General features: G+C 39.8%; 3 protein-coding genes across 5 annotated transcripts; all 3 read left to right on the top strand.

The window, feature by feature from the left end:
- Positions 1 to 13,026: 13,026 nt before the first annotated feature.
- ppp1r37 (protein phosphatase 1, regulatory subunit 37) lies at positions 13,027 to 45,467 on the top strand. Its single transcript, XM_033993595.3, has 14 exons — positions 13,027 to 13,168; positions 13,273 to 14,959; positions 28,282 to 28,379; positions 33,669 to 33,714; positions 34,609 to 34,709; positions 36,041 to 36,160; positions 37,627 to 37,777; positions 37,890 to 38,045; positions 38,478 to 38,590; positions 39,541 to 39,682; positions 40,486 to 40,652; positions 41,519 to 42,455; positions 43,249 to 43,341; positions 44,047 to 45,467. The coding sequence occupies exons 2-13, from the start codon at positions 14,266 to 14,268 to the stop codon at positions 43,329 to 43,331; spliced, it is 2,808 nt and encodes a 935-aa protein (XP_033849486.3). The 5' UTR covers positions 13,027 to 13,168; positions 13,273 to 14,265; the 3' UTR covers positions 43,332 to 43,341; positions 44,047 to 45,467.
- Positions 45,468 to 53,983: 8,516 nt separating this feature from the next.
- LOC117395260 (proton-coupled zinc antiporter SLC30A1) lies at positions 53,984 to 59,136 on the top strand. Of its 2 annotated transcripts, none has more exons than XM_059005090.1 (4): positions 53,984 to 54,224; positions 55,640 to 56,038; positions 56,854 to 57,240; positions 58,104 to 59,136. In XM_059005090.1, exons 2-4 carry the CDS (start codon positions 55,810 to 55,812, stop codon positions 58,802 to 58,804), a joined length of 1,317 nt encoding a protein of 438 aa, XP_058861073.1. In that variant the 5' UTR covers positions 53,984 to 54,224; positions 55,640 to 55,809; the 3' UTR covers positions 58,805 to 59,136. The 2 variants fall into 2 exon arrangements, with proteins under 2 accessions (XP_058861073.1, XP_033850039.3); XM_033994148.3 differs by having other exon boundaries at positions 55,569 to 56,038.
- A 2,832-nt stretch (positions 59,137 to 61,968) lies between these two features.
- Positions 61,969 to 66,620, top strand: LOC117396006 (large ribosomal subunit protein bL28m-like). 2 transcript variants are annotated; one of them, XM_033994713.3, is made up of 6 exons: positions 61,969 to 62,094; positions 63,020 to 63,325; positions 63,526 to 63,678; positions 64,329 to 64,463; positions 64,733 to 64,819; positions 66,117 to 66,620. In XM_033994713.3, the coding sequence occupies exons 2-6, from the start codon at positions 63,038 to 63,040 to the stop codon at positions 66,213 to 66,215; spliced, it is 762 nt and encodes a 253-aa protein (XP_033850604.1). In that variant the 5' UTR covers positions 61,969 to 62,094; positions 63,020 to 63,037; the 3' UTR covers positions 66,216 to 66,620. The 2 variants fall into 2 exon arrangements, with proteins under 2 accessions (XP_033850604.1, XP_058861072.1); XM_059005089.1 differs by having other exon boundaries at positions 61,977 to 62,094; positions 63,007 to 63,325.
- Positions 66,621 to 72,089: the final 5,469 nt, after the last annotated feature.

The raw sequence follows: 72,089 nt of genomic DNA, 5'->3' as shown, positions 1-72,089 counted from the left end.
ATATATTTTTGCTGATTTTAATGGTCTATTTTTTATTAATATGTACAATATGGCAAGATGGCAGTACCAATCATTTATTTTAGCAGTTTTCTATGGCAGAGACTGTATTATATAATTACAGTATATTGGGCTGATTTAAATTTCTTCAAGTCCTGACATGAGCAGAAACCTGAACTCTCTTAGCTTAGGAATGACAGGGATGTGGAGTTTTTTTTGCCGTTATTTTCTTTTATGACACATTTCTGGCCGACTGATGCTCCTCCAGTTTGTAATAATAGCTCATTAATACCCCATTTTGCTCTTGAAGGATCCCAATGTATCAGCAACGACTTCCTAATGTTTTCTCTGGTCCTGCTCTCTGTGATAAGTACACCTTAACAATTCTGTACTTTAGGGTAAATCATTTCACCCTCAGCTACCCCCAGAACTCATTCCTTATAGCTATGGTTAGTCTATATTCTCTTCTCTGCACTCTTTCCAAAGCCTGTCCATTTTGTACTGTGAAAACCACAAAAATACAGTGAGGTGCCACCAGGTCTGGTTTTTCTAAACTTAGCTAAAACGTTTTTTTTTGTTTTTTTTCAAACGTTTGTGTGTGTGCTGTGTAGAAATAAAGATGTGACCACCCAGCAAGTCGATCCTGTTGTGGGACTGCTAACGGTGCATCATGGTGTCCTGTCTGAAGTTGGTAGTCACTGACGTGCAAAAGCAGGAGGAGAGTATGAGATGTGTCAAGGTCAAGGCGGTGTCCCAGGCTAAGCAGGGAGAATGGATGAGATGGGAAAATGTGGAACAGTGTAAGATTGGCTGGTGAGATCTGTGGACAAAGGTAGCAGAGGAGGACCAGCTTCCTGATCAGGTCCACGTATGATCTTCCTTCAAAGCAAAGCCTGAACGTGTAGGTAGAAGAGAACCCTGCATGTCCTTTGTGTTCATCACCGGCTACCCTGAAGCACATTCTTACAGGATGGAAGGAGGCTCTGAGCCAGGGTCACTTCACTTGGCATCATGATCGGGTGCTGCGATGCCTGGCATCATGAAGGGGTGCTGTGTTGCCTGGCATCATGATCGGGTGCTGCGTTGCCTGGCATCATGATCGGGTGCTGCGTTGCCTGGCATCATGAAGGGGTGCTGCGTTGCCTGGCATCATGATTGGGCGCTGCGATGCTTGGTATGAGCAGTGTAAGAATGGCATAATAAGATCAACAGCTCGCCGTCAATACCAGTGATAGCTGCACCCAGAGAACATTCCTCTGTCCAGGAAAGCAACCAACAGGAAAGGTTATTAGCACTAACATTCACCTGGGACAATTGGAGGTTGCTAGAGATTAGAGAATGCAGGCAAATGTTGGCCAGTGCCTTCTTTTCCCACCTGAGATTGAAACTACCCTTCGCCTTGACATTGTCCTGCGGTCAGTCTCAGCAGTGGGGTTTCTCTGTGACGTGTCGTGGAATACAGCAGGCTAAACATGCGCTCTGATTGGCTGAAAGATTTCCAGCAGTCTAATTAAAAACAGATATTTTAGAGATATTTCAGATACATCATATTTATTTTTCACATGGAAGCATTCAAATATGTTTGCAAGTACAAATGACAACTTGGGTCAAAAAACAATTGCGTGGTTGCCCTCTTATTAGACTAGAAATGTTTACAGGGGATTTTCAAACCAGATTGTAGAGGGAACATGCTTAAAAAAAACTTCATAAAGAAAAGAGTTCATTGAATTTGATGAATTGCAAACAAGAGGATCTTTCCTTGAGGACGAAATATTAAATTAGCACATGTTCCTGAACATGACTGATAACTGACATATGAAAAGCAATGCACATTTACTTTCTGAGGAACACTATGCTCTAGAGAAACATTAAAGCTGATTTATTTTTTTTTTTCATCACAGGCAGGGTGAATGTTTTCCGATTAGTAATTTAACATCTATGATTCACCACACTAGGACAAATGCATTAGGGAAGTTTGTGCTGTGTGTTTTCAAAGTCTACCTAATTAGACCTTTTATACAGCGCATTCTTCATAGCAGTTTGTGGTTTTTATTGTTTCTTGTCAACCAGAAGCCCTATAAATCATTTAGACAGTAATGTGTTTTGTTTTATTATTACATTGGTCTTTGGAAATCTAATATTGTTCTACAGTAATCTCATGAGGGCAACTTTGCCGCATGAAATATTGACCCTTATTTACTTTGTAAAAACTCTAGGGCTAACGTATTTAAAGTAAATTTTTTTTAAAAATCACAGCGTATCCACTTCAACCGCAAAGTCAATTCAAAAACCACAATCAGCTATGTATCACAAACACTTAACAGTATTCTCTTCATCAACCTTTTCCCTCTTTTCAATGAAAATGACAATGGCGTACCACCTCCTTTCTACTCGTGCCTATATAACACAGACTGCCTATAACCCTATATTATAGAGCTGTAAGCATCTGTGTATTGGTTATTTAAACACTTGTACTCTGTAGCCTGTAAGCATGTACTTCTACTAGATAGTCACTGCCCTAAAACCATATATATCCCAGCATCAGGGCTGTGCCATTGATAGTTAATGACTACACCCAATGAGTTTCTTTAGTGATAACTGTTAAGACTGGTAGCATTTGAATGTCATACTTCCTAATAAATGCTAATAGTATAGATGCATACCACCAGCTAACAATCCTTCTATTGAAGCTGAGGTTTCTTGTGCCCACTTACAGTAAGACTGCTTGTTGTTTCTGTTCTCACACCAGGGGGCTTTCCTTTAGAATTTGGAACCCAAATGGGAGCTCTCACAATACAGAATGAAAGGTCTGTAAAGTTGATTAGCAGATATAAAACAGTGCGCTTGCTTGTCATGTGTCAGTCATGAAGCCAGACGTAATGACCCATCAGCAGATCAACCCAGTGAGCAGCTACACCTCTATGGGTTTCATTGTTTGGGCCTGCCTTTACAAACCAGTGCTAATTGATTCCAGTCAAGAACGTTTCCCCCCTCGCATTGCTTTCATCTTTGTGTGTGTCAGTGGCTCAGTTGACAACAGGGAAAGGAGTTTTTCTAAGTATTTGTCATGCAACAAAATCTCTGCTCACCCTGCTATTTCTAGTGTGCACAACAAACTCGAATGCCTGCATATGTCTGTGTATGTCTGCGTAGTAACATCACTTCCGTTCAATCGGGAGAACAAGCACAGGACACGAAGAGATAACAAATCGAGGTTAAAGGAAGCTTTCACTTCTCATGTTTACTTTCAGGTGGTCTGTTAACATGTGTTAACCCTGAGTGGCTCTCCTGGTAAAGGCCACGTGGTGTGAAGGGTCAGTAATACACTCGGGGGAGCGCACATTCCTAGATTTGCCTTGTGCTTGCAGTTCTTTGTTGGGGATTCCACAGGGGCCCGGTGAGCTGAAGCAGACACATGCCAGGCTGGCCTTTGTCCTCTATGGCACGGTAGGTTGTCAATGGTCACTGTAGAGCTTCTGGATGGAAGAGACAATTGGCTTGGTTGTGGGGATCGCTGCTGTGAGGGAACATTCTTGGACATCCTGAATTAGGGAGGATAATGGAGGTAATAATATTGGGCACTCTAAATTAAAAAAAAATAAGAATAATAAATACCATGCCATTTAACCTCTCCCTGACACTTGCTTCAAAGCAATCAGTCAGCTAGATTATTAATAACAAGAAAGCAGGTATTGTAGAGAAAGTGTCACTCTCCTGTGAAATGAACAGCTTTCTTAACCTAGTATGGTATCATTTTTAAAAATGAAAATACATCTTTGCTATAACATGTGTTTCTATGAAATCTGCACATGTGAGAGCCACATAGCAAATGCAAGGAATTATTCTATTAGCTATCGCCATTTTAAAATGCTCCCAAGGGTATAATATACTTTAGCCGAGAATAGTACACATGTGATCATTAAATGACATAAAAAATGACATAAAAGTAGTTCTAATAGATACATTTCCATATTAATCCTTAACAGGTTTTACAACATCCCTCAATTTATCTCAATGGACTGTTTATATAGATAGATAGATAGATAGATAGATAGATAGATAGATAGATAGATAGATCAAAATCAGACAGCTATTCTGAGTGATCAGCAACAGACACTGTAGATGTGAAGGTTTTTAAAATACAATATGGTACACAATTTTATATTTGGGTTTAATATTTGGTGTAAATACAATTATTACATGTTATATTGGGCACATTATAATATTTTAAACCAACATCTGTATTTATTGATGGATTATATTTGTTAAAATGATCATTGGGAACTGTTTATCAATTACGATGTTCTCTGTATAGTTAAATGGAGGAAGATTAAAATATAGTCCATTGAAATGTATCAGTTAGAACTACCTTTATGTAACATAGCACTGACAAAATGCAATTGTTTTGTATTAAGGTGTTTAAATGAATAATTGTATTGTTTGTATATAAATATCACTCGGAATGTGCACTATGTTAAACGCTTGAGGTTTGGTTTTACTTCCTCCATAATCAATGAATAAAGAATAAAAATAAAGAGATGAAGACATTCTGACATCATTTCTGAGTTTTTGTTTGAGTGCGGACATCCGAAATGCTAACAGGATTACTGTGAGATCGATGCACCTGATTTGCAGAACTTGAAAAGAGGATTTAATTAGGGTGTGTGGAAATAATTATCAAATGTGAAGAAGCAAATCTTCCCTTGTACTTCAGTCCCACGAGGGGTTACTAGGGTTTGGATTTAGGAATCATTAATTCTGATATAATTGGCTAATGTCGCCTGAAATACTACAATCCCCACATGTGTGTCTGTGTAGACCTAGTCCTGAAGCTTTTGGAATCTCGTCCGCAGTGAAAAATGACCCCCCTGTCCTAAATGACTTCTCCATTCTCAGGGAGAGGCCTGGCGCCAGGACAGTAGCCCTGTTTAAACTATCACATCGGAGCAAAGTTCATGGAAAAACGTGTTCCGGATGGAAAATGATATCTCTCATAAGTGAAAAATGTTCAACTTTCTTGACAAAGATTAAAAAACAAAGCAGGAGAAGCTGAAGAGAGGGGGAAAAAAACACTTGTTGACATTGGTTAAAATGATTTGCACTTCATACAGGTTTTGCTTTGGTGTTGTTTCTTTCCTCTGCTTTTTTACTAAAAAAAACTATTTGATCTGAAAACCACCCAGACATCTGGAAGTGATTAAGAGACAGTAGTTTGGCAATATCTGTGTCATGTAACCTTTGGGTAGTTAACCTCCATGCTGGATGTTTTCCTTTGGTTCCCTAGAAACTGTATATTTCTGGTTAGATTATCTTGTTTGTCTCGTTCAGCTTTTTCTCTTTTAAACAGATATATCAATAAAAACAGTTTATGCAGAGGTTGAACAAGCAATAACCAGAGTTTTAAAAAACACTCCTTAAAGGGATACTTCATATCATTTTCATTAAATAACCTGTATTACATCATAATATGTAATATATAACTACAATGTTTGTCATTGAATTTGTAGTTGTTCATTCATTGCAGGTTCAAAAAAAGTTGAATGCTATTTGCATAGTTAGCTCTTCAAGTGAAGTAGACTGTTTATAAGTAGACCAGTTTCTCGGTGTAATTACTGGCCTCATGACAAGTGACTTCTGCGCTTTCTGTTTTACTACAAAAACGGAGATCCGTTATCTGACAGGCAAATAAATGACTGGAAATTTTTTAAAAAAGAGTGAAAGGAAAGAAATGACTTCATCATCTGTTCATACCAGGTGCCCTTCATCACAAGTCTCGGCTGAGTGTAAAATAGATTAGCTTGAAACTCTTGGATCTGGGTTATTTAAAAGATTGATTTGCTCCTTGGGAACACACTTCTGTGCGAACTCGCAACATTCTCAGCTTGACAACCCAATAAAGAAAAAAAAACAAAACATCCAGAAGTCAGATTCATAAATGATTTGTAGTCACACTCGCCACAAATGCTTTTGCATTGAACAACATAGATTTTTTGAAAAAAATAAAATCTAGGCCACTTGTCAAGTAGTGCAGGTGGTCCTCTTAAATCAGGAACAAAGGCTGCTTGTGTTGAGGATCTGCTTCGTGTGCTGCTGGCTGCCTCTATGGGCTGCAGGGTACAGGTGGACTTAAAGGAACAGCAGACTGTGTCTTCAAGTAGCTAACAAAACAATTTCACTAAATCTTATCTGATATGTATTACCATCACTTCTAGCTATCACACTTTCCTATATTAAAGATGCACACATTATGTTCAACATGTGTTTGATTTGTAATGGTATTTTTCATAGCACTAAACAAAACACTGGAGAACCATAAAGCAATTCAATTCAAACCATTAACCTGTATTACCATTAACCTGTGTTAAACATTAACCTGTATTAACCATTAACCATTAACCTGTATTACCATTAACCTGTATTAAACATTAACCTGTATTAACCATTAACCATTAACCTGTATTACCATTAACCTGTATTAAACATTAACCATTAACCTGTATTACCATTAACATGTATTACCATTAACCTGTATTAACCATTAACCATTAACCTGTATTACCATTAACATGTATTACCATTAACCTGTATTAACCATTAACCATTAACCTGTATTAACAATTAGCCTGTATTACCATTAACCTGCATGTATTTGTACCCCCATTCGAGGCAGAGATTCAATGGGACAGGCTAATCATAAGAACATAAGAAATGTTATCAAGAGGAGGCCCAACCATGCTCTTCTGGTTCCAAGTAGCTGACTGATCTCAGAACTTTGTCAAGTTGGTTCTTAAAGGATCCTATGGTTCTGTTGCAACAACATGACTAGGTAGCCCATTCCATCCCCTCACCACTCTCTGTGTGAAGAAGTGTCTCCTTCAGCAACATGACTAGGCAGCCCATTCCATCCCCTCACCACTCTCTGTGTGAAGAAGTATCTCCTTCAGCTGCTTGACTAGTGTCTCCCTATATCTGTTCAAAGTCTATCTCCAATTAATTTCTGTGTCCTCTGGTCCTGTTCTCTGTGCTGTGCTTAGAGTATTGGTTAGGGTTAACTATGTCAACTCGTTCCAGGGCCACAGTGTCCCTTTAGTGCGCAGAATTGGACACAGTACTCTAAGTGCAATCTCATCAGTGCATTAAGGCAACCTCATCATAACCTCCTTGGATTTGTACTCTACACTTTTTGGCTAGACACACAAGCAACTAATTGTTTCACACATGCTTCTGAGCTCTCTGGAGACCATAGGGGTGCTTTCACCAGGACCTGACATCTGAAACAGAAAATGATCCAAAGTGAATTAAGAAGCCAGAATGTGTAACAGCAGTGCCTCACACAACGCTGCCTGTTACAGACGCAACAATCCATTTCAAGGGACGCTCAACTAATTGTTGGCACCTGTTTATTAACCCTTGCAGGGTCATCAATTCCCAGCAATGAGGTTATAGTGGAAGTACAGTACATACGTTACACTTTCACCTTATATCGGGAAAACCGTGTGTTCAATTGTAATGAAACAAGGTATTACAGTATTAAACATTCTGCGGATGTGTGGGTCTGTAAACACTATTTAGCATAAGTTCCTGAGAGAAGCAATCTGCAGACCTATAAAGATGCATTTACATCCGTTCATGGAATTACCTTTCAGAAACGTTGCATTGCTATTCACATCATGGTCATCAATGTTTCCATCATTCTCACACTCTAGCTGTTTTTGAATTTACAGTCTGCTCAATGCCTTTTGTCTATTCTCTTACCCCTTGGACAGACTGTAACCCAACCCGCATGGGTCATCTAGCTCTTACACATTTCTCCAGTTCGTGTTGATCTCACAATGCTCTACTGTATTAGCAAATGTACCTTTAACAGGCATGTCAAAGCAAACAAAACGAAGGATACGTCTGTGCTTTCTCACTCCAGCCAACCAGAGAATTGTCTGTGGCACAAAAAGACCATTAATAATTAGAAAAAAAAGATGTGGATTGAATAAAAACCCAGGAATGTTCCAATGTATTGTTAAAATATTTAATTTGGATTGGGGATAGTTTCCTTTTTCTTTTTTTTGGCCCAAGGGTAAAACCGTATTTAAAAATAAAACTTGATTTCCGTAAAGGTCAATGAAAGACTAGAAAATGACAACTGGTTTCTGAAAGAAACCACAGTGCATCACAGTTTAATATTCTTTGACAGCTACTAGTAAAGGGGCAGTTTAAGTTATGATTCAGATGCATTCATTTTACCACTAGAGACGTGGAGTTGAAGGGAAATTAAATGAGTTTAGGGTTTAGTTTTGGCCCCCATCACAGAACTGTAGCAGCCGAAAGATTAGCAGTCTCTGCTTAAACAGCCACTGTCATCTCTATATAAGTTATAACAATACTAGTAATATGTATTGGACCTTGCTGTGCTGTTTCCTATCTTTCAAGATCACTTGAAATAACTTTCAGTACAGTTCAAGCTGTGTCCTTTGGTCCTGGTTTCTGTGCTGTGATAAGAATAGTACATGCCTGTTTCTTTATGCATAGTCGTTTCAGCGTTTTCTCAGACATATATCAAATAAAATGTTTAACAGTTTACAGGAAATATGTTCTTTACTGCTTTAAATAAAACGACAAACACATGACATACAACAAGCAGCATAGAAAAATGATGCTTGGAAGAGAGAGAGAGTGCTACCCCCTTGTGGCTCCTGTGATTACTTTTCGTATATTCAAATTGATCTGTTTCAGTTTTGCAGTGCAGCAACATTGAACTCCGACAAGAATACACCTGCGTGTTATAATGACATCACACTAATGGGATTATGACATCATCATGCTGAAAAGAACAGTTCAATGCGTTAGTGCTGTTTCATTTGCCACAAATGGCATTAAAGTGATCGATAACTTCAGATAAATATTACTAAAAATGTACTTCTATTCATTATCTTAAAATCAAAAGGTATAGTGCTATACTTGAAAAACGTTAATCTTAAATTAAAGTACTAAAAGATATTCAACACAAGAAAAGGGGGACCAGTGATAAGGTGCCAAAGCTAAAAAGAGGTAAGAAATGGATGTTAAAACTTCCTTTAAATGTAATGTAAAACATGCATACTTTAATGAAACAAATAATAATAATAATAATAATAATTATAATAATAATAATAATAATAATAATAATAATAATAATAATAATAATAATAATAATAATAATAATAATAATGTTGTTATTGCTGAATCATTGGGGTCCTTAAAGAACTTGACAGAGTCAGATTCTAGGAACCAGATGACCACTTGTGGTCTGAATGGCCTCTCGTTTGCTAACTTTCTCCTGTTCTTAATAATAAACACAGTCAAGGTAGCCTTCAACGACGCTACCCAATGCTAGTTAATGCAACCTCTACTAAATTAATTGCCATCTATTCTATCTCATAACCCTATCTTCTCCTATCTCACAGTAGCACACAGAAAACTAAAGAAGGAAAACTCAGAAAACTGAATCATTCATATTCCACTATCAGCCTCAGATTTCCGAGCTCAGTCTTCGACTAGCAGGACAGAACGGCAGCTCCCTCCATGCAGGGTCACTGGCCCGGATCTTCCCTCAGCAGGGCACAGGCAGGGACCAGAGGACCCAATCATAACAAACTCAAATACTCAGCTCATGCCCAGCTGACTGGGGTGGTCAGAGTGAGCAGAAAGCCCCTGGAGAAATGGCAAACAGGAGTGAGAAACCCTCCCAGGAGAAGGGGACCTGTTCAGCTGCCTCCCCTGGCTCAGAGAAGCAGAAAAGCAGAGCCCAGGGAGACCCTCAGAGGAGGAGGAGGAGGAGGAGGAGGAGGAGGAGAACAACAGGCCCAGGAAGGTGAGTGAGGGAGGATTCAGTACCCAGCTCCTGCTTTCTAGGTCTTATTAGCTAACTCTGATTGGTCACAGCACAGAGTTGTGTGCTTTTGTGATGCAGTTTGAAAGGACTGGTCTAGCTCCTTCTATTTAGGGGAATGTGGCAATATTATCTTACTGTGTAAGGTACCTTCTTCAGAGATGGGAGATAGACATGGTGGAGACATCCCACAAGATGTTACACCCAAAATGCAGAAGCTAGGTATCACTGTGTGGCTTATGGGTATGAGTTGTGAGTTGAATATTAAAGTTATATGTTATAAGCTTGCAGGCAGGTTCTCACTTTATTCAGTTGCAGGCTGCAACTCTCAAGGGATACAGCAATTCAGCTGCCCTAATTCCACCTGTAAAGACCTTTCAATGCTTTGATCTGGAGCTTGCAAACTTGCCATGGCTAGGTTAGGCACACATGCTGCCTACACTGTGCTGTACTAGTGGCTGATGAGTTAATAATACTGACCAGCATAAGACATGTACCTGCCTTGCGACTACAGAGCTGGTAAATAGTGATACAAGTAGCGAATGATGCCCTCCTCTGTGTTTGTGAATACACACTCTCCTGTGCTTTAATGAGCAAAACAAAATCTTCATCTATTTACCTTCCTTTAAAACGTGTGTTAACCATACTTATGGCGAACATGTGCAACAGTGTTTGCGAATGACTTTTTATTCCATTAACACCACAATGAATTTCCCATCAATTGTCGACAGAGAATTGTGGAAAATCTGTCTATCTCAAGTCAGCGCTCACTGGAAAGTCTGGAGGAGTCGGTGACTCAGTTCCGCCTATTTTCTCAAGGAATGAGTCACTGCACTGAGTCACCAGTAGAGTGCAGCACAAGACATGTGGTGGTGTTTAAAGCACTTTGAGAACTTTAATGCCATGATTTCCGTTCACAGTAAATACAGTGGTGCCCGTGTGCTGACACCATCAGTTCAATTCAGTATTAAATGTTTTAACACATCAATGTTCTCGCTCTAAAGCCCATTGATACAAGTAATGATGTCACGCCCCGCTTTGGAACACGTTAGCAGCAACTACACTAAGAGCATAGATCTCACACTCCCAATGTCACCGACCAAGCATTCCAAACGCCTGTTTTTATGTTTAGCTTTATTGACTGATAATATGTATGTAAGTGTTCGCCGGCTGCCTCTGATCATGTTGAGAGGGTATTTTCTCTTGCACTCTTTGTATGACAGACCGACACATTTTGCAGAGAAATGCGCTGTAAACGTGATTAGAGGTGCGGCCACCGAACATGTAAAAAACACACAGCATGGTAGCGCGAATTAAGGGCGATGAGAACTAGAGTTTGCAGCTATTGTGCTGTTGAAATAGGTCTGTGGAGAAGATGAGCAAAAGGATATGGACCAGCAAAAATCTTTCTGCTCTGCATGCAACATGTGAAATTGTCTAGACGCAGTGATGAACCAGTGCAAATACTTAGAGAGGCTCCTAACCACATAATTATCACACAGCACTTGAAAGCTTAACTATATGTGTATAAAATGGAAGTGCATTTGACGTATAGCTGGTCTCAATATAACATGGTCTCAATGTGAATATTTGGCCCATCTCTGTTGTCCAGGTTGTCCAGAGACTCAGAAAGCCCCAGTGTTCACTCCAGAGGAGAGCCTGTGTGGCTGGGAGATCTGCAGCTCTGAAAAGGGCATAGACTTAGAGGAACAGACCAGGTATTTAATATGGGGGTTACCTTATTAGCCTGTAATGATCTGACATCTCAGCCCATGCAATAGAATGTAAAGGCAAGGGCTGGACACACATCTATTCTGATCCATTACAAGCACATATTCCAAATATATACAGTACAACATAGTCTACAGGCAGCAGGGTTTCATCATTTAACAAACAGCAATTCAAAATGATTCAAAAAGGGACACGTTTCAATGCTTTAGGTCTCATTTCTACTGGCATAGTAAAGCTGGTCATGTTATTTCTTGTCGTCTTCTCCTGCCAGGACCCCCTTGTAAATGAGATGCATGTCTCAAGGTTTCTAACCTGGTTAAATAAACACATTTGAAATGTTGAAGTGTAAGGTACGTGTATGTAAGCACCTTATGCTTTTGACTGAGTTGTTTAAAAGTTGTGTGTGCGATATAAGTATTTGTTGTTTTTGAAAATCACATTAATTTAATTGGATTCATCTCCTACACCTATAGCAGATGGCTTTACCTTCTTCCAAGGTGAACTTTGGATTTTAGGAAGATCATAAGGAGACAGCAGGCGAGGCTCTGTATGTGTGGAAATGAAGGAACCATTTAGTGTATAGTGCTTGACATCCCCATGCAGGATCTCAAAGAGATGGTTTATTGAGATATTATTTACATTTACATAGGCTATACAAAGGGTCTGTCTGGCATTTTGGGAGTTGACTTATTTTCATGTCCACTTAACCAGCCCTAAAGTGATTGATTATATTTATGGATATACCGACATGGGATCCCTAGAAATAAGGGGAGCAGTCAGTTCCACCTACAGGAAGTGCTTGGAATTACTTGGCTTTCACAAACTGGATAAAAATTGCAGAACTGGATTTCTTGAATTATGAGTATAATTTTAGGTTTCAAATTACTTGGACATTTAAAAAAAAAAATAATCTAAAATCAATAGAATTGTATGGCAATAAATTAGACAACATCTGGACATCTTTAATTGCGTTTTACTGAGCTGTTTTATGAACGTTTTGTGTTTGTTTGTTTTTTCTAGGATACGATGTACTCGATGATGTTTGTGTTTTGCAACACCGAGTTCCAAAACATTGGCATTTACTTTTATAATACGTGCAAATGTTGAATTGAAATACGAAACATAGCATTACGTTGTTAGTATATTATCTAAATAAACAGGAGTATGTACTTTCTACGCAAAACCTCCCGAGAAAGCTTGTCTTAACGGCTGGTAGAAAGCCAGTGATTTGTTTATTGAACACATGGGTAGGGGGTAGCCACTGTGGAAACACTCCAGTCCAAGATTCAATAAAAAATAAAATTAATAAAAAAAAAAAAATTATTGCAAAAGTTATACGTAAGAAATTAATACAACGAGAATGCACACAATTTAAAAATACATCTGAACAGTTTTTATTTTTATTTTTGTATTTCTGTACTGTCTATTTTGAAGAACGTTCTGTGTTGAAAGTGCTGATCTGAAGACGTACTAGTTCTGGATATCAGCCGGATGATGACAATTATGGGCAACAAGCATTTGAGCGAAGAGAAATAGTCTGTAGATTCGCCGACACTGTGGGTTGGGTTACACGAATAGGTAAATGACTACCAAACTTATATGGCATTTAATATAAAAAGCAAGCACTCAAATGCATGCTATGATTGATTATTAAGCTTATAATGTGTTTTTTTTCTTCTCAGTCGGCCTCTGTGAAACTGCCGTGGCAGAGTGACGCCTCCTTCAGGACTGCGAGAGCTGTTGTGTTGATGATCGGGAGACGTTTTGCTTGTTTTGTGAGAGAGGAACGAGGAGTGAGTCGAGGATTTAAGGATACGTTTTATCAGCTGTCAATGTAAAAAGGGTGTTGGACGGGATGCGAGCTACCCCGCTTGGGAGCATATCCCCAGCCGATTACCCAAGGTGGGACTGACGAAGTTTTGACGGAGATTTAATATAACAAAGACCAAAGGAAGAAAACAAAAATGCGAAGCGATAGCCTAGTATGAAAACAACAGTGACATTTAAAGTAAATTGACGTCGTGGATTAGGTGGGGCAAAAGGGCAGGAACTCGGAAAAGCAAAATGAATTGCACAGAAGGAATAATTATATTATTAACTTGATGTCTGTGTAAGCACGAGCCTAGACTATCTGTCTATAGTGTTGTTATTATTATTGACATTAAAGACGAGGAAAGTGAAGTAAAAAAATAAATAAAATAAACACGTAAACATCTGAATGAACTAGACCCGGGATTATGTAGCATTGTTTTATTATTATTATAATTCTTTTTTAAATTTAAATACGACGCAGTTATGTTGCTCTGTAAATGTGATTATTAATAAAACAAACGACTTTATCAGATACACTTAGAGGATAAACACATAACATCAACAAGTTTGCACTACGAAAAATGTAATGGACTATTGAACCAGCTGTATCTGTACTCAGATAAGACACACTTAGTGAAAAACACACACACACAAAAAAAAAAAAAAAAAAACTCCAGCTACCTGTAAAGCCAAGAAAGGCAGGTAGACATTCCTGAAAGCCACACTATATCTGATTTAGTGCAAGGTCATACTTGAATATTTAGAGACTGTATAGTGTGTATATGTATATATATATATATATAGAAGTAATTTACATATACATAATTAAATTGAGCTCCTGATAGTTGGCTAGAAATGAGAAAATGAACACAGAAGAGCATCACACTGGCACAGAATTGAGCAATGCCAAAGAAAAGACACATGTTAAACTAGCTGACAGAGTTGGAATTTGCCCCCGGAATAGCCAGCAGGTGATGGCTGGCGAGATGGTGAAATTTCACATTGGAGCGGAGGATGAGTCAGTGGGAGAGATGGGAGTCTGTGAACTGGAAAGGGTTGCTGAATCCGTCCCCCTGCAGGACCAGGAGCTTGGAGAGAGTGGGGAGGTTAATGGGAGTACTAAAACAGAGGCACCCCACATAACTAATTCAAACGCTGATCACAAGCCACATGATCAGAGAAACTGCCTGGAGGATGCTGAGTGTGGTCAAAGAGTTGTGGACTCAGGTTTGGACCATGCTGGGAAGGATGCGCCGGCATGTGTGGATTTAACTTTGCAAACATCAGTCACTTCATTAGAGGTCAGTCCAGAGCAGGGTGACAGACTTCAGACTGTGCAGGAGTCTGTTCCAATACCAGCTTCAGATTGCTCGGCAGATTTGGGAGCCCCTGCACAGAACACCGATTTACAGGAAGTTGCCTCCAATCAAGGAGGGGGTCCAGTTTCACCTCCCTCTCCTCCTGAGCTTCTCAAACCTGGAGGGAAGAGGGTCACTTTTCCCTGTGATCAGGACATCATATCTGGGGCTGTGGAGCCCAAGGATCCCTGGAGGCATGGTAAATGTGCATCATATTACATTGCAGCATGCTCTGTGTTTGGGGGCCAGGGTTTTGATATTTCAGTTGGTACAGTATGTCTGGCACATTCTAAAGAACTGCTTTTCCAATTGTGATGTAACCCGGTGGACATTCTTTAGCCCAAGAGAGTCTGGGAACATGCAAAGAGCCTGCCTGTCTATATTTGTTTGCTTACCTTTCTACATGTGCATGGTAGGAATGTGGGTCAGAGTGATCTACTTTTATGTGATGCTTGCTCGGGGTGCAACAGATACGAGGTGCAGGTCACAATGCATGCAATGGTCCTGATGGCCTACTTGTGTGATACAGAATTAATATCAAATGATCGTTTGACCATTTTGTTAAAGACAAAAATATACATCAGGGAGCGTATGTATTCATACCCACTGCTGTACAAAACACACGTGTTCTTCATTTCAGAACCGTTAAGTGAACTACAATGAGCGATTTTGTTCTTGTATTGATACAAACAATACACACCTCTATGATTACAGCCCTGGCCAGGGATATATATGGCACTGACTTGTAAGTACAGCAGATGCTATTCAGCAGAGATTATTTTTTTTATCTTCTATTACTGTTGTACTTGTACTTGATTACATGTTTATGATCCCATTTCCCAACAGCACCCTACCCATTCCAACACCTGCTTATTTCTGTAGCTCCAGCCAATACAAAATGTGCCCTGTAGTAAAACAATACAGATAGTAGGTGAGGCTGAATGAAAAGCCTTCGACCTAGTAAACACAAAGCTGTCACTGCGACTGGAATGATGTCTTCCTTACAGTATCTGAATAAATGAACCACTTTAAACATGCAAGTGTACAGATCAGGATTCACTGCAGCAGCTCTGTTCTCTAGCATACTGATAAATGGATTTAACTGTGATGCGTTTAGTGTACTAGTGTTATATAAATATGGGCCATGGTGATTGGGAATTTTTCTTTTTTTTTTAAATCCAAACCAATCCAAAGAACAATACAGTAGAATAAAACCTACCTGTGTATTTGAGATATTTAAAATGACAGTTTTCCAGTTGCCCTTGTGTAATTCCTCTTAGCTTTCACAAGAATTGGAGAACAGAATGGAAGTAGGCTTCTATTAGAGGTCACTGGCCACACCAGATTTAAAGTGAGAATATAGTGTGCTAAAGCAGGTTGGTTTGATAATACAGGGATGGCAGTTTATATTGTGATTACTCACACACCTGAACTTGGCTGATTTTTACATTCATTTACAAAACCAGGAATGCCCCAAGTTCTACTCAGTCTCTGCAATGACTAACTCTGTGGGTTAGTGTTTGAACGGTGTGGTGCAGATTATTCCAATTGAAGCAGTCAATGATTGTTTCCCCAGTGTACAGTTGAAAATGTAATTATTTTTTTAACTTTGACTGATGAGGCACACATTGGGAGGTCAAGTGACCAGTGAGCCAGTCCTCTAGTTTACTGCTTCTCAGTCCCAGTACTGTCTTGATCACAGAACTGTAATGAAATAAACCTTGAAGCCAAGGAATCCGGTATTTAAAAGCATCATTGAATCTGTGGTGTTCTGTAACACTTAACTTGGGAAGTAGTTTATTTCCAATACCTCCTTAGCTCAGGAATCAAGTCCAAGCCTTCACTAAGCTACTCCTGTACAGAAAATGGTGACAATAAACTGAAATCACTAACAAGGAAGTCACAGTATCCTAGAAAATAAAATACCAGTAATAAAACTGATGAACCAGTCAACATGTACTGTATTATAATGGGTGTTTATATCCAGGTTCTCAATGTTCTCATCTTATGTAACATTTCTATCTGCAACATGAAACTGTAAAACTCAATCTCATTTCATTCCCAGTATCAAACTGGGGCTGCAGCCAGTTCCATCTGCAATCTACAATGTACAATCCAATCATAAATGCAAAAGTCAAACATCGCCTGGATGGATTACATTTTTTGCATCGCTTTTTATAAAAGATTTGACTGATGAACAGGATTTGAAAGCTCTTTCAAATCAATCCCACTGGGAGCATTAGCAGAGCTATCATGCAACCCAAAAATGAAGACGTCATTGTTTTGTCTCTGAATATTTCACAGCAATTTTAATGGCTAAATTAAGTATGTGCTTTTTATGTGAACTCCATTGTATGGCGAATAAATCCAATCAATGGCAATTAGCTGCCTGCCAGAGGATGTAAACACTAAGATGTCTAAATACTAAGCTTTAAAGAATGCAAGTACGGCTCTGAATGTGGTAATTGCATAAGCTTCTGAGTCTTAATTCAGTTACGAAGTACCTTTTGTAAGTGCAAAGAAGCAGTACAGACCAGTTCAACACAACCAGCACTGGATTTTATTTTTTAACAAAGTGAGACGTTGCTTTTCCGTACTCCTGTAATCCGAGCAGCCCCGTGTGAAACTGTCCTCTTTGTGTGTGGATAGTCTGCCTTGCTGTCACGTGCTACAGCCCTCCCGCTGGTATTTACAGCTCAGTGCTGTAGTAAATGGAGGATACTCAATGGTTGTTCGTGGTAGACGGTTTTTATTCGCAGCAGGAGGATGTCCCAGTAAATTACAAGCCCCAACAGTGTTCTCCCACTCACATTATCCAACAACAAACACGTATCCCACGCTTGTGGCATGTGATGCATCTAAAGGGTAAAGGGCTTATATAACATCTTTTAGGAGTTTCTTGATGTCAAAAGTAATGTAAATAATTCAGCAGATCGATCTGAATAATTTGATTATCCAAATAATGGGAGCAACAGAATGACTACAAGCAACATGAACTAGTACAGGGAATGTAGAAAGTAAATTTAAAATGACATTGGAGGCTCTTTAAATGGATACTTGCACAGTAAAGCAATCAATTTCCTTTAAGGAATGTATAGCTAGGAAAATAGCTTTGAGCTTGTTTCTTCATCGTCCAATAATATAATTTAATTAAGAAACAGTCACGGTTTAACATTTCAAATTCTAGCTTTATTAAACGCAGGTAGAGTGGAAAGAAATAAACTAAACAATAATTAAATACGCAATTAATTTAGCTTCCGTTCTACGTTGTCTAATTGTGTAATAGATTGGTAGGAGCGATGCACTAACACTGTATAGAGTTTATTTGTCACAGTTTAAACAACGGCGTGTGTAATAATGGTCTGTTCCGTTCTCTTGGCTGCACCAATGCAGTGTGTTTAAAACCGACTCGCTTGTACCCAACTTTCATCTCTAGTGTGTTGTGGGAGCAGTAAAGCAGTGTTGCTCAGGAGGGAGCATGATCTGGATGCGATCCTGTTTATTTTATTCAACCTGGTCAACGCTCCTGAGTAAACGTTGAGAAATGTATTGACCCGTTGATTTATGACCCATGGTGTGTGATTTGCATTTTCAGAAGAGTCTGCAATATGTTTAAAACTATAACGCTGCGATACAGACAACATGGGACACCGCAAAGGCAAACCAGTGAGTTTCCTGGAAACTTTGCAGGGTGTAACACTTGAAGTCCCTCTAAGGATGCACTGATCAGTGTTTCCTCCTGTGCTGTCGCTAGAAAGTTGTATTGTTTTGTTTATTATTTTTTTTTTAATGAAGCACAGTGCGTATACTACTGTAACATGCATGACTTGGCAGGCCTGATACAGCCCCTTATTCTTTTAATAAGCATCCAGTGCTGCAAGATTTGTATCTCCAGCATGCAATTGAGAGTGTGTCAGACTCTCTGTGCTTTTCATGTAAAGTGATATGTACAGTACTATACAAACATTGCTGTACACAGTACTATGTACACATTGTTGGAGGAAGTGTCTGAGTATTAGCTAGACTGGGTATATGACTGTAGGGTTTAACCAGTTTGAACAGCAGTCAAACACTCTCTGAAACAAAAGGAGTTCAACCACTGTGTTTATTAAAGGCAATAAACACACAAGGCGCTCCCGTGATTACATAGCTCTTTGTGTTTGCTGTTGAGAGCTTTAGATTCTGTTTCATTTTCCTCAGATTAAACACGTTTTAAAGGTTTAAACTTTAACTCACTGCAACATTAATGTATATGGAAGAAATATGAATAGGTGAATTCATTTATAAATAGCAACCTTACAAACGTGATAAATACAGATGTCATTCTCCGTCTTTTTGTGTGCTTTAACGTGTTGAATAAATATTGAATAAGTAATCTTCCACTAAACACATTCTACTGTAAACCCTAGAGCTGCCTTCTATAGCTGACTTGCACGCCTTCGACACTCGTTAGAGGGTGAGGAGGAATTCTAAACTGACTGAACGTTTAAACTCGAATCGCTACTGATTGTGTTTCCTGGCTGTGTTGTTGATGACTGTCATATTGGGGTCGTGACTTTTTGGTTTCTGTGTGATAAAGGCCTAATGCTTTGAGATATTGACTTCATGCTCTGCACAAAGCTGTATCCTATGATTCTCTCAGTTGGGTTCGATCGTGGGTATTGCACAATTTGTGGCAATAACTTTATAAAGCTCATATCTCAGAAACCATGACTTTTATATTTTGCAGAGTTAAATAAACCCTGCATGCTAAATGTGTTTCTCACTCTGACATAGACCTAATAGGACTGCCTGTGACTGGAGTTCATTTGACTGTTTTTTAAGTTGCTCACATAGAGACACTGAATTCTTTTCCACATATTGATGTCCTTCATGGTTACAAACCTTTCAATCAGATATAACATTCCTATTTAATTGTGCCCCCAGGGATTGCATTGTTTGATTTCACAACAGCTCCCATTTCTAGTTGGGTAGTTGCATTCCAAAAGGTCTGTAAGAGAGAGGAGTCTATGGTGAAAGTTTGTAGAAGATTCATGACCTTTCAAGGCAGTTATCTTACCATGTAAAACAAGAATCCCACATCCCAATTTAGTGACTCTAAATGTTCGAACGACTGCTTTGCAAGCTGCTTCCTCTTTCGAATAATCTCCCCACACATTGTGATGACTGCCCTAGCATGGCTAACTCCAGTGGAAACTGTTCCAATAAAGTCCAGTAAGCATTGCATATGAATTGCAGATCGGTTTGAACTCCGTCACACTGTGACAGTCTGCTACTGCACTGCACTGCAAGCACCCACTGGCTCCCATTTCAATGCATTGATTCCTCTGTGTTTAAATGATAAAGCCTTCCACCACCCACTCTCCTATTTCTAATTAATGAAGGGGACGTTAGAAATACAGTGCCGGGCTCTTCATTAGATTGTGGTTAGTGAACAGAAACTCCTAAACATCTTTTGTAATAATTGGCGGCTGTGTATTCCTATACAAATCTACACCAGTTACAGTAGTATTGTAGCTAATCAGCAGTGTAACTTAATATCGCAGAAAACCTAGAAGGCTGTATTGTCTAGCAGTCAGGGAGTTTACACAGACTGTACAGCAGGGGGGGGGGGGGGCGGGGAATGGTGCAGAGTAGGGAATTTTTAATTTAGATAAAATATTTTATACCCATCTTTTTTCATCCGAATTTCAAAGAAACAGTTTTGTTACCTCAACGCCAAGCCGTTTTGCTTCTTTATACCCAGGAACTCAACGAGCTACCGGCCCCTGGATGACTAAGACCAGCCTAGCAGGTGTTGGTTTGAGCTCTCTGGATTCCTGGACAGTAGGGGCACTGTAATATACCATGGTGAGGTGACTATCCCTGTCAATTCTGTGTCCTGGATGCACGGGAGCGCCAACGCAACACCCCCTGTGGAATCCCCAGCCAAGAACGGCAGCTTGGCACAACCAGTTTGCGAAACTTCGCTCCAGAAACAAACAAACAAACAAAAAAAATAGTAGAAAATGTACCCCACTTCTTTGAGTGGGCAGATGCAGTAATTGTCATGGCAGCAAACAGCGTGCTTTACTGACAGATTTGTTAATTTATGCTGAGAGATCTGGAAATCACAGCACAGTAGTAGTAGTGCTTGATTTTGAACAATAATGTGGTTTGGGATCTGGTGTAATTTCACAATAATTTGATATTGGCTGAATGGATAATAATGTACTTGACTGAACTCTTCATCTTTCAAAAAATATTCAATAATATTTTGTAGCTGCCTGGGTACTACATAGTATTAAACTGCAGTGGTGTGTGTAGTACATCAATAAATGACTGAGTTTTATTTGAAAAAGTGATAAAACACAGAATCTTTTTTTGTATAAACTAGGAATGCACCTAGTTCCCTCTCTCCAGGTAAGTTCCACTGTCAGCACATGTTGGAGAGATAGAGTTCCGCCAGAGTTCCAAATGAAATCTTGAGCTACTGCTGAACAAGCCTGATTTCAAACCACTTTCAAGTCAGTCCCATTGGCAGGTGGAAATATGGCTTTTAAGACCCGACTTGAACTTCTAAGATCAATGAGCCACTAGGAACTGGACGAGCTTTGATGAGCCAAATGGCCTCCTCTCATTCATAAACGTTCTTATGTTGTCATACCAAGAAATCAATTTTCTGGGTCTCAGGAATACTGCGCTGCCAAGATAGTTTTTTCAAGCACTTCTTAGCAACTAGTCTAACAGGAGATCACACTCCAAAGAAAATAGCCACTTTTATCCAACTTGCTGATCAGTAGGTTTCTTTCTAGGTCAGCAGTTGTACTGGAGCAAAAGGTTAATCAATCCTACATACAGTACAGTATGCTTGCTGTCCACATTTCAATACAACCTGCTGCAGTACATGTATACCGGTTCTTAAAACACGCTTCTGCGTGTTATGGGCATGTCATCCACGGAGAATCTCGAAATCTTTGGTCCAAAGCAATAGAAAGGTGTAGATCTGGTACATAAATGTTTAGCAGCACTAGGAATGATTTGATTCTGATTCAAGGTAATATGCCTCCTTTTGCAGCGCCCGGAACATTTATTTCTCCTGCCCCTTTGAGCTAATCTGCTTCATCTCACTGGTGTTTCAAGCAGTGCAGTGCAGCGCTGCACAGAAACTGAAGCAAACCTTTGCCCCCTGTTGAGCTTTTATTTGATTAATTGATTGAGCTAAAAATAAAGGAACGCCCTTTCAAAGGCCGTACCCTGCAGTTAAACGGACAAGCAGCACAGCCTTTAGTCCACAGCATTAGCTTCATTTGAATTCACAGGGCTATGTACAAGAAGGTAGGCGTGTAAGACACGTTTGCTATTTTTAACTGTGTAATTGCTGTAAAGCATAAAGTACCCCTAAGGCTCAGCAACATCACTGTGGCTTGCTAACCCATGCACTCTGTTAAAGTGTGTCTCAGTCCTAAGTCTGTCTCCACCTAATTTCCTGGTCCCATGGCTGAGCTTGAAATGATTACTTGGTTTGACCTGATTTTAAAAACCTTGATCAGGTATTTCCTAGCCCTTCTTTGTCCTAAGCTAAATAGATTCAGTTTCATCAATATGTAAATAATATTGATACCACCAGCAAATAAATAATCCTTGTAATTTAGCCCTTATGATTTGATTAACTTATTTCTGATGGTAAGGTTGATGGGTCGTTTTTGTAACCTCCCTGTTCCGTGATGATATTATTTGATATTATATGATCTTTTAATACAAAATAATCTCATCATTTCATAAGTGGTAAAGGTTCATTTGATTTTATAACAGTCATTTATTTGAATCTGTTATTAAATGCACCTTTCAGTTACTTCTGGTCACTGAAAACACATCGGGCTTAGTGCTGATTGGTTCTCAAATGCTAGCCATTATCTCTAGCTTCTGGGAGTTTGAGTTATTTTTAAGAAAAATAAATGGTGAATATTTTGGATGCTTCAGGTTGTTTTTAAAGTTTTTTTTTTCTGGCGAGAGAACTTTACTTGGGTCTTAAAAAAAAAATATATATATATATATATATATATACATTTTTAATTGTTTTTTCAACGAGGACTCAAAACTCACAGAAGCATCTCACGTACAAGAGGTGTTCTCCAGTTGTGTTGTTTTGCTATGAAAAAATACTATTAAAAAGAAGCATGTTTAACATAATGTAAAGTAAGCCTCTTTCCTAGGAAAATGTGAGCTCAACTAAGTGATGGTAAGATTTACTGGGGTTATTTTGTTAGCTGTCTAGTTTTAATTTCCTGTTTACTTCAATACTGACACCACTATACATCTTGACAGCAGATTCTGACCATTTGACTGTCAATTTGATTACACGTCATCCTGATTTTGTTTTTGTTTTGATAAATATCGACTTGGCTTGGTAGTCACGTCCCTGTTTTTGATTAAACTGTGCATGTGTATTTTGACTGATGTGCTTTTGGAGTGGAGCACAGAGACTGCTTTTTCTCGGTACTGTCGCCTATAATTATTTCTCTTTTCTGTATACAAGCCTTTGCCAGGGTATATTTCTGCCATTGCTTTTTCTCTGCTATGAATATTATTATTATTATTATTTATTTCTTAGCAGACGCCCTTATCCAGGGCGACTTACAATAATAGATGGGTACTTTCCTGTTGCTTTACATATGTGCTAGGCAGTGTGAGCTAAAAGCTCCCCAGCGACTGTAATAGGTGTAGTGCAAGTGCTGCAGTTCCCTGACTTTTTTTTATTGCTCTGCATGCTGTTTCCGAATCAAACCACGCTCTTCCCCAACCCCACAGGATGACCAGTAACAGCCAGCTGACCATGTTAGGCTTTGAATCACATTCATTTCATCAGCACCTGCTTCCTCTTCTCTCTTAAGTGCAGATCTCAGTGCATGTTGTCCTGAGAGCCGTTGACAGCAGCGTTAGTGAAGGTGTACACTCTTCAGTTAAGTTTATTAAGCATTTAGCTTCACTACCCCGAAACTACAACATATTGATCATAAGGTGATTTCATTAAACACCAGGTAAGGGAGTTTGTATAAGTTTTCAAACCTGCAGCAGCTCATAGTCCATTACTACTAATATGTCCTACAGAAACTCCTTAAGCAGGCAAGATGTTTCCAGCGCTGTGGGCAAATTCCATCTGCACCCTTCACTTTGACTTGTGATCTAAGGCCAACAAGTTGCAAGGTCATGTGACTTTTTTGATTTCTGAGCGATAAACAACGTCTGGCATCATATTCAGATACGGTATTAATAATGTAATAACCATGGTACACAGTATTTATTATTTTTAATTTTTTTTCAGTTTTCCCCTGCTTTTCGGATAGGTCAGCGCAGTTTCCATGTTTTAACAGATTATCTGTCCTGTATGTCACACTTCACAGATTTCTCTATATATCTGGGGAACCGCTCATCCAGTTGTCATGAAACTTGGTATTACCGTATTTAATATATGTTATTGAAAATATCAGATTGTGTTGATATGGGGGTGGTGGGGGGGGGGTGTCTGTCTGCACAGTACATCCGTCCCTCTATAGATCACACTTGCATTTTTGCATATACGTGGAAAACCACTAAAACCATCATGAAACCCGATATTAACATTATTTTTGCAGCTTGTATGTTTTTGATGATAATCTGTAAGTGAGCATTGATTTTTTTTTTTGTTTGTTTTTTTAAAGCTGCTATATGCATCATGTGTGCCTGGCAGTGCAGCCTGTAGTTAAACTGCGGCAGTGCCAGTGTAATCATTTATTTAACAGGCCTATTTAAAATGGCTTTGGTTTCTTGTCCTTTGCATGCAGAGCTGGGCACAGCTGGGATGCACAAGACCTGCCTGTATATTTGTACTGTGCTAATTAATCATGCAAAAATAAGTGAGATATGCCTTTTATTTCAAAAAGACTATCCTGCAAACCAGTTGGGCAGCATTGCATTTGTATTTGCTAATTGTAGAGTTAGCCACTTACAAACCATGATTGATTAATTCTGTAGTAGCATGATTTAGCCTGTGTTCGGAGGCACAGCTTGTTCTTTGGGGTGCTGTGTTCAGCTTTAATGACACTTTTATCACAGCATGAATAGGACTTGTTCATGCACAGGGAGGAACACTTTACTTATCATCAGACTTCTGGCTCCTCATCATTTAAATAATTCTTGAAAGTAGTTCTGAAACCCAAGCCTGAGTGCAGGGCTCGGGTGAGTTTCAAGTCATGGTCTCCTCTGGTTCGTACCATTTCTTAGAGATGGTCTAAGGTACTGAGGTGCATGACTTTGTGAGGAGGATAATTCAGTTAACTCTTGCACTTTCCTTAGTTCAGTGTGTAAGAGCTAAAAAAAAAAAAGACCGAACAGTAATCAGTGTGAGCTGGGGTGTGGAATGCAGCTGTGTGACAGACAGAAAGCAGTTCCAACAAGCAAGACCACTCTGCTGTGCGGTAGCCTGCGTTTCATCTGCAGGATCAGTTGTGAGGGTCAAGCTCCAGTTGATTAGGTTTACTGTGTGGTTAAGATGAAGGCTATACACCTGGCTGTCTGCTTTTAACCAGAAACCTGCAACTCAGAAAGTAACTATACTACTTTTAGAAAAGTGCAGGAAAAAAGCAACAGGTTTATTTTTATTGTTACATTTCTTTTGTTCTTGTTAATTTTAGTGACTGTGAAATGTGCTGAAATAATGGTACAGGTACTGGTGGTGTTGTGATGGCAGGATTAATTGGTGCAGATTCATATGAAATTCTGTGTATAAAAAATGTATTTATTCATTTTTTTAATTTAGTGTACCCAATTATTTTAACCCAGATTTTCTCCCCAAATATGAATGTCCATTGTTCTGTGACTGCAGCAATTCCCCGCACAGCTCAGGAAAACTGAAAGCATTTTAAATGTACAGCTGTGGTGAGGAATATATCTGGTTGTTGTTGTTACCGCTTCTAAAAGCATCATTAAGTATGCCTACTTGGTAAACAGTATTGTGGTACTGCATTTTGCATGCTTTTACATCCCAGAGAGTTATGCACAGAAAGAAATCAAAATTATGCAAAATGATGCGATATCTCTGTACTAGTATGTACAAAGTAAAGCGTAATTGCATAATTCCCTGGTGTGTTAAAAGGTCTTGTAAATACTATAGTTTTTTTTTTTTTTTTTTTTTTTTTTTTTTTTATGTAATGAACATGATCCATCTGAGCAGATTATGATGTTTCAAACTCTGTTGTTTTTGTATAGTCTAATAGTAATAGGGTCTGGGTGAGCCATCCTCGCGCCAGATACCTGTGAAACTATCACTAAATCCTGAATTGGGTGCCTTGCCTGGGCACTTCACAGTAAGTCCCTGCCCTCATGTGTTTCATGCCAAGGGTTCTCTGAGGCTGATTCGGTGGCGATTCCTCACAAAGAATCGTATCAGCATTTGTCGCGCTCTGGGCTCTAACTGAAGGAGCTTATTGTCAGCGATTCAACAGGTGAAACAGCACTGCAGGCACAATGGATACAGATCATAGGGACTGGAGGCTCGCACATTACTCTGCATGACAGCACAGAGCCAGACTTTGCATATCTTTTTTTAAAATCTTCATATTCTTCACAACAGAGCCTGTCTTTGTTCTGTAAGAATAACAGCCCTTTGCGACGTAGACATAAAAATAGAAATGGCTGTTTGCGAGCTTTATATCGACGGTGCTGGATATTTAGTAATTGCAACTGCTTTTTAAATATTCCCTCATACTTGTTTATTACAATCAAAGAAACATGTACTGCCAGTTTCATGATGTTCAGCCATATCAGTTCATGTTGCCACAATGTATTTCATTATTAACTGCAGTGAACTAAACTCCGGCAAGTCTATGTGCTGTTTAAGGCTTCAGGATATTTAACGCCTTTTAATAAATGTATTTTGTTTTGCTGCACCTTTTATTTCACCAATATCTTCAGTTTTAGGACTTCAGACAGGATTAGCACTCAGTGGTATTTTATTTCTAAATAAAAAGTGAGTAAAGGAAAAGAGGAATTGTAGCTTATAGTTGCTTCCAGCAAGTTACTGGAATGCATGCCTACCAAACACAGTTTGTTGGATGCAAAGTAGGCAGCTTAAGGAATGAGTCCAAAGTAAATCATACTGTATTTTCCAAGGGTGGCTTAACAATACCCCCCATTGAACAAGATGCAGAGACAGTGGAAGGACTCAAGGCTGAAACTGTGAAGTTTTCAAACCCCAGCATTAGATAAGTACACATTGTAGAACACTGTCAATAAGGGCCTTTCATGTCGTGATCCTGTCAACAATGGCCTTTTCACTGGCTAATAAAAATAGAGACTATTTCCCAACACTCGTGCAACCCTCATGCTCTCTGAGTTTATTTTTTATTTAGTGTGCCCAATTATTTTATTCCTGTTATGTTCTCTCACCGCAGCAATTCCCCATACAGCGCAGGAGCACTGAAGGTTCTGTGAGCGTCCTCCTATCCCACAACCAAGTCAGTTTCCTCTTTACACCCAGGAACTCGAGCGTGGATGTCAGCAAGCTGCCGGTCTCTAAAGGCCAAAGGCCAGGTCTGCAGGTGTCGCTCACCTGGCTGCTGGCCAGCAGAGACACAGTCACTGTCCCCTAACCTGCAGGAGTCCCCAACAATGATCGTCAACTTCACACAGCCAGGACACGAACCTGCGCTTCCCTGACTCTACCAAAGGTCCCTGAGTTCAGTTAGCAGGGGAGACACTCTGGGACCCCCATACTGCTTGATTCTTATACTCCTTATCAAGACCCTGGCCTGTTTTCACCCTAAGTAGTTTCAGGAATATTTATTATCCCTGGCAATAGGAATATAGTGGAGGCGCTTGTATGTCAGGCTGAAGTGTTTAACTGTATAGGTTTACTACAGAACTCCTCATCTCCATATGTAATTTGAAATGGACTTTAACAAACATTATTTGGAGTAGGAGAATATTTCAAGTTTTTGTTATTGAGGATTTCTTAGTTTTTCTTTGGATTTTCAGAATAATATAAATAGTAGCTTTTATATACAAATATATTTGTAAATGTTTGTGGACACTAGCTGCAGTCATTTGAACGGTATGGGTTACACTTGGGGGTTTGAGTGATCAACCTTTACTCTGCAGGTACTCTCTCTGCCATAACTGGATTATTATCCCCTGGCGGGGATTAAATCCCCTTCCAGGTGGACATACCCAAGTGACTTTTTTGCAAATATGTGGAGAACCACTTATCCAAATGTCATGAAAATTGGTATTAACATTATTTAGAATATGTTATTGAGAGTGTCAAATCCTGGGGATATGTGAGGGTGTTTGTCTGTCAATGCATCTGTCCATCTGTATGTCATACATTCCATATAACTAAATAACATCTAATTTTCATGAAACTTAGTATTATCTTATTTAGCATAAGTTAAGAGTATCAGATTCTGTGGATATGGGGTGGGGGTGTCTGTCTGTCATGTTTTTACAGAATTGTAAATTACATACTGAACGTTGTTAAACATTTTTCTAACCCTTTTCTTTCAGCTCAGAATGTGACCGTGGACGAGATCATCACAGCTTACAAACTTGCCTGCCAGAAAGTAAGCTGTAAGCCTATCCAGAAACTACTGAAGCAAATACAGGTAAGCCTCGTCCTCTTTAACGCAGGCTGCATTAAACTGATGGGTAAATGTGCAACTGAACATTACATTGTCTGCTTCATAAAATAAAGCTTTGTGATATTTGAGGGTTTTGTCGAAAGAGCAGTTCTTTATTTCACTTTTCCCCAAATCTGATTCGTCTCATCCTCAGTCTCATGTATGTGTTCTGAGAGCTGGATTTATTACTGAGCTGCTTTTAAAGCATCTTCCCATCTTCAGTCTGCAAACAGGCTGTAATGTTATCTTGTACTTGTATTAAACTGGGGTTGCAGCCGGTTTCATGTGCAATCTGCAACCAAGCATTACCATTCACTAACATCCAATACTTCCCTGACAACTGAATATATTCACTGCCTTCATGTTTTGCATACATATTTGTTTTCTTTCTGCAGTCCGACATTTTAAACCTGCCTTTTGCATCCTTTTGGGTGCTCGTTGGGTAGCTTCTACCGTCGGTGCAAGTTGGAGAGATCGAGTACTCCCAGCCCGCAATCGATCTGATCTTCATCTGCTTCTGATGGAAACAGACAAGCCTGATTTTAGATCACTTTCAGACAGAAAAGTGGCACAAGTTGCATTAGTTAGCAAGCCGAGGTTCATGTCTTTTTGGATTAAAATCTCTATTAAATTGAAAGCCCTATTTTTTATTTATTTTTTTAGCTGTGGCAGGAGATGTACATTACTAATAACGTACTTGTTTCGCCTTATATGGTACTTGCAGCCGCAATCATTTATTCATTGCCCATTCACTAACTCCTATTTCAAAGAGGCAGACTGAGAAAGTGGGGTTGGGAAATACTTGCTTTGTTATGCCAGTTACATCCAGCCTTTGATGTGTTCTCTTCCAAAAAAGCCCAGACATGCATATCAATTGGCCACCCAGATTCGGGACATTCCATACCATGCTTCTAGATACGAATCCAAGTTATGTTGTCTCCCTTTACGTGGCTTTGAGCTTGCTTTGGAGTAGTCTGGAAAATCCTAAATGCCAGGACTGAACCGTCAAGTCATGACACTGTGACAGCCCCACCTACTGTCTATAAAAACATAGATGGGAAGGGAGTTCCAAGGTCACATTGTCACATGATTTGAATGGAATGAGGAAGGCTGTTAGTCCCAGCATTTAGGATTCACCAGACAGGTCAAAGCCAGGCAGAAAATGGTAATAACTCTGTACTGCAACAGAACCCAGAACCACTCGGAGTGATTGCAGACACCATGAAATACTAAGCAATTAAACAGCATTCAAAGCTTCTTGCTTCTGAAGCTGTTTCCCCTTAATCAAAAGGGGGCTTAGTTCGATCAATGGTCTCTTTCATGGCATTTAGGTAGTGAATTGGTTACTTGGCCTCTTCACACTGTTGCAGTGGAACAAAATGACCAAATGGGCCTGGACATTGTAACCATAGCCAGTATGTGTTGCTGCATTACCATTGCTATGCAATATGGCCATCGTTCATCTGAAGCAGGACTCCTTGGAGTAACATGTAAACACCATTCAAATGTAATGTGGCTTGGTTGGGTTTTCATAGTTCAGCAGCAGTACAAATTGGGCATTACCCAGCGAAGCAGGAACAGAGTGTACAATGTAACTGTTCCACTGGTTTATTGTCTAATGTAGCCTGCCAGGTAAAAATGACAGCATTTTGCCTTGTGGCATATATTTTATTACAGTTATTTTTATTTCAGAAGCATGTTTTCCTTTGTGCTGCTGTCTTCACTCAATGCTGAGTCGTCTCTCTTTAGACGCTGCGCAGACAGCAGGATTGCTATCTGTGTATTTATTGAGCATCCCTATGAGAGCTTGTATGAGTGAAAATCCTCCACTGTCGCACTGCTTTGGATGTTGGCGGTGTGGGTGGAATGTAACACATGGTTTGAGGCAGGGCTGATTTTTAAAGAGTAGCCTAATTGACGTCTTAAAAAAAAAAAAAAGCTGTATAAATCTAGACACGGCAGGTATTTGATTTAAAACAGCATAGGTAAATTATGCTTTTTATTTCTCGTTGTAGAATGAAAGGGTGTTGTCTTTTGCCTTTTGGTTTACAGCTTTGAAAATCAGCCCAGCTGTCTTCAGATTTTGGTGCACAGTTTTTTCTACGAGTACATTTTGAAATGTGTAATGATGCTATAATGAAGGTATATGATAAGGTCTACAAAGTATATTACTCTCTTTAATCAGATATAACCTTAGAACTTGTACGTTTGATGACAATCTGTGTTTTAGCAAACATGTGTTTTCCTTTTAAAACATATTATCTGTTACTACACAAGGCTAAAGACATCTGTTTGCCTGCTTTGCTTCTGAAAGTCTTCCACTTTCCCATTTAATTTCACCTGGTGTGTGAAATCCCCCCCAGTAACCAACCAGCTGCTTCTCCTACTGACTGACAGGCTTTGCAGCCAGTAAGATGCTTGACCCCTAAGACTATGATGAGGTCAAAGAACCTAGGAAGTGCAAGTGTAATAGATTTCCTGGAAGACAAAGCAAGCAAACTGAGCGCCTCCTTTTACTTGGTGTAGTACCAGAGCTGTGTCAGAATGAAAATGTGTTTCATGTCTTGTTGCTTTAAATCCTTAACCCATTCTCTCTTCTCCTTCCACAATATATAAACACAGCACCAAAAACTCCCAATCCCACTTTTTATATTTATTTATTTGTTTCTTGTTACGGATGCTTGATCGACTGTTTGGAAACCCAGCCAGGGTTTGTTTTGTACACATACCCCACACGCAGGCTGCTACCAGGGTAGTAGTAGTTATTGTTTTTTGTTTATTTTTTGTTGTTGCTTATATAAACAAATCCAGAGACTTGGATTACGAGACAACAGAACACAACAAGGTGCCTGCTAGCGGATTAGTGTACTGCATTGTAAATAAATTGGCCTGTCATCATTTGATCTGAATTCTTGGATATCCGGGAGGGACTCTGCCTGCACGCGTCATCATGTTTACAGTACGGTTTGGCCGCTTGTCAACTATCCTTTTAAGAAATCTAGAATCGTTGTTGATCATTTCAAATACGAAGGGAATTACTAGAGATTACATGCTGGTTTATGTTATAATAAAGATTGCTTTTTAAATGATTTAAGCAGTTGAACCCTATTTTGAGGGTATTACAGTCTGATTGCTGACTGTGTTTGGAAGATCCAAGCTGCAGGGGAGGGCGCTACCATAAAGAACAGATACCAAAGCAATGCCGCCTCATCAGGGTTGTCTGTGATTAAAAACTGGCTTTTAAAAACATTTTACATCTTTACTTTTTCAGGTTTATTTACCTTTTCAATCTTTTGCTTTCTTTCTGCTTTTTTTTAATGCTATCTGAAATTTCTGCCATCCCCATATGGTCGTGCTCTGTGATAGAGCCTTCTGATTTTTAATGGGTGAAAGTTTAGAGGTTTCTCATTTAAATTCTACACATTTCGTGGGTACAAACACAAGATTCTCAATTTTCAGTGAGAGGCGATTGCAGTGGTACTTGAAATGTGTTTGACTTTAGTGCTATAGTTTGGAGGAAAATCGTTTGCAGTAATGGGTTAAGTGATGTGTGGATTAGTGATGAATCAGTCCTGCTGTTGATGCTGAATAGCTGGGATCCTTTAAGACATGACTTCATGTGGTTTTCAGATCAACCAGCTACCAGGAACTGAACGCACACTGAATGGCCTTCTCTCCTGAAACATGTTCTTGAGTTGAGGGAAGGAATAATGCAGTGATGGCGATTTGGGAATGCCCACTGATACAATTGGAAACTCCAGAGTTTTCATCTGGAAACGTTCTAACCAGGATTTCCGTGACACCAGTTGGTTTCTCCACTGGTAGCCGGCTCTGAATGAGGCTCCAGTGGTTTCTCGGTCATTAGAAGTTCAAATCTAACTGTACTGGCACATCTACTTTGACATAACGTATGTATTAACAGCAATGGGACACCTGTCTATTGATATATTATCACATGTTCGTTTCTGCATTTTTGCAAGTGGGGAGGGGGAGTAGTTCCCTTTTATTAATTTTATTATTTCCCTTTCTTAACGTAAAGTACTTCCCTGCCTTCAGTGAAATAACTTCCTTGTTTCAGTTTACTAAGGATGAGGTACAGTAACAGAAACCATGTGGTCTTTCTATGAAACACTTTGATTTGCATTCAAACAAAGTACAGCAATTCCATCTAAGGGTTAACTTGTTAGTTACTGTTTTCTGCCAAGCTTTGCTTTAAAAGGTCTTTTAATTTCCCTGCTCCACTGCTCATCCCTGAGTGCTTACCACTGTTTTGTATGAGATGGGCTTTCTGTCTCTCTCAATTACTGTGGAGCTGAGTTGATGCAGCCCTGTGTGTAAGTGTACCATCCAGTCTGCATCAGCTGCACTGTGACTCTCCTCCACTGCATGAATGAGCTGTCATACACACTCCTACTAGCCACTGGCATGTGATGGTGAGTGCACCGCAGAAGAGCTGTTGCTAACCAAGAAGGAACACACTTGCACACATACTTCATTACCGTATGTGATAAAGGCGCTCCGCGTTGAGTGCAGGATGCGCTCTATAGCCTGGAGGTCCCTGGTTTGAGTTCAGGCTATTCCACTGCCAACAGTAGACGGGAGTTCCCAGGGGGCGGTGCACAATTGGCCGTGCGCCGCCCGGGTGGAGAGGGCTTAGGACGGCAGGGTGTTCTCGGCTCACTGCGCTCCAGCGACGCCAGTAGACTGGCCGGGCGCCTGCGGACTTGCCTGTAAGTTGGCCGGAGCTGCGTGGCCCTCCGACGCTGTAGCTCTTAGGTGGCTACGTGGTGGGCCTGCAGAGTGCAAAGAAGCGGACAGCTAACGTATTTGTTTTAAAGTTGATTTTAAGAATGTACTTGTTTAAAACTGGAATGTTTGTAACCGATTTTAATAGTGGTAATTCGTGTTTTTTGACAAATCCAAATGTTTAATACTTGTCTAATGTTTTCCGGATGGGGGACATGTGTTACCTAAACGAGTTAATAAGTGTCAGTTTAATTTGATGGTAATAAAATAAAAGACCTGTCGAAACTATGAAATCCAAAACGTACAAGGCAATTCAAAATGAAAAAAAGTGTATGCTGTATTGGCATGCTGCAATTCAGGCCTGTGTATTGTTATGTTGTAACAATACACCCTCATTAAATTTATTAAAGTTTGTACTGCGCCCTTTCTCACTCCCTTAGAAAAACAATGATCCTGCCATGGCAGCCCTTCTTAGAGGATCACTATTTTGATTTTAAACTACATTTTTCGTTTTCCTTTTATATGCAGGAAATCAAAGACCTGACCCAGCGGACAGACTGCCTTGATCTGAAAGGTTTGTATTCATTTCCTCGTTCTTGTATACATATCTGGACCAGCGTGCATCTTCCTTTGCTAGTTACTGAGGAAAGCTGATAATATCTGGAATAGTTTACTGGCAAGAGAGGATAGAGATTTAGATTTAGATGGCTTTTGTTTTTGCAAAGCTGGTCTTGATTAAATATGTCTGTTACTTTGTGATCTACTGATATGTAAGATAAATATTCAAATGTGATGCAGCCATCTGGAATTTCTGATTAGAAATACTAAAAGAAACTTGAATTCAGTAACAAACATTTCAACTAGAAGTATTTCTACATTTAGCACAATTGAGTGTTTGTTCTAGATGAAGTTTCTTTGTATCCCGTTGTTTGTTATAGGTAACGTGATGCCATATTAAAATGACTTACTGTATGCTGTTTAATCATTGTTGTTGAACTATTCATTATGAAAAATATAGTATTTTGACATCTATCTTGTATTCATTCAAATCTAGCGACAGTATGACCGGGCAAATCACACTGTTTCAGATTCTCTGATACCAGCTGTTTAAACACACTTTCTATTCCAAATGTTGTACTTGTTATATAAAAATAATACTCCATGCAAGTGCATACATTTCTGTGGTTATTTCATTCCTGTGGATCGCCTTAAACATTGTCCGGTTCCGAGTAGCTGATTGATCTCAGAACTTTGTTAGATTGTAAGACATTATGACCTCTAGGATCTGATTTTAACTGAACCCTTTAACATAGCCAGTGTTGGCCCATGTTACTTTGGTATCCCTATGCCTAGAATATATAGTAATACTACAGGAAACTTTCTTCCTCAAGCGTTCCGACTCAACGCAATGACTAACTAACTTTCTTGCATTCAGTCTTTTTAAAATGTCTTTTGCTTCTTTCCTCAGGTGAAAAGCTAGACTACAAGGCATGTGATGCACTGGAAGAGGTCTTCAAGAGGGTTCAGTTTAAACTTGTTGATCTGGAGCAAACTAACTTGGACGAAGATGTGAGTTTTGCCATTTTGAATTCCACTCTGGAGCACTGAGGAGCTTTCTAGATAAACAAGAGAGTGCATGTATCAACGTCTCTGAATCCCTCACATCCAAACGGAGTTTAATTTGGCAACATTTCTCAAATGATAAAAAGTTATTCTGATAACAGAATTAATATGGAAATCAAAAAGAAAGCTCAGGGCCCAGAGTAATACCCAGGTTTTTCGCTCTAGTGGAAGTAAAATGGAATTGCCATCAACATTAATATTGATTTGGATTACATTTTGTTAAACCCATTGTAGAACCAATTAACAAAACCTCAGTTTTGTCTGGGTTTATTTTCAACCAGTTTCTAGCTGATAATAGGAAAAAGTGAAATAACTGGGATTCTACTGTACTATCACCCATTGTCTATCTGGTTTAAAAAAAAAATAAATAAATAAATACTTAGAACTATTGATCACCCTGGTAAAGGGATCATCTACATGTTCTTAATATTTTAATATACAGTACATTATGTTTTTATGATGTCTAGAATCATTCTTAGTAATTCTTATTGCAATCACTCAAATATTATGTTTTGGTTAAGTCTGTGTTCGAGTGCTTTGACTACAGGAGCTGCTCTAGTTGCCTGCTATAGATATTGAAGAACATTACAAATGGGAGGAGCCTGTTCGGCCCATCTAAGCTTGTCCAGTTCCTAGCTGATTGATCTCAGAACTTTGTTAAGTTGGGTCTTAAAGGATCCAAGTGATTCTGCATCAGCAACATGACTAGGTAGCTCATTCCATTCCCTCACCACTCTCTCTGTGTGAAGAAGTGTCTCCTTCCCTCTGTCCTAAGTCCATCTCTACTTAGTTTCCAGCTGTGTCCTCTGGTCTTGGTTTCTGTACTGTCCTTAATGTATTGGTTCACTATGTCAACTCCTTTTACTATTTTAAAGACTTTAATCATATAGGCTTGATCAGCCAAAGTGTCTTATTAAAAACACAAATGAAATTGTACCCAAAGTGGCAAATCGCTTGCATCTAGAAAGACACTTTGGCTTATATATGTCTATGGCAGGGAACTGGACCTGAAGAGCAGCTCCTGAACGTGGGTGAGAGAGCACCTGAACGCAGACCAGCACAGTAATTGCAATGAGAAACACTCAGAATAAATGCGAGCATCAAAGAGGTGATACAATGACGTTTTGAATTTGAATAACCTCTAGCTATCGCTCTCCCAGTTTCCAGTGTATTTTAATTTCCGTCTGAAGAATTCTGCCAGTAAATGAACAGAACCCTTTTTTTCTTGCCGCTCAACACGTTTCACAAAGGAAGCTCTTGTTGTTGTCCGCCCCCAGGGAGCCTCGGCCCTGTTTGATATGATTGAATACTACGAGTCGGCGACTCACCTGAACATCTCATTCAACAAACACATCGGCACACGGGGCTGGCAGGCTGCTGCACACATGATGAAGAAGGTGAGTAAGGAAATCGCTGAAATGGGAGAATGGATGGTCATCTTCAGTCAAATCTGATGATTGAACAAGGTAAATATACAGATAGAAATCAATACTGTACAAGACAGCCACCATTGGTCCCAAGAGGTCTTTTAAGATCTTCGTGCATTGACATTTCATTTGAAGTGTTCATTTAAAAATACAGGAATACAGCACTTTGGCTTGTCAAGCATGCTGCACTGTATTGCAACTCGTGTCAATTCAGCTTTTACAGGTCCATAAGTATTTAAACACCTCAGTCATTTTATTTATACCTTTTTGGCACAAGATTTGTATTTGTTGCTTCTGTGACCCACCCAGTAGGGCGCAAGGTAACCTTTAAAAAAAAAAAAAAAAAAAAAAAAACCTCGTTATTGAACCCTTACCTGCTGGGTCTGTGTTAAAATGACCCATGTTGTCACGCACTCTAGTATTTGAAAGTTAAGGGTAATGACAGATGGTTTTTTAACTTTTTTTTTTACCTACCACTGTCGTAGCAGCTATGGTTTCTGAGATCTGATTCCCCTTTGGGAGTTCCAGTCTAACAAAATAGTTATGTTGCATGTTGTGTGTTTGGCATGGAACAGAGCTGTATTGAAGAATCAAAACCAAATGTAAAGCCAGCTAGGTGTCCTGGATAAAGTCGGTTATTGCAGGATTTGTCGGGATTCAGCAGAGTGGTTGCTATAAACAGGTGGTCCGTTTATTTTAATAATATATTTAATTGAAGGTAGTTCTGGAACCCAGGACTGGGTGCAGGGCTAGTGAGAGTTTCAAGCCATGATTATGTTGATGTTCAAGCTGAACACTGGGCTTTTGTTCCCATCTGATCTAAAATGTAGGATTCAAATATCAAATGGGTGGCGTAGAACGAGAGCAGGTCCACACCAAGAAGGAGCTTGGTGCTGCAATAGACTGATCACGCTCAGCAACCAGACTGAGGGGAAGCAATCAAAAACCTTGGCTATATATTCAAAAGTGTAGAGTACAAAGGAGGTTATGGTGAGGTTGGATTTTGCGGTCTTCTGGAGAATTCAGCGAGGAGTAACTAATCCCAGGGTTTAAAGAGATTAGTTTTGAAGACAAGTTACATGAACTGGATCTATTTTAACCTAGAACAAAGAATGATTAGGGAGGGGGACTTCATTAAAGTCTTTAAAATCGTAAAAGGAGCTGACAAAGTTAACCCTAGCCAAAACCTGAAACAGAAACCGGGACCAGAGGACACCGTTTGAAGCTGACATTTAGGGCACAGGGTAAGAGAGACTTTTTTACACAGAGAGAGGCGAGTGTATGGAATGGGTTGCCTGGCCATGTTGTTGTTGCTGAATCATTGAGATAGGGAAAGCTTAGGAAAGATTTAAAATGATGAAATTAGAACACAACAGTGACTTGATAATATGCAAGGATGGCTGACTTGTTTAGTTTTCTTATTTTTTCCCCCTCAGACAAACTGTCTTCAGTATCTAGATGCGAGGAACACTCCGCTGTTGGACCACTCTGCCCCCTTTGTGGCACGAGCGCTGCGCATCAGCAGCAGTCTGGGGGTGCTGCATCTCGAGAACGCCGGCCTGTCGGGGCGCCCCCTCATGTTACTGGGTGAGTGTCACCTACCAGCTAGAAAAGTCACGGGACTGCAAGTATATGTCCATGCACCATGCATACATTGTATGTACTTTAAAATATAACCCCAGTGCTGTCTGCTCCCCAGCCACAGCTCTGAAGATGAACATGAACCTGAGAGAGCTGTACCTGGCAGATAACAAGCTCAACGGACTGCAGGACTCTGCCCAGCTGGGGAACCTGCTGAAATTCAACTGCTATATCCAGATCCTGGACCTGCGGAACAACCACGTGCTGGACTCGGGTGAGACAATGCAGGGCTCATCTGAACAGCAGCTGCAGGTTTATGAAATATGCATAAATAAATACATTTGAAAAATAATAGAGATTTTCAACGCTTAGTCGCAGAGGAGCAGAAATTACAGTTGCACACCCCTAGTGGTCATTTAAAAAAAAAAAAAAAACAACCCCACTTCAGGGCTTAAGAAGATCAGCAGCCCCCTTGATGTTGTGAAAAACATAATAATTAAATAAATAAATATTTAGATGAAATTTCATTTATACTCTAGACAGACTAATATTATTTTTATGTAGGTATAATGTATTTAAGAAGACATTGAATTTTCATCCCTGTGACTTCACACACGATTTCCCCTCTTTCCTCCTGTGATTTTATTTAACACATTTACCCTAACTGCTCCGTGATCTTTAACACTGTTTGGCTTGTTGTCCTCAGGTCTGGCGTACCTCTGTGAGGGCCTGAAGGAGCAGAGGAAGGGCTTGGTGACTCTGGTCTTGTGGAACAACCAGCTGACTCACAACGGCATGGCGTACCTGGCAGCTGTGCTGGTGAGTCTGGAGTGTGCTGTCAGTGTTTACTCTGAGCAGGGCTCCGCTGTATCACTGCTGTGTGATCAATATCTACTGTTGGATTTACTGTATGGCAGCCTCCCACATACACTGTATCTCATGTCCCTGTTGGAAAACCCAGTAAAACCCAGCACAGTTTTTTATCCTTTTTCCAGTTTCTAGTTACTGGATCTCAGCTGATCAGGCTGGTTGAAGAGCTGGTTATGCTAGTTCAAGGGGGAGAAAAGGATAGGACGATCAGAAACAAAATATTTACTCAGGAAGTTGTTTACCAGAGGGGATATTTGCAGAAATGGACTTGTCTATTGTTCCATGTATATCAAACCCTCTCTGCGAACACTTGTGCAGTTTCGCTCCTTTTCAAGGTCATTTTTCCTGCTTTGCATCCATTTTGAATGTAGACATTTTCTTTTAATATTTAATGCATTTCATCATGCCAAACAATGTACCAAAGTTGTCCTTAAAATGAGTGCAGTTGCAGTTTACATATTTGGTACGTACAGTGTGGTAAAAATCGGAATGCAGCAGTAGACAAGTTTATTCTGAAAATATAACCTATAGCGGTTCCTTTAAGGTAAAACAACCCTTTGTCCTTAATCTAGGAAAACACTCTTCAAAATACAGTCCTTAAAGTTTTGTGAATAGGGCGCAGAATGTCTGTTCCGCTTCAGTGAATGGTTGGGATGTTTTGCACCGATTTGAAAGTTTGTGTATGCTTTCTTAATTGTTATCGAAGCATACTCCTATTTTTTTTTTGTTTTGCAAGAGAGAAAACAAACAGATGGCTACTAGCTATGTTCTCCAAGATAACCGAGATATTAATATTACTAAACGCCATAAAAATCACCAGAAAAAGCCCAGATGTAGAGCAGGGTTTTAGGCCTCTGTGTCTTTGATTGCATTTGAACCCCTGCTCCCTGTCGTCTCAGCCATGCACCCAGAGCCTGGAGACGGTGAATCTGGGACACAACAGCATTGGGAACGAGGGGGTCCACAAGCTGAAGGACGGGCTCATTGCAAACCGCTCTGTCCTGCGTCTGGGCCTTGCTTCCACGAAACTCTCCTGTGAAGGTAAGCTGGCAGTCCTCCCTTCCAGCCAACTGAAGAAGCTATTCTAGCATACTGCAGGTCTGCTCTTGAAATGCAATAGAATTCCCATTGCTGTTGCTACCGTTCTGTGTGTCCGTTTTACTCTGATAGTCTGTAAACAGACCATGTGACCTACGGCTCAGGAAGTGATCTTTTTTTTTATCAAAGCGTTGAAAAAAAAATATGTACCGGATATACCCTGGATTAAAGTTTTTAAAAAAAAAACAGATCTCGACATGGCAGATTTTTATCCCGGTGAAAAGAAGGAGTGATGATAAGAAGTAAGTTAGCACTCTATTAAGGTGGATGTATGAAATGTCTTAAGATGACTAGTAGACCACAGTTGTTTTTTCCCCTATTTGTCCAAGGATCTACAGTGAGTTGTCCATTTTGTACACTGAAGAAAGTACTAGCAGAAGAATTTGTCTACTTGAGTTATTGATGATTTCCTAAGGACATCGCTAGATCTGCTCATGACAAAAAGAAATCAATACGATATCTCTCACATAATGCATTCCTATCCATTAGCAAGGAACACGCACACTGAAGAAAGCACTAGCAGAAACGTTTGTCCATCAGACTTAGTTTCTTATCTAACAGTGTCCTCTGGCCCTTGTTTTTGTCCTGTGATTAAAGTATCGGTTACAGTTTGTCAACTCCTTTTTAAAGTTTTTCAATCAACTACCCCTAATTCTTCTTTGACCTTGGCTCAATCAACGAGACCCCTCACACCTGAGCTGCTGCAGTAGTGTTGTGAGCTGTGTGTGTGTGTTGCTCTCTTCCAGGGGCGGTAGCGGTGGCAGAGTTTATTGCTGAGAGCCCACGTCTGCTGCGGCTGGACCTCCGTGAGAATGAGATCAAGACCGGCGGCCTCATGGCTCTCTCCCTCGCCCTGAAGGTCAACACCTCCCTGCTGAGACTAGACCTGGACCGGGAGCCCAAGAGAGAGGCTGTGAGTCAGGGTAGCTAGCTGTAGTATACAGCCATGGCCAGAAGTTTCATGAAATCGAATGAAACCTGCTGAATAATGTTACGTTAACATATTGAATTACATACCGCTTTGCAGTTTTCCATTTAACAAATTGACATTTCAATATCTAACATGAAATACTGTACTACTATTATGGCTTCTGGTACACTTTTGTGATATCATTTTGTATTTTCTTTGATAACATGATGTTAAATAAAAGATCCATATTATTATTATTATTATTATTATTATTATTATTATTATTATTATTATGTCTCAATCCTAAAATTCTAGGTGATGCAACTTTTGGCCATAGCTGTACAGGTGGGGGTACAGTTTTGTGTTTATCTAAGTTTAATGTTCACACATTAATGTCTTAGCAACTTTAGGAGGAAAAGACAAACTGTTTTGAAATTGCAGTCAGCACTGCTTTATCGGGACGTCTTAGGAGAAGTAAAAATATCCTAAACAAGCAGCTGTCCCAATGTAGACTATAAGTCACCCTCCGCTTCGTATCACAACATTGAAATGTTCTGGCCAGAATGTATTCACTTTCGTTATTGCAAGCCCAAGAATTCTTGTTGAAGAATTTGTCTACGTTTCTTTAGCATTTCATTAGTTTTGTGATTTGAGAGTTTAGTTTTAAAAATGGTTAAACAACCTACTGCAGCATATGATCCTCTTAGTACAAGAAGGAACAGACGCTTGCACACATGAAGACATTGATAAAGACATGCTGAAACATTGTTACATTTATGCGATATTATATGATGCTATGATAATTTCATTGATATTAATTGCATGTCTGTTTCAATCAATTCTGTATTTTATCATGTTTTTTATTGCAGGTAAAAAGTTTCCTCGAGACCCAGCGAGCCCTGCTCTCAGAAATCCAAAACGGCTGCAAACGCAACTTCATCCTGGCAAAAGAGAAGGAGGAGACGGAGCAGAAGATGCACCAGTCTGCCTCCATGCCTGAGATCACCATGGCACTGCCACAGACTGAGGAAGGAGTGGCAGCAGAGGACAGCGGGCAGGGCGAGGGAGGGGACGAGCGAGGGGGGGCCGGTGAACCACCATCACACAAACAGGAGGAGGAGAATAAAGCAGGAGCAGCAACCTCCAACAACCTGGAGCAGGAATCCGATTCAGATACTGATGATGAGGTGGAGGGACCTGCACAGGCTCCTGTATCCGTGGAGAAGACGTCTTCTGCTCCTCCTCCACCCTGCCACCCTGTACCTATAGAGGCTGTGGTGGTGGAGCCCCCTAGTGGTTCAGGAGATGCTGCACCTCCCTCTCGGCTAGAAGATAAACCCAGGCCAGCGATTACCCTGTCTGACCCCGTGACCACCCTCGGCTCCCCCACACAAAGCAACGAGAAACGCATTTCTGTTACCAGCCCAGGCCGGGGCCATAAAATCTTCGTAGTGACCCGTGTGGAAAGCCCCCCAGAGCAGCCTCTGCAGGCGGTGGAGAATGCACAGACCACGCCTTTGCTAAGCCAGCCGGCGACTCCGATCCCAGTGAAAGAAGACGGGCAGGCCAGCCTGGCTGTGCTGGCAAGTCCACTAAAGTCCACCGTGTCGGATACGCCTGCCCCTGCTGTTACTGACAGCCCACTGCCACACCTCCCCTCCAAAGCAGAGGTCAGGGAGGGGGTGCTGTGTGCTGCGGCTGCAGGGAGCACCTTGCCCAACGGATTTAAAGCAGAGTTCATCCGAATCCTGCCCGAATCCTGCGAGACTCCTGAGCCCAAAGGGGTGAGCTGTCCTGCCGAGGATGGTATGTACAGTCACTGGATACCTCACAGAATGTGTCATGTAACACATTAAGCTATGTGCCATGACTAGTCAATAGTTATTAAAAATAAATCAGTCATGCACAGCAAAAGTTGAATATACGCCATTGAATTGTACAGCTCACTTTATACTACGTTGTGACAAGGCAGTAACCCTAGTTTGTAGCTGTCACAGTATTATAATATGTCAGTTTCACTTTGTCCCTTCCATCACTTGTCCCCCTCTCATATTTTCCCCACATTTTGTATATATGCAATATAATATAAACAGTAAATTCCATGTCTATTGTATAAGGCTTTCATTCCAATGTGATGTCATACTGATGAGAGAATACTGCATGACATCACGATCCAGTCTGGTGTTGGTCAAAACTGAACCTGAATACTGAGTGCTGGTGTTAACTAAATTGTGCAAATCATACCAAAAGCTTTTCTCAGGCATTTTCTAACAACGCTACAAAATATGATCCATCAAACCATTAAACTAATAAAAGTGGCCTGGTTTATAAATATATAGATATATATAGATAGATAGATAGATAGATATATAATTCCTAAAACTGATTATTTCTAATATCTGATTAAAATGCGTGACTCTGTTGTCTGTTTACTGGATAGCTATGAATGGCATCACATAAGTGCTGATGACATTACTACACAGTACATATTTCATTAAGTTTTCACCTGAGATGTGGCTTACGGACTGGTGTTTGATTGGGACGGGTCAGCCTAGCCTCCGCTAACACTGCATTTCCGTGTGCTTGCTGTTGGGTGCAGAGCTGTGCTGTTGGGAGGGCGAGAAGGAGCTGGAAGAGCTGCTGCTAGAAGCGAGTCTGGAGACCGGGAGAGAAGCACTGTGACACAGCCACGGTAAACACAGCCGTTAAACTGACTTTTCTCTTATGTATTCAGTCAAACACTTTCATCATCAGCATCAGTGGCAAAAGTAAGTTAAGCAGTAACCTCTATTAAAACACAGAAGTCTTGGTACAACAAAAATGCCTTTTTTGCTGATGATTGATACAATGTATTGTCTGTAACAAATCAATTACACTACATCTACAACACAGTGTAATAATTACATATAAGAAAGCTGTAAATATGTTCAGTTTACTATATTGTGCTTTTTATAGTCAGTACTTCATATTTCAGCACATTTGCGACGATACAATATTTACACATTATGGTTCTGATGGGCTTATTGTATGATGCGTAATAATATCAAATGATTGTTTAATGATGGACTGTTTTGTTAATAGACAAACATTAAATTAGATAGGGAGAGTATGTATTCATACCAACTACAAAACAAATGTATGCTTCATTCAGGAACCATTCGGTGGACTACAAGAGCTATATTGTGCTTTCCGTCTCGTGTCACAATACAGACAGTACACACCTCTGTTCCAATGATATACCATGGAAAGAAAGTATCACGATTCATCGGTGCACTGTTACAATCCTACAGCTGAGAATGACAGCATTGCACAGTAGAAACAGAGCTGTAGTGTTGATGAAAGGGGGTCACTCTGTTAACATGGGACTCTCCTATTGTTTTCTTTCTCCTTTTCACAGGGGTCCTTAACTCAGCAGATTGACAAACTGCAGGCCGTCCCCGGAACTCGCCTGCTTTGTTTTTTTTTTCATCCCCAAGAAAACTGAAGTGCAACAAAAAAGTCTCCCCATTCTACTTAAATGAAGAAATAAAATATAAAGAAATCCCTCCGGTATTTTCTATCACTGCATTCCATCTGCCGCAAGTCTAGAAGGAAGATGCGCCTGCTGTTATCCAGTGTAACAGTGTTCTTACAGAATGCAAACCAAAGAAACAGGATTCTGTGTGGACAGACTCGTAGGTTCCTGCTTAATGGACCAGAAAACTGCTCATGTGAAAAAAAACTTGCTTTCCCCCAGCAGAAGTGGGTTCTGCATTCACTAGAAATATCAGACGAGAAAGGAGAGGGTCTGCTCATGGCAACTGCATCAAAACCAGTGTATGGAATCTGCAGCACGTTTTCTTCTTTGGTTTTGAAAAATACTTTGCTAAGGAGTGATCAGGCCCATTGGATTTCTTCACTTTCTGAATCGGTATCATCAGTCACTACTTTTGGAAGCTTGGAATTGCTGCTTCATATATCCTAAAATCCATATATGCTATTTGTCCTAAAAAAACAAATAGCATGGTATTCTCTATTCTTGTAGCAGTCTTCCATTGTAAGCACACACACACACACACACACACACAGACACAGAGACACAGAGACAAGCGCTGCCTTCATCCAACAGACCCACTTTGCTGCTTCAGAGATGAAAGATATTTTCTTATTTATTTTATAGATTTCTCTCCGTTTAGTGTATATCTTGATTTCATTTAGAGAGTGTGTTAATAATAATATGTTTTTCAGGGGAAAAAGAGGTGGAGGGTTAACTCTTTCACTCTCCTTTTCTTGATTTTCTTAAGTTCCTCCAGCTAAAAGATGTGGTCCAAAGGCTAGCCATTCAATTTGTATTTTTGTCTTTTATAAGTTTCTTTTCAGAGGGATTGTACAGTATCGTGCTGGAACGACTGTTAGATTTAATGTAGGACACATGTATACACACACACAGTTCAATTACTTCAACTGGAACTCTTGGAAACAAGGGTCTGTAAGACGAGGTACAGCCAGAAACCAAACGTATACTATGGAAGTTTCATCTTCAATAGAACTACCATAACATATATATTTGCAGAAATGTGTCCATTGCCAAATTCTTGTTTTTTCAATGTGTAAGCTCATTGTAAAGTCCTGTTTCCTACTTTGCATCCATTTTGTAACGCGAGTTTATCTTTACACAGCATCATCTTTTAATAATGTTCTGTATTTCAGAATGCTAGAATGTCTCTATTTTTTTTTAAACAGCTTCATGTTTATCATTATGAAATACAGTACCTTAGAAAAGATGATATTGTTAAAGATGGAGTTCACATTGAGTCTACGCTGGGTTCGAGGGGGGGGGGGGGGGGGGGACAAGAATATGGCAACAGACGTCAAGTGCACCCTATGGTAGCTGCATTGTAGGCGAAACAACTTCCACAGTAGCTATTTCTTTTCTGTCCATCTTCTGACCCTTGTACCCTTTCCACACTACCCAAGTTATGCACAATCATCATGTGCTGAAATCGTGATTTTGAGTGTCATAGTCAGGTGGTTTCCATGTATATTCATTGTGCATTAAGCAGTGTAATGGCATTGCTTTGGCATGTTATGAGGTAGTAATGGGACTGTTAGGGAAGTCAATAAAGCTGAAGACTGGAGGTTGAAGGTCTAGTCCCATTATTTCAGAGGAACATGGCACAGCAATGCCATCATCAAGGTTACACTACAACTTTTTAATGTTATTTATTCTCCTCTGTGCAGTCCACAGTTGTTTATATATATATATATATATATATATATATATATATATATATATATATATATATATATATATATATATATATATATATATATATATATTAGGTAGATAAAGAGCAGGGCTCAGCATTGGTGTGAAGCGATTCATCAGTGAGCGATGGTTTTAGAACAGGTGTCTTAATTCAGGTTATCTCTCAGCCATGCTTTATCTGCGGTTCTGTTCTTGAGTAATGGCTGACATAGAAAACAACGGCAGTGCAGTTGTTGTGTAATGTCAGTTTTACACCAGATGAAAGCACTCTAAGTGGTGGTGCTCTAATTTCTAAACTATCTGAATATTTGATAATTGAAGCTTTAGGGTCGTGCAGCTTTTTAGGCCTTAAATACGGAAATAATAATAATAATAATAATAATAATAATAATAATACCTTTTAAAGGGAAGTGTCTTTAGCCACACTGGCCTATAATTTCCACTACGGGCATATTCTTTTTAGAAATATTAAAAAAATTAATGAAGTAGGTTCTACCCCCAATTTATAAAGCGTGAAGGATCTCTTCATGGTCCCAGTACGAGGAATGTGTGTGTGCTCATTTGCATGTATTTGACTCCATAATAAATGTAGGACCTTGGCAATTTGCTCACTATGGAAGCCCAGTGTGTTTGCACATCAGCTGTAAAAAACAGTTGAATGGAAGGGGGAAGTATGGTAAGTTTTGCCCAGTTCCTGGTGAATAGACAGTTGACCATCACAATATTGACCACCATCGCAACATACACAAATATTTTTTCCCAACACACACACACACACCACGAGACAGCTATGGCCAAAAGTTTTGCATCATCCTATAGAAAAAACGAATGAATGAAACCTGCTGAATGTTGCTACGTTAACATATTGAATTACATACCGCTGTGTAGTTTTCCATATACTTTTATGAAAAGCTGACAAGTTGAACAATCTGACATTTCGAAATCTAACATAAAATACTGTACTACTATCATGGCTTCCAGTAGACTTGTGCGATATCAATTTGGAGTTTCTTTGATACATGAGGTAAAAGATGTAAATGTTGTTCATTTATTTTTTTATGATGTCTCAATCCTAAAATTCTAGGTGATGCTAAACTTTTGGCCACGGCTGTACACTACATAAAAGTAATCATTATCTTTTTTTTTTTTTTTTTTTTTTTTTTTTAAATCTGTTTCTAAAATGACCATTATTGAGTATTTGTATTGTTCTGATTGAGACCTATGAAAGTAAGCTTTATGGAAGTATTTCTTTAACTAGAACCCCTTAAGGGGTGTCTGTCTCCAATGTGGTTATTTACCAAGACCTTCACAAGCACTTAACAACAACAGTAATAGAGTAAAAACCGCAGTTCCATTAGGATATTAAGATAATCAGACTGACAGACTAGAGATGACTTTGTAAAAGGCAGCCTGCTGTGAAATTAAATGTATTTTAAAGACTTTTTCGCACTAAATAGTAACTTAGATGAATTATTGCTAAACCTGAATGATTATATATATGATTTTTTTTAATTTTTTTTTTTTAAGTGCAATAAGATTTTCAGGGAGTTGACATTTGCTGCATGAAAATTAAGTCTGGAGACGGGGTGGGGTCTACTAAAATGTGATGTGAATCAGAACGATATGTAAAACACTATGGGGACTGTTAATTGAGCTCAACGATGGCTGGTCTAAGTACGTCTGTTTAGTGACTTTATAGTCCCCTCTCAGACAGAAACGCACTAAAGAAACGCACATGCAGACTCCTGGTTTTCATAACCTCAGTGGTGGTATTTAGATCACAGTGTAGATCAATTAAATAGACCCCTATATCCAATTTTGTTGAACTGTTATTTGTCTCTTATCTCTGTATTGTTAGGATTTGTTTTCTTTGCAGTCTTTTTCCTGTGCTTTATTGTATCCGAGCTCTGTTCAGTACCCCGAGTCTGTCTGATACCTAAAATGCTTTTTAAAATGACACACATCTGCCTGCATGGGATATGTTTTCTTGTGTGTAGGTTATGTAACATAACTGCTCAATTCAACAGAGAAAAGGAGCTTCGTGCAGATGTGAAATTAATTGAGATTTCTGAATGTGTCCAGTCCAAACAAACCTAAAACTCACACAGATGTTTTCATGTGCTCTTAGTTCAAAATCTTATGGGTTTCTGGAGCACAGATTCTGTGACACAGCCTGAAAGTCATCTTGAATCTAGTTTCTGATACACAGTTCACACATTGATGGGCTATTTTGTACATGTGTCGACCTAGTTTAAATCAAGTTTATCACAATTTAAGAAGGTTAATGAGGTCACTTTTTATATGTGATCTCATTCATTCTGATTGATTTTGCCACCTCGGTCTAACTATTTTGAACACAAATTAAACAGCAAGAATCGAAAGTGGTTCAAAATGCAATTTCTTTTGATAGATGTAGATTTGTTTTAACAAAATAAGTTTTGATTCAAAGTATATTAATTTGGATTATGAACACATGCATTGATCAGGCATACAACAGTAATTGCATATTCCCCTGAATACAGTAGTATGTAATGTGTGCCTTCTTAATGTACAAAATGTTAACCCAAACCAAAAGACTAGTGCTCTATTACCAGTGAATATTTCATGTAGTTCTGATTAGAGGTTGGCAGGTATGGGGTTTACATGGTACCGTCACTCCCCATTGCATTGCATCACAAAAGCAACATTTTTGGCCATCTGATTTGACCTGCCCTTACTGCTGTATTATCCCTGTACAAGAAAGACCTCCACAATGCTCTTTTGTAGTTGTGTTTTTGTTATGGCAATTTGCAAAGAGGAAGGGGGCTGGGACAGGCAGTGCAGATGTTTGTTTTAACCACACTATGGAAGTTGTTTCACCTGTAATGGAACACAGCTGCGGGAGTGGACTTGTCAATGTTGGCCCACTAGTGCAAGTTTTCTAGTTTTTAAGGTCATTTCCTCTCTATGCATTTTTTTTTCCAATTTATTTCAGTGCTAAACAACATGCTGAAGTTGGTTAAAGATGTCGCTCACAAGAAAAAATGACCCTATATTAGCGAACCTACATGGCATCCAATACACGTGGGGGAAAAATAAAAATGTGTCAACAGACACGTTGATTTCTGCAGATATACTCTGGTAGTTCCATTAAAGCTAAAACAACTTTCATAGTAAGTATTTTTGCCTGTAACTTGTAGGAAAAATACAGAACCTGCTCAATAGTGAATGATGAATAGCGATGCTTTCTTCATGGAAGGATGCAGACGCTAAACAATGTGCAGTGGATTTAATCATTACAAAAAATATAAAATGTGCTGATTTATGATTCTCTATTATTTTCTTATTCTATATAATCCCAAACACTCATTCATAATGCAATGTACAATTTATAACAACACGTTTCAGCTGGTTTCTTCGGCAGTGTACAGTGTTGGAGGCAAAAGCAGAAACAAGTCTACTTGACTTAATAGTTTTACCTTGTTCTACATTCTGATTTTTAATTAAAGTTTGGGTGGCACGCCCCTAAAATAGTACAAAACGTGTGTAAATCAATATGTGTCTTTATCTGACAATGACCTCTGATGAAACCATGTTGTACCCAGAATTTCTGCTACCGTTTTTGAGTACAAGCAGACTTGGATTAATAAATAGATTTAAGAGAAAGTTTAATATATTTCATTCTGTTTATTAGAAGTGGCTTTCACCAGGCCGATACCTGCTTCAAGAATCTAGAAACAGAACAGTGTGTGTTTTACTGCATTTCTGGGTTTCTTGTATAATCTTGGTTGAAATAAAGGGGTTCCTAATTTCTGCTGTCTCTCATGTGTTTGATTTATTCATTTGATATTTTCAGTTAAGATGCATAGCTTTTAAAAATGCATGCAATCTGCGAGAAAGCACTGAGTTTTGTGAAAATCCAGTAGGCACTATTGTGATTGCGTTTCTTTGTTCTATCAATACACAAACGGGACTGGAATGGAATTGCAAACACTGAGCCCAGAGGATGACTGCTTGACCAGTCCGCGGCCGAATGGTCCATCAGTGTTTGTGCGGTTCCCAGTAGTGGATTGATCTCAGAAACTTATGAGATACTCAGAAGCCAGATAAGAAATGTTCTGATGAACGCCTGTGCTAAACGGTTTGTTTAATTGACTTGATTTCTATGATAACCGTAGAAACGATACTGAAAACAAGTATGTATTCACGTGGAAACATTTACACAGAAACAATGAATCGCCAGTTATGAGTCTGAAACAACAACCTGTACTGCATAAACATAACCATATGCTGCCATTGTGTGGCCACATTTAGTATTGTACATTGAAACACTTCATTGACGTGGTCTGATGGAGGGTTGCATTCTCAATCCATGTTTACAAAAATGTTTCAACTGTATTTATGAATTTTGGGTCAGTGAGTGACATAAACGTTAGGTCAGTCCAGACGCTATGTCTACTTTTTTTTAAGGCAAGAAAAACGTTGCAAAATGTATTAAATATGACTCTAGGTTTGCTATTTTAGCTAAACGCTGGGAAATATTTGACTGGTTTGTATTGTGTAGATATAAAACTTAAACCTTATCATTGTAATATTTACACGCACCAGAACTGTCATGGAAACCGCCCAACACAAACATCCATTACTTACCCTGATGTCTTTCCCAAAGGGATTCTTAGTCTATTAGTTCAGTACTGTATTGACAAATACATGGAAATGAACATACATCGTTGTTTGTTTTGTACTGCTGAACAACCATTCGAATAACATACATGTTTTTTTCTTTACAAACCTTCTGATTAAACAGAGCATTCGACATCTGTCCACTGCCTTTCTTTAATTCTGCCATGTTCATAATAAAAAAAACTAAACAAGTAACTAAGTTGCTGTAGCAACATGTCAACTTCTTCACTCGTCTGCTTTTCTTCTTTGTTGTAACTATGTAATCCTTAAACACAAGCTACACTAATGTATTACGCGTTTTAAATCAAATACAGTAAGGGTACTGTATGTTTACAACAATCTATTTACAGCCCTTCACATAAAACTCTGTTGTAGAATAGCGACAAAAGATGTCTTTATTGGTTATGCATTTTATATTTGTATATTCAACTTGCAAACACTACGCGGCCAAATTCGCGCATAAGTGAACCCTCAAATATAAGCGCATAACTTTATAGACATTTATATGCAGAAAAGTGCTCAAGCAACTGTGCATGGTTACTTCATGGTAGCTCAAAGGTACTTGCCAGGGCTGCGTCTCAGCGGTTTCATTTGCGTGGCTTTTAACTGTAGAGAAAAATGATGATTGCCAAAGCTTCATGTAAACCAAGCCACTGAAAAGCTTTCATAATCCGTTTTAGGTGGTCCTGAACGCTGTGCCAGTCGGCAAATTTGTGCCCCCGAGACCAGAGTGCCCACGACGGAAGCTGACATAATTTGGCATGTTACAATACATAATTAATGAAATTACTGTCATAACGTTTGTGAGTTTTATTTATGTTATTTTTACATTTTGGAATAAGTAGCTAAATGACCATGACCCCTTTTGTACGAAATATGTAACATTTTATAAACCAAGGCACTTTTAACCTTGCCTGGGGGAATTCAAAGAACGGGGCTTGTTTTCACAGAAAAAAAAGTTTTTGAAACTGTTGCTAACAAAACTGGTGACTTTCATATGACCAGAATACAGCGCTAGACAGAACAAAGGTTTGTTGAAAGAACGAAATATTCCCAAGTTCAGTATGAAAAAAAGAAACAGTGTATTTACTGTTTCTACAACTGACTAGCTTGACAAGAAAGCTACCGTGATTGTCGATGGTTGCTTTTTAAACAAATAAGAAAATAATATCTGCACCTCCTTCTAAAAGAAAACAAATAATACAAAATAAAATGTGGGAATACTCGACATAAGCTCACATGCTAGGGTTCAAATCGTATCATGTTTGTTAAGAGTCCTGATCCTTTGAGGGGTCAATTAAATAATTAATTAAATAAGCCCCTAAGCAAGACATCACACTACAAACTGATATCCTGGCGATTGCATTCTCCGGCAATGTGTTTATATTTATAGTCACCAAAACGTAACAGGAACCTGTGTTTTCGTAGGTTCTATAAAGGAAAATTACAAAAACAAGAGGAGGCAATTGGGCCCATTAATGTTCGTCCGATTCCTAGTAGCTGATCCATCCCAAAGCTTTGTCAAGTTGAATCCGGGGATTCTGCACGTTACTTGATAACGCATTCCATAAACTAGCCACTCTTTCTGTGATTCTCTCTGTTACCTTCAGCCGCCACTTTCCTACTGTTTGGGTCTCTGCGCTGAGCTTCAAATACTGACACGGATTAACTCCTGTCGAATCCTTTTAGGATTTCAAAACTGATTGAGTCTCTCCTGATCCTAAAGAGATTCAGTTCACTCAACCTACTCTTCAAACAGACTCTTTTCAGCGCTGGGATGAGTCTGGCTGTTCATCGCTGGACTCTCTCCAGAGCCAAAGTTGAAAGTGCGGGCTCGCCAGTACGTTAAACAACCCCAACGTACGCTCCTTTGATTTGTACTCTACACTTTTGACTATATAGTGAAACAGGAGTGTATCATTGCTTTTCAAGGTACCTAGGAGTTCTTGTGAAATATTAATACCTTTTAAATAACTCAAATCCGCTGCATCCAAGTTATGAGAATTCAACGATTCACTGTGAAAGATCTGTCAAAATGCCAACACCATAGCTCTCAAGTTAACAAACGACAACAGGAATGTATCTCGTAGTGGTTCATTAGTACAAAGTTATTTTCTGTGTTTTATTGAAAGTTAGAATGCTGTGCGTCTAATACTATAACAGATATATTTTCACACAGTTGAATCAAACTGCACGAGATGGCATATCTTATATTGTTAAGAGACACCCTACACACGCAACGCATTCATTTATAAGAAAGTGACATTAATGTCAATACAAGCAAATCAAGACTGTGTCAGTGTCAGTTGAGAGGCAGCGGTGGCCGTATACTTTACTGTACAGCCAAACCTACTGTTTGTCTTTTTAATTACCTCTCCATGCTGTCTGGGTGCTGAGATATCTGAATCCTTTATGATTGTTAAAATTACATTTAATCGCCACTTTTCTGCCCAATTGTAAGTAAAAGACTGAACAACTAAAGCTTCTATCTTATCAATAACACAGTCAAGGACATGCATTGAGATGCATCCAATAAGATTCAGTCCTGCCATACAGCACTGCCTGTGTACAGAACTTTACAACACTACTGTCCTTGAAATTAATTCCTCTGGAGCCCCTGCCCCCCCCTCCCCCAATCCCATTGACCTCCACTGCCTCCAGGCCCCTAGCCAAATCACTGAGCCAGCTCCCAGCAGCCATCATTAAACAATGTGGAAAGACTGTTTTTAAAAACACAAATTTTCACACTGTCAAAACAGATCCTCCGTGTTAGCTTTGCCGCAGACAATGGTATAGCATGCAGTATGTCACGCGCTTCACACATGAACTGGACTGACACTTCACCTCTGATCAGTCAGTTTAATAAAGTGAACATTGAGCTTTAGTCTTCAAAAAACTCTTATATGTCAATGTTTGGAAAACTCAAAAGCTAAAAGTGGTCTGTTATCCTTTATAACCTACCTGACACCTTGTCCCCCGAATCTGGAAGTAATACCTACTGCACTCCACGAGGAAAACAAAGCCCTTCAGTGATGTGCTGGCTATTATCTGCTAGTCGTCCTAAATCAAATTCAATATTTATTTCATGCTGTTAATGGGAAAAACATTGAAATTAATAGAGCGTTGATACACATGGTCAATATGGCTCAGGGGCTGCAACATGATAAAAAGTTCTTTGTTTCATTTGGGATTCAGCACACAGCATCTCAAAGTTCTCTGGAATGGATGTGGGTGGATTAAAACTAAAGGCAAGATTTCTGACCCCACAGAAATTAATGCCAAAGATCAGCTTAAGTTTATATATATAAAAAAAAAATTCAGTGTGGAATAAACTGGCGGATTCTACATCTCACATGATCAGAATGAGTTTGACTACATAAACGAGAGAGAGAGAGAGAGAGAGAGAGAGAGAGAGAGAGAGGGGGAGAGAGGAGAGAAAGGGGGAGAAGGGAAACCGAGGGAGAGAGCAAGAAAAGGGGAGAGAAAGGGAGAGAGAGAGAGGAGCAAGAGAGAGGCTTGGTGTTCTGGATACTGTGGAGAACTATATAATTCAACTAGGGATTGTAGCAGAGTCTTGCAAGCACTAGTGAATCAAAGGTAAAAAAAAACAAAAAAAAACAAACTGAAATTGGAGTTTCTGACTGGGAACCTTCGACATATTGAAGGTAAAAACATAAACTGTGTTGAGGAATTAACTGATGATTTGTTAACTAATTGTCCATGAATTGATATGTATGATATTTAATTTTGAAAAGATTTGAATGTGCATTTATCCTTTTCATAATCCAGCAGGAATTATTATTATAAAGAGGGATATGAGGGAGTGAGGAAAAGTTTTTTCTTTGTATTTTTTTTTATCTATTTATATATTTGATCCTGTACATATTATTATTATTATTATTATTATTATTATTATTATTATTATTATTATTATTATTATTATTATAAGCATTTTTCACCAGTTCAAAGCAGCTAAAATAATCTCATTTTTGTTTGCTTGCTATTTCAAGAGAAGTTTCCAGAAGTTTGTAATTACATATTGATCCCATTTTGTTTGGTATTGTGTTTGACCACAAAGCAGTTTTTACTATTTAATATTTTCCATATATCACTATACATCTTCACTATATTAAATTACATATAGCCACATACTAATATTCATTAAACTAAACAGATTGTAAAATAGAAATATCATCAAAATATTTTTTTAATGCTACATGTGTTAAAGCTTTGTGAAGAGGGTCCATATGTTTAAATCATTTGCTCAAGTCTGTACCGGTTACTAACTCCAGGTTTTTTGAAAGGTGAAAAACACCATTTTATTTCTGTATGATTTAAATATTAATTAATAATCAGACCTAATATACAATTAGACCTTATATATTTTATCTAATTTATAACATTAAAACACTTGTTTACAACTCCAACGTTCTTAAAGCCAAACTGGTAGGAATGTAAGCTAAAATTCCCCTCCCAGTACTGAAAATCCCCATTTGGAGCTTCTAAAAAAACCTGATGCCAGATTCTGAGCTTCTACAAAAAAAAAAAAAAAAAACTCTGATCCCAAACAGCCACATACTGTCCAATACAGAGTTTCAACATCACATTTCACTATTTCTGCAGTCTAGTCATGTTTGTCTGTTTTTAATACCAGATTACTCTCCCTCTTGTGGTGAGGCAGAGTCATTGCGGTGCTTGGCAGTTCAAGTAATTAGCATGTTGACTTCAGATGCAGTGTACTGAATTTAATTTGGAGAAACTACATGACCATGTGCTAGAGAGACGCAGTCTGAGGAATGTGACTGAATCTTCTTTGTAAATTCACCTTGTGTATTTGTTTCTGTCATCAAATTTCAGTAACTTTTTAAACCTCAGGATTTCAAAGCACCCAAGTAGCCTTGATAGAGGCCTGAGAATCATGTCCAATCTTCAAGTACACCAGTGTAACTATTAACCTGGCAGATGTCTCGCCCCCACCCCATTCTTAACATGTCCTTGTTCCCCCTCAGAATGGCCAGCTCTGTTCTCAGTCCCCTGTACTGCTGCTTGCTGGCAGTGACTCTGCTGTGTTTCGTGACAGAGCTGATCGTCAGTCGGCTGTGTAACTCGCTCATCAATACGGTGGACTCCTTCCACACCCTCTTCATCTTCCTGCTCCTGTGCCTCCCCGCTGTGGACCGCCTGGCTGCCCGCCACCTCGGGGCCCCCTCACGCTCGTACGGCTGGAAGAGGCTGCGACCCCTGGGGGCCATGGTGTCTGCTCTGCTCCTCGCCTCGCTCTGCATCTCTGTCTCACTGGATATCCTCAGCCACCTCCTGCGACCACACCCCATCCAGAGGCCTGCCCTGGCAGGAGCGGCTGGGGCCCTCGGGGTCCTCTTCAACCTGGCCGTGGCCGCGGCGCGCTGGGCAGGGAGGTGGGACCCTGCGGAAGTGTCGGGGGCTGGAGAGGAACCCTCAGCAGGAATCGTTATGGAAGGTTAGTGTTGCAATCCTGGCCCTTTTATTCAAGGACATGTTGTCCTACCTTTTATTATAATCACTGTTCCAATGATTTGCAATGCTGTTATTGTATTTAACCAGGCAGTTTACAGGGTGTCTTGTTTGTATATTTCCTTCAACCTTTAAATGTCATTTTATTGCTTTCTTTACAACAGTAATAGCGCCTATCATCACACGAATTCCAAAGCGCTTCACACACACACACACACACACACACACACACACACACACACACACACACACACACAAACACACACACACAAATGAACAATTAAACCATTCAATTAAAAACAGTCTAATACAGAATTTGATAAAAACAGAAATTAAAAAGTGATAAAAAGGTGGTTTTAATTGTAAAAAAGCTAGTTTGTAGAAATAGAACAATTAACAGAGTCTAAAACAAACAAAAAAAAATACATCTTGAAAACAGCTTCCCTGACAGAAGAAGGTAGAGCATTCCAGAATTCAGGAGCGTTCCATTTCCTGTACTATTCTCTGATGTGTGCAACCATTCCGAGACAATCCAGCTCTGTATTGGAGGAACAGAACCCAGAACCGATCAGAATGAAGCACCATCAATATTAATTATAATGACATTTGAAGCGACTTACTCTTGAACTTAAAAATACTAAAAGAAACTTAATAAATTGGCATCTTTAAATTATTAGGTTTCCATAATTTAACTTATTAAGCTTACATTATTCGCGATGCTCAGGGTATAACACGTCCAATCTATGCCTGTGTTGTCTTGAGTTGGGACACTGCTTGATTTTCTGTCTGTTCTTTCCCCAGCTACTGATGTGAAGAGCCAAATGGATGAGAGCACCTGTGTAGAAGAATGTGCCCACAATACAGACAGCAAAGTAGGAGAACACTGGACACAAATACAGTCAACACAAAGCACAGCGCTCAGCACTGTGACTTCACTGCTGTACTGCAGCTCTGAAGCACGCTCTGTCTCCTATACTGACCCACAAGCAGACTCCGATCCCAGTGACGGTCAAACTGACACCCAGCTGGATAGAAAGAGTGAGGAGCTAGGTTACCTTGGCAACCCAGTCATCTCACCATGTTTAATTAGTGAGTGTAGCCCCAGAGCAGTGGAGGATGGTGGGGGACTGTTCCTGGGAAACCCCTATGCAGATAAGCATACCAGTGCAGCACAGTCAGAAACAACAGGTAAGGAAATGAATGAGAGGGGGCTACATGGAGGGTAAAACATTCGCTTTTCAATAGTGTTCAATTAACTGTTTAGTTACAGATTACTATAATCTGATTACATTTTCAGTAATTTGTTACTGTAATGGTTCCTTTTTTCAGACTACATTTTATATAAAAAATAACATGGTTACTTTTAGTAAAAATATTTTTTTAAAGGACTACACCTAGTGTAGATGGAAACCAGAAAGCGCTTCAACAGTGCAAGTCAACCCTCACATGTCAATTTCTATATCATCTTGCTAGAAAATGGGGTCAGAGAAGAGAACGAGTGGGTTCAATAGTTGGATCTTCAAAGAAGATTTCGAGCTACAGCCTGGCCAAAACCCCCAAAACAATATCTCCGCAACATGTAGAGTGTGTCTGAGAAGCAACTTTATCGCTGTAACTAGTTTTTTTTTGTTTTGTTTTTCTTCAAAGTAATATGTTTTTTGTTCAAGGAACCTGTGACTGTAACAAATTTATTTTTTAAAGTAACTTCTCTGACATTGGTCCAATTACAATTATAAAAAGAGTATGTTTAATTCTGGATTGCCATCATTGTTGGGTGCATTTTTACTTTTTAAAAGATATTAGGTATTAAAGATTTTGAGTTAATTGTTTAACTTCAGAACTCTAAGGTAAAACTAAGTCAAGTAGACAAACGTCTTGAGCAGTGCACTGAAGAAAGCTCTGTCCTAAACGATTGTCTACCTGGCTATGTTTATCATAGGGTTAGCTTAGTAAATAGCTAATTCTCCCATTTAAAAAAATGTAATTCATAGAACTATGCATATTCCATATTTTATTGTACAATGACATTTTTCTTTTTCCAAATACTTTAGCCAACGGGGAGGTTGAAACGGAGCAAAGGTCAATGCAAATTCTGAAAGATATGGAGAAAACCCACAGTGGTGGCATCCTCTCTGCTCTGGACAAGGTGAAATGCATCCTGGGACCTTTACTAGTGCTGGCGAACGGACTGGTACATCTGATGAGCCACGACTGTCTTTACAGTGGGCACTGCCACCTCTATCTGTACCTGGACCCGGCGTTCTCCCTGGTAACCGTGGTGATCTTGCTCACCACTGCCTTACCCTACCTCAGACGGTACGGCTTCCTCCTTCTCCAGGGGGTTCCAGTCCATATCCGCCTGGAGAGCTTGAGAGAGCGGATCCTGAAGCTGCCGGGGGTGCTGGTGATCCACGAGCTGCATGTGTGGCAGCTGTCTGAATCATACACTGTGGCGTCGGTCCACGTCCACTGCTCCTCTGTGGTAAGCTTCCCAGACCTGGCTGTGGAAATCAAAGAGCTTTTCCGCAGTGTGGGAGTCCACAGCTCCACTGTGCAGCCTGAATTCTCTCCAAGACTGCAGCAAACAGAGCAAATGCTGGGTCTGTGTGACCTGGCCTGTGGGAGGGAATGTGCGAAGAAGCTATGCTGCCAGTGGCGGACAGAGAAGGAGCAACAAGGACCACCTCCTGGAGAAGTCTTAGGCCTTGAAGAGCATCCCAGAGAGCTGGTCATTGAGAATATGTACCTTTGAATTGGGGATTTCCCACCAATGCCATTTTTATTGTTTTGTTTTGTGCATGTGTGTAAGTTCATGTAAGGTGCAGGATTTTCAGTCTTCTCTGTTTACACCGTAGTAATGTCAGCTTCTCCACATTGCTAGCTAGCCTCAGGCCTGCCCTGGACTGGAGGGAGCAGTTCAGTCTCCATGCCTCAAACCTGCCCTTGACTAAAGGGGGTACCCTTTCTCTTAGGGGGTGAGGGAGGGAGCAGTTCAGTCCATGCTTCAAGCCTGCTGTGGACTCAAACCTGCCCTGGACCGCCCTTTCTGTTAGGTAGGGCTTGAGTAGCTCTTTTTGAAATTTCCAGCAAAAGGTACCACTGCCAATTGTTCCAAATAGCGGGTCCAGTGATGTTTAGTTTGAGACCACAAAATTCATATCATCACTTGTGCAACTTTCACATGATTTGATTGGCTTTTGTAATGCTAAAATTTGCATTTCCCGATTATCCATAATTCTATAGCTACTGCTCACCTTAACTCAAAATCTACTTTTGTATATCTATAGATCTATATGTGTGTGCGTGTTTATGTTTCCTTGCCACTGTAAATCATTCTGTATGCTGATCATCATCTCTAATTCGCTACTTGCTTGTCATTTTGGAAGTGGTTTTTACTTTGCTGTCTCTGTAATGCTTCTGGGGGGCCATCACTGAAAAACTTCCTGCGAACAAATAAAGGACCCGAGTTTCGCTCCAGGAAGAATGAATTACCCCACAGTGTCTAGCTGGAACACCACACTGAGAAAACTCGTTTGTCACAGCCTGGGTTCTGTAATGCTGGAGAAAGCCAGATTTCTGCATTACAAAGCTTCCATTCTCACTTCAGAACCATTCAGGGTCTCTCTTCTTTCACATACCTGCCAATCTCTGAGACACAAAACATTTTTTTTCTAGGGCAACTTACAAAGAGATGCAATGTTAAATTATATAAAGTGTATTTACCTGAATTAATCAAAAATGTGTAAAGAACTGAAAGAAATTCAACACAAAAACAAGGGCACTGGTTATAATTCTGATGATAGTTACAGGCTGGTTTTATGGTTGGGTCTTTTAGAACTGAAGAGTATTCTGGTAAAACTTTATTTCCCACATGTTCAAATTCACCTAATTATGCTTAGAGTCCCAGAACCCCTGTAGTGTTCACAAGAAACATGTTACTTTACTGTCGCGGTATCCCTTGTGTCCGTACAGCACCAATGGTTTTAACATATCTAATTGTTCTGATATATTTCTATTCATAGGTAAATGTGCAGGTCCTTGGTCAGTGGAACTCAGCAGTGTCTTCTGGGTTGAAGTATGTTACTGGCTGAAAGCATAGCAGTCAATTGGGAAAGCAGCTGATTGGCTATCAACAGTAAAGAAGCCAGTGATGGGGTGGGAACAGTTTCATTCTCCGGGAATGACCCAGGAAGCGCAAGACAGTCTAAAAGCATGGCTTGTAAACAGAGATTTCTTTAACCTACTGTAGTACCAGATTCATGTTTTAAAATGAAAATACTGCTTTGCTATGTGTTTCTTTCAAAACTACACATTTGAGACCTGTATTGAATAGTGAAGAAACAGAAATGCACAATACAGTGTCTGTTAACATGCTAGTGAGGTCTTTAAACCCAGTGTTGTGACATTAATTGTTAAGCATGACACATGCATTATTCTTTTACAATGGTTTTTAAAGGGTCGATTACAATGTACTTGATGTGCTCAACCCTGCGATTGTTAGCAGTTAATACACTGAAAATGTTTCCTTAAGCCATTAAGTGCCAATTAGATTCTTCTTTGAAACACTCAGAACACGAGCTGTATTTGAAACATTGCATTTAGACTTAACTTGTACAGTTAATAAAATTAGAATAAAAGAGAAAGTGAAAATAACTGGTATATGTCAGTTTAAAATGTTCCAAAAATGACAAAGTAGCCTGTCCTCAAACGAGGACAACAGCACTTACTGGGCTAAAATAGCGCATGACCAAAACTGTGCAAAGGGTTTCAAACTCATTCCTTCACTAACCCCATGGCAACAGCATGCGTTAAACATGCCTCGCCGGTCCTCTCTAGCTTCCCCTGCTCAATGTCTGTCTCTGTCCAACACCTAAGGTTGTCTCGTAAGACAACTCGACATGTTTGTCGATTTCTGCTTGCTAACTATGTTTTGTTGTAAACACATGTGAAGATGTACCGGGGTTGTGTGCTCTACTAAAAAGGACATGTTAACTTAACTGCATTTTACAGGAATTGTTTTGTATTTGCTATGTAAGGAATTGTTGTTGTTATATCATTGTAATCAAATATCTCGTTTGATAAATGTTGTCATTTTGGAATAAAACTAACATAATAAAGCAGACAGTTGCAGCAAAATTAGTGTGAAATCATATTAAATGATGTACAATGAAACACGCCGCTTCTCCGGGTCTGCCCCGGCTTGTAACACTGCAGACCGGGTGTAATGCTATATGGACAGTGTGCACGGGGGCCTCCTCAGTGTTTGCAGTTTCTCACTCATCGCCTCACGTCACTATTGGGCTTGTAGACAGTGCATTATCCACGACCTTGAGCGTGCTTTGTGTACAAACTCACAATGCCATTGTCAATATTCAACCAGGCTGGACTGGAGTATCCCACCCGACAAAATCATAGAGATCCTGTCTTGCATTTTAAACAGAGAAATGCATCACCCTATATTTGTAGTATTTTAATATAATATTCCAAATGATATTACTAAACACACACGGTTTAACAATTCAATAAGAAGTTACAATGCCACGCATTCCCTTTTAAAAACAGATTGTTGTATATTTATCCATTACTGTATCTATACTGCGGTAAAGTGAGCACGATACTCTATCTGCAGTGCTGCGGTAAAGTAAGCACACTCTGAATTTTCATATCTATCTATATATATATATATATATATATATATATATCCGTCCAAAATCAACTGTTTATGACAATTTAAAGACGACCCCTAACTAGAAAAGGTTTGAAGAATTACGTTTTTATTATCCAATCACCGGGCAACAAACGTCTGTACAAAAACCTTGGGGTTTTAAAGTAAATCAACCATTGGACATGTGTTTTGACTGCTTATAACAATCTCCAATAAACGTCTAGAAAATAAAGACTAGAATTACGCTAACCCAATCGTTTCACTTCGTGGGCGGGACCGTCTATAGGAAGTAGAGTTATTTGCCCTTGGTCAAGAAACGTGCCTCCGAACTAGAAACTACTGGTCAAGTAAGACCTGTGTTATTCCTGTATGCTGTGGTGAGTGTTCTGATTTATTCGTCCATTATTATATATTGCAAATATCGGCGCTTTTTTAAATGTGTAACTGGGAGGGAGTCGCATTTCTTTGCAATAAAGCCGGTGAAACACGCATAGTGGACTGCAGGAACGTCTCGGTTTGTTATCTCTCATGTGTCTTTCACGATTATTAACTTTTTCAGATATGGTTTTAAATCGTCGTTCTTTGCGTTTTAGAAGCTTTGCCACTGAAATGAGCTGCAGAGATATCTGTAACAACAGTGGTGCCTCTGGCCATCTCTAAAAGTCATGCCTATCAATAAAAGGCATTTTTTATTTTATCATATCAAAAATAGTTTTTGGCTTGTTGTGATTGTACACAGTAATGTCCAGAATATCTACTTTGCTATTGTAGTCGACGTGTTCTACAGTCAATGATAGAACATTGTACTTCAGTGGTGGGATGCAAGAATGGAAATACATTACTTGGCAGTTTGAGCCGTTTTCATAATTTGTATTATGAACAGAAGTAGGCATACATACACTTGTTACTTATAAACAGTGGCAGATTAAGCAATAGGCTTGTAATGGATGAATCTGCTATGCCAGAGGAGTCTAATTTAACGTCTTTTTCCATATACACAAATACATACTGCAGTAATTTACAGACTGATGGCAGGTTTTCTGGTTTGTTAAAAAAAAAAAAAAATCAACCGCTTAAATGTAAATCAACACCCCTAATGGTTAGTCTTTTAGCTTTTATCTCGTATGTGATGTTGATCCAACAGAAGGTCAATCTAGTGCCTGTGCAAACCAGTTCCTATGAAGGCTGCTTCCAGGATACTAGTTTGGGACTGAGAAAAGGGGTTTTGATGTGAGCATTTGGGCAGAATGGTTCCTTGTGCGGTGCATACATGAGGATTAATTCTCCAGTCTGTGGCTGTAGTGCCAGTATTCCTTGCAGATGCCTCTTCACAAGTTCCCTCCGCGGGTCTGGGAAGCTCTGAAGCTGAAGCAGGGGATCTACACCCGGCTGCCAGGGCACTACCTGCGCTCCCTGCAGGAGAGTCGCCCGCCTGCCGCAGTACACTGGAAACCCCTGGGGGTCAACTCCCGCGTGAACCCCAAGACAGGGCATCGCGAGCGGGTGCAGGACGTACCCATCCCTATCTACTACCCCCCGGAGTCTCAGGGCGGCCTGTGGGGGGGCGAGGGCTGGATCGTGGGGTACAGATACGCCAATAACGACAAGGTGAGAGAATCACTTGGGGGGGGGGGGGGGGTCTCCACAGAACAGCAGCATTCTCTCTGCTATCCCTGACTTACTGGATATTAAACATGACATGTTCCTGAATAGTACATCTTTTTAAAACCAATGCATGAAGAATGACTCCAGACCCAGGGGAGTTTAAGAGCTGTGTAATTCTAGTGTGCTTGTGGTTTGTTGGACAGCTCTCCAACCGTCTGAAGAAGGTGTGGAAGCCCCAGCTGTTTAACAGGGAGCTGTACAGTGAGATTCTCGACCACAAGTTCAAAATCACAGTGACGGCGCGCACTCTGGACCTCGTCGACGCAGCGTATGGGTTTGACTTCTACATCCTGCGGGTAAGCTTCCACAGTAATGAAGTTTAGAAACTCTAGGGAAGAGAAAAGTCTCGACACTCTTCATTCACCTGCTGGTCCAGCTGGATGTAAAGTAGCCACGTGTCCTGCTGTTGCAATGTCCCTTCAGGACGTCTCCAGCACACATTCTTTCTAATAAGAATTGTGAACTGTGTTCCATGAATAAAGATCCTCTTGAAACTGTGCTTTGACTGTTGCTTGCTTTATGATGAGATGTTTGCAACCAACTTCTTCCACGCAACTCAGTCTGTAGTCTGGAGAGGCTGAGGTCTGACCTGAGTTCACAGAAAAAGCTCAGAAGTGTCCCCTTGGGCCAGGTACTTTTCATTACCCTTTACATTTTTATTTAGATTGGCCCAAACCCAGAAATTACTTGAGGGATATGACTGTTTCTTTGCATTTAAGGAATTATGTCTCAGAATTCTGCATCTTTCAAGAGAGCCACCTAAGATTCTAACTTTAATCAGACAGAACTTCAGTAGTACATTTTGTAAATCAGCCTGCATATGTATTAACATTAGGCCTTAAATAGTTTTGAGTTACCACACCAGTGAAATATCTAAAGGATCTGTAATTTTTATATCGGTATGTGTTCTAATCTCTACTCAATAACCTTTCACCTTGTTTTTCAGACTCCACAGGAAGACCTGAACTCAAAGCTGGGGATGGACTTGAAACGGGCCATGCTGTTACGACTAGCTCGCAAAGACACAGAGCTGTACCCTGAAAACCCAGCAAAGAGAGAGACTGTATTTAACAAATACAAGGTGAGAAAAGGGCTTCAATACAGCTCCAAGACTGCTTCATCTGTGAACTGAGGTGCAAATACCTGTTTGAAACCAATCTAAGCACTCCATGCACCCACACTGTAAGATGTAACAGTTGCAGAACCACACCAATGGAAATGCCTATAGAACCACAGCATAGAGCTGAGACAGGCTGTTGAGCCCAAGGTGTAAAAATACATTTATATGCTAGAAGCCATTGCTGATGTGTTGCTGTTGGAACTGCAGTTTTTCCCGTTTGCTGTTCCCAGGAGTTTATGATCCCGGCAGAGGAGGCGGAGTGGGTAGGACTCAGTCTGGAAGAAGCTGTGGAGAAGCAGAGGCTGCTGGAGAAGAAGGTACGGTACACATTAGTTCTTAACGTAACTGAAAACTACAGGTATGATCCCAGCATGAATTAAAGCATTTTGTAATGAAGATAGGAGATCCACATAAAAACCATAAAGTAATTTCAACCAACACACGCAGTCAGTCAGTCAGCCAGGGGAGCGAAAGGAGGGGGCGTGGATTGAATCGGCCTACCGGTGACTTGCTTTGTTAACACGCATGCGCAAAGGCAGGAGCTGCCAAATCACTAATTCATTCGATTTGCCTGTGCCTTTAAAGGGCAGAGTCTGGAGGCACACTCATTCACTGTTGTTAGGGACAGTCAATGTTTCTAGCTGCCCGTCACAGACCTTTTTGAAAGTGTCTGACAGGTATTTAGCCCGTAACAGAAACGCTGACACAGCTGGGCATGGCAATGTAGAAGCCAGTTCAGCGTGGTAGTTTTGAATCTCGCCACTAGAGGGTGTCATCTGAAAGAAAATGGCTAACTGACTACGTTGGTTGTAATGGTTGTATGGTTCTTTGGGGTTCTTTGTTGATAATTTTACATTTGCTCTTTGTTTGTCCCAGCTGTTTTAGCACTTTCACAAGTGCCTAGGATGACAGATGTCTCATTTTATAGTGTCTCCCTCTGATAAGAGTCCTCGGCCTACGTTTCATTGTTAATCTACGAGTAAAAAAATGGAGATGGGATTCTTCACAGCAACACATCTGTTGGTCTGCTTCAGAAAAACATCATCATCCTTTAAATATGCAAAACAATTTTTAGAAATCGTCTGTATTGTAATACCACAAATCACATTTACTGTGGTTTGTAGGAGTTGGGGGTGGGAATAATAAATCATCAGTATACTCCAGTTATTGAAATATATTTATTCCAAATAAAATAATTTAGAAATAGTTATCCACAGGTAATACTTGCAGATACAGCTATGGCAAAACATTTTGCATCACACTATAGAATTAACTAACCTGCTGAATAATTTTACATTAACATATTGAATTACACACCGCTTTGTAGTTTTCCATATACTTCATGAAAAACTGACAAATTGAAAAAAATGTGAACTCGAACATGAAGTACTGTACTACTATTATGGCTTCCGGTAGATGTTCATTTAGTATTTATTTGTTTATGTCTCCATCCTAAAATTCTAGGCGATTCAGAGCTGTCTGGTAAAAACAAAAACACACTCACACCCCAACTCTCCATTACATAGCAGGTGCCATGTTAAAGGTGATACAGACACTGAATGAAAGCTGGCATGGTTCTATCCTTGATCTCTGTCCTTATCCCTCTGTCTCCAGGACCCCGAGCCGCTGTTTAAAGCCTTCGTACAGGATTTGGTACAGGAGCTTACCGCCCAGAAGCTGTCCGAGCCGGAGATTGTGGAGAAGAAACACTGAAGAGGGAGCCTAGCGTTCCAGGCAGCTTTGCCAGGGCAGAGACCAATATCAGGTACCCACTGCATTGTATTGTGAGCTAGATATCAAAGCCTCAAATCTGGAATGGCTCACACTGCTCTGCAATGGAAGCTTTACTGCCATCTCTGCAGGGCCAGATCTCAGGAGAGTCCAAGGACCCTATGTGACACCACTGCCTTTGCTCCTCTCCCAGTAAATATCTCCACATTAAACAACCCGCAAGTTACACGTTTCACAACTGGCTTTACTCGCCGATCTCATTTTGGGTTTATTTAATTCGGAATACCTGTGTTTTTTTTTGTTTTTTTTTTATAAGCCTGGCTTTGTAAATTGTGTTTGGAAGAATACATCTGTACATAAAATTCCAATAAAATATCAATAATGTTATTTAATGATTGTTAGGCTGGTCTGTTTATCCATCTTATGTTGGCTGGACTCACTGGAAGTGCAGTTGTTGAATATCACATTGAGTTGCTGCCAGTGTCTTGTAATGTAATGGCTAGACGACAGCAATGGAACTGAAGATTCATGTGTGTTTGAGTAAGTTGGGGGGGCGGGGGGCGGGGGGCGGGGGGCGGGGGGAGGTTTGCAGGCTGTTGGAACCCCATCTCTCCAAGTGGCGCTGATGGTGGAAGTCGCAGATGAAGGATTTGAATCTATTATAATGTCAGTAGGAGGAGGTGAATTAATTCCAAATAGCAGTAGGTATACAGAAACAGTGATCTCTGGCTCTTGTGTTAATGTCTGGCTGCTGATTGGTTTGTAGACTGCAGAGTGAACCGGCTGCAGCTACAGTTTGATGTTGGAATGAAATAAGATTGTCCACCAGATGGTGCTTTTCGATCTCTTCTGAAATCTCTAGTCCAGTGCACAGTACCTAAACACCCAGTTACACTTGCAGAACCTATTTGTGAGACAGAATTGCCTATTGCCTATCTCCTTGTGGTCAGTTGTGAGTTTTATATTCCACACTTTGTAATTTTGAATGGATTTGTTATTATTCTCTTGCTGTGCAACAGAACCTGGAGATATCTGGAAGCACCTGTCTTCCTGTCATTGCATATGAAGGTCTACCTTCATATTAGTAACATAAGACAATTTATCAATACTCGTTCAGTTCCAAGTAGCTGGGTCTTAAAGATTTCAGTGATTCACATGGCTAGGTAGCCAATTCCATACCCTCACCACTCTCTATGTCTCCTTCACTCTGTCCTGTCCATCTCCACTTCATTTACATCTGTGTCCTGTGGTCCTGGTTTCTGTCCAGCGCCTGAAGTATTGGTTAGGGTTAATTTTGTCAACTCGATTGCTATAGGGGTTTTAATTCCACTTGATAAAGAGGAACTACTGAGGTGGAAATCAATCACATCAACAAAAAGGAGATCCTGTTTCTTATGAAAGAGGCTGTAACTCCAGCTAGACCTCCAGTATTACAGAGGAAAATGCTACTAATACAACAAAGAGCTAGAAACATTGACTCATGTCTTTTCTGGAGTTTGTTTTTCTGTGTCGGCACCGTGGATTTCTGACGTGTACAGTCCCCAGCCTATCCCAGTTCCTCTTTCACACAGAGATTGTGGTCAGACACCAATAAGCATTCACACTTCACAGTTGTGGCACTGAGGATATCTATACTCGTACTGCAGTCTGGGTATATGCTTTCCCATGGGGAATTAACGCAGGATAGCATACACTGTATTAGACCATCTTTATTTGGGTCTCAAAGGCCCAATTCTCACGGTCACAAGCCGTAAGTTTTCTCCTGATAGAGCAAGCTTTTTATTGTTTTTGAGATTATTTTTACAATTAACAGGTGTCATTTTTAACCAAAGTTGTTGCGTATCTCATAACAATTCCAGCCAATCCTATATAATATTTGAAAATGTCAGGCCACTAAAGACATATAAATAACGAATTCAAAATGAATTAACAAGACACCTACTGTGGAATATCCTTTTGAAGAGTAAGTGGTTCCAAATTGAACTTTCCTGTGTTTTATTTTTTAATCCGTGTGTTCAGGTGCTTTTACCTGAGTTCAGGAGTTGCTCTTCACCTCCAGACACCTGCCTTGGACGTGTAATACAGGCTAGCTCAGTGGCTCTCAACCCAGTCAATTACTTAACTAGACCCTTAATTGAACTGATAATTTGCTTAATTAGACCCTTTTAATTGTTTTCAGCTCTTAAACAGTTGCAGAGTTCAAGTTAATTATATAATTTTATAGCTAACTTGAAATCTGCAACTGTTTAAGAGCTGAAAACAATTAAAAAGGTCATTAAGTAGGTCTAGTTAAGTAATCGAGAGCTCAGTTGGAATGAAAACCAGCAGACACAGTGGGTCCCCAGGACCGGTTTGGGACCCCCTGGGCTAGATCAGACAGTGATATCTGGTATTACACTTGGTAAAACAAAGCTCCCAATTTACTTGCCTTCTAGGAAGTCTGTTACTGCTTTACCTCCATGGTCATTTCACCCCAGCAGTGTCCTGTGTCTCAAAGCATGTTATTGGCTGAAAGCAGATCATTCAATAGAGAAAGCGCCTGATTGGTCATTGACAGGAAAGAAGCCAGTGAAGGGGTGGGGACAATGTCACCCTCCAAGTGAAATGACCCTGGAAGTCAGTCTAAAAGCATAGCTTGCAACAGAGATATCATGTTTTAAAATGGTCCCAGTATATGTCTGTTGCCCCTGCATTAGTTCAATTACAGGATGCAGGCTGGGTACTGTGGAATTCTTGCTGTTGATAGTATTCATTTGGTGTGATTAGTACTGTGGTCAGAGAAAGAAATACCCTTATAATGCCATTGGTAACCGGGAAGGAGTTGTGTTACAAATCTTTCCAAAAAAATAAATAAATAAATAAACTTTTTGATTTCAGAATGAGTCGAGCAAAACTGCTAAAACCCCCTTTTAACCTTTTAATGGGCGGGGTCCTTTCACAACTTTGTAACCTGGTTCATTGTTTAAAAACTGTTTTTCACATGCTCATTCTGAAACCTGCTGATGGCTGCAACAGCAAACTGGCAGGCTATGGGTTAATGAAGTCCATTTAAATCTCAGATTTTATCATTTTTGGTACCACAAAGTATTCGATGAAGTCATTATAAATCCAGCAACTATCAGTGAATCATATACATTTTTCTTTATAAAGATCAACACAAGTTGCAGTGCTTGTTTAAATGTGGACACAGTAAGCTCAGATTCACTTGATCCTTGTCCTGATTCACACCACAGGAGCCAGTGATCCGGGCAAGGTTACCCCCAGTATACCACTCAGGCTGGCATTCAAGTGTATAGTGCCTTCTTACTGTAGCTATACTTAAACATTTTTTCAATTGCAGCAAAGTATTTAAGGGATAACGGCATTGCTGAGGTCCTAATGGAACTCCAGAGTTAAAATGGAGTTCAGGAAAACATCACAGCAATGTCAGTACCGCTATTATGCTACAACGTTTTCTTTTTTTTTTTTTTTTTTTACATTTGTCTGAATCATTGACGTTGTTTTTAAGCGCAGGCTCGAGCATCGTGTGAAGTGTTTTAGAACAGGTGGCATTAATTAGTGTCCTCTCTCAGCGGTGCTTCTGCTCTGTTATTGAGAGCAGTGTCCAGTGAATAGCGGAGGCCCTATAACCCGAAGTAATGGTTATGCCAACATGTGTTTTTAATCCAGACCCTCCCTCAGGGGATTCCTCTGTGGGGTTGCAAAAGCACTTTCTACAGCTGTATTAGAGTGGGGGCTGGCTATATCATGCACTTGTATTCTGGATATGCCAGGGTGGCTGTGTGTTAAAGCGCTGATCGTGCAGTGCTGTGCGTCTCTTCAAGCTCCTGCCCTTGTAATCTTCTGAGGAAGAAATCTCTTGTAGAAAACATCACAACCCTTATTGGGGTTTCATACTAGCACCAGTGTCTTAAACAGTTCAGATGTCATTGTAATGGGTTTATATTCCCCTCCATTTTTTATGTTTGTAATCATTCTCAGTGGTTTTGGGTTCTGTTGCTCCAATAACCAGCTACCATCATTCTGCCGATATGACAATGTAACGTTTTGACATTGTTATTCTCACTGTAACTGAGGCTAGTCTAGTTGAAATGTCACATTCAGTCAAAGTCTGTTCAGTCCCGGCACTTAGGATTCTCCAGACAAGCCCAAAAACAAACATAAACCAGGAGAAGACAGAGTTAGAGACGCAAGGTAACATTTTATACCTGTTCTGTGTTACAGTGTATTGTTGTTGCTGCTTGTCATTATTTATTAAGGAATGTTTTTAAACAACTAGGTCTATTCTGATAAACTACGTTTCTATCTTCTTTTTTTATAGATTTCAAACGTATTTCATTAGCTCACTACCATGCCGCCATGCCTATTCTGATTATTAAATAACATATTTGTAATCCCTGGGCTGACAATAGTGATTCAGTCCTTTATTTTTCTTTTTAAGTTGCCATAGCGACTGTGGTTACCCACAAACAGAGACGGGAACCCCCGCTCACACAGCAAGGTGTTCTTATCAATACTGTACGCACAGGGAGTTCCTTTGACCTGTTTTGAAGATGAATTCGTTCCGTTAAAGGGTTTTGGATCAACGTAAACAGGAATTACCCAGTTTATTTTTATTTGTTTTCCTTATTTGGTAAGCTTGGCAACTGGAGATGAACTAAATCAATTGAAAAGTATGTGGAATTTGTCAAAAATAAGGAATATGATTTTTTAAAAGGGGTAAAGACCTGTTTTTTTTTTTTAAACAAAATTAGTTAAATAAAACTGCAGCGTGTCTCCAAATCATATTAAAGTTTTACTCTCAAATATAAGGCCGTGCTTATATAGTAGGCCACTGTTGGTCCTGGATCATCTTATTATTCAGTACACACAGAGTGATGATGTCACTGACCAGTCAAGTCCAATACCTGCCCTGCTGTAAAGGATGGTGTGTGTGGTTCTGGGTTCAGTTGCTCTAATATTGGTATCTAATAGTCTTTGCTTTGCTTTTAGCTTATTTTGAATGTCTGAATCTGAAGTGGCAGGGCTTTATAGCCTTCCTTGTTACATTCACATCATGTGACAGTATGCCTTTTCAAGTGAGCAAGCCCCACCTACTCTAGTAGTTAGAGAGCATAGGTGGGGCTAACAGTTGAAAGGTTACACTGTCACATGATTAGAGTGGAATTAGGGCACAGCATTTAGGATTCTCCATTCAAGCTCAAAGACAGTTAAAGGCTTAGAAAAATTAAGAAAAATATAAGTAGATAGATATGTAAAATATGTTGGACAATGTGTAGTTCTAAAGAAGTGAAATAAATGTGACATTGAGAAGACTCTTTCTCTCCGAGGTTTAGCTGTATGTGGAATTGCTGGGTATTTAATGTAGGGTATCTGGGTCAGCTGCTACTTCCTGTGGGTTTGAGGTGCAAGCGCGTGACTGACCATGTGAGCTTGTTATTCTTCAATCTTCACTCTGAGCTGAGCAATACGACACTAAACAGTGTGGTTTAGCGGTCATTGTGTTTGTTTTTAAAGAAGATTAATTGAAATATAAACAAACATGACTGTAATTCCCCGCCATGTAAATACAAAATATGATCAGTAACATGATAAAGAAGATACAAGAAGAGATCAGTTGTATTTATCTTGCTCTTAATTGTATTATTACTTGTACTGTGATACTTGAAATGTATTTGCTTACGATTGTAAGTCGCCCTGGTTAAGGGCGTTTGCTAAGAAATAAATAATAATAATAATAATAATAATAATAATAATAATAATAATAATCAAGTTTGCACTAAGGCACAGCTTCAGTAATGTGTGCCATGTTTAAAAACAATGTTGTTGCATTTTAACTGTACTGCAGTGTCTGTA

This window comes from Acipenser ruthenus, chromosome 30 (assembly GCF_902713425.1).
Source record: "Acipenser ruthenus chromosome 30, fAciRut3.2 maternal haplotype, whole genome shotgun sequence".
NCBI lineage: Eukaryota > Metazoa > Chordata > Actinopteri > Acipenseriformes > Acipenseridae > Acipenser > Acipenser ruthenus.
This window is presented reverse-complemented; position numbering and strand designations above follow the sequence as displayed.

Bases quoted from the DNA above. Each gene is read 5' to 3' on its own strand.
- ppp1r37 (XM_033993595.3), top strand. From the start codon at position 14,266: ATGAACACAGAAGAGCATCACACTGGCACAGAATTGAGCAATGCCAAA. The intron at 33,715-34,608 runs GTTTGTATTCAT...TTCTTTCCTCAG, and splicing joins AGACTGCCTTGATCTGAAAG to GTGAAAAGCTAGACTACAAG. The intron at 40,653-41,518 runs GTGAGTCAGGGT...TTTTTATTGCAG, and splicing joins GGGAGCCCAAGAGAGAGGCT to GTAAAAAGTTTCCTCGAGAC.
- LOC117395260 (XM_033994148.3), top strand. From the start codon at position 55,570: ATGGCCAGCTCTGTTCTCAGTCCCCTGTACTGCTGCTTGCTGGCAGTG. The intron at 56,039-56,853 runs GTTAGTGTTGCA...TTCTTTCCCCAG, and splicing joins AGCAGGAATCGTTATGGAAG to CTACTGATGTGAAGAGCCAA. The intron at 57,241-58,103 runs GTAAGGAAATGA...CAAATACTTTAG, and splicing joins AGCACAGTCAGAAACAACAG to CCAACGGGGAGGTTGAAACG.
- LOC117396006 (XM_033994713.3), top strand. From the start codon at position 63,038: ATGCCTCTTCACAAGTTCCCTCCGCGGGTCTGGGAAGCTCTGAAGCTG. The intron at 63,326-63,525 runs GTGAGAGAATCA...TTTGTTGGACAG, and splicing joins GATACGCCAATAACGACAAG to CTCTCCAACCGTCTGAAGAA. The intron at 64,464-64,732 runs GTGAGAAAAGGG...TGCTGTTCCCAG, and splicing joins CTGTATTTAACAAATACAAG to GAGTTTATGATCCCGGCAGA.